Source organism: Rosa chinensis, chromosome 2 (genome assembly GCF_002994745.2).
Source record: "Rosa chinensis cultivar Old Blush chromosome 2, RchiOBHm-V2, whole genome shotgun sequence".
Classification (NCBI taxonomy): domain Eukaryota; kingdom Viridiplantae; phylum Streptophyta; class Magnoliopsida; order Rosales; family Rosaceae; genus Rosa; species Rosa chinensis.
Genome location: NC_037089.1, coordinates 32,593,521 through 32,655,942, shown reverse-complemented (window position 1 = coordinate 32,655,942; position 62,422 = coordinate 32,593,521). Strand labels below are relative to the sequence as shown.

Here is a 62,422-nt window from a genome sequence, read left to right as displayed (position 1 = left end):
AATTTATATCAGTGGCTTTATTTTTTGTTACAAGCAGGTAATGAACATGTAGAATTGGGGAAGGCAAAAAAAATGAACATGTAGAATTGAACATATAAATTGATCAATTGCGCCTGTAGTGTATTCATTTTGGTTTTGAGAGTTTATGCAATTCACTGGAGGGCAATAATATGATTATTAGGGGGCAATAATATGATTATTGGGGGGCAATAATATGACTCTTGGGTGGCAATAATATGACTATTAGGGGGAAATAATATGACTATTGAGAGGCAATAATATGACTATTAGGAGGCAATAATATGATTACAAGGTTTTATTAGAGGGCAATAAAATCAGACGCCGGAATCCGGGCACCAGTCCAGTAGCCGAATTCGGGATTCAGGTGACCGGGCGCTGGATTCCTGTCATCTGTCGCCGGAGTTTGTCACCGGAGTCAGCAGCCGGCCACTGGTCACGGGAGTCCAGCAAGGCCTTCGATAACTTCTCTCTCTAAGTGACAAAGAAGGAGAGAGCAAAATTGTCCCAAAAATAAATAAAAATGAATAAAAAAAAAACTTAATTGGGTATTAGGGAAATGATCTCTTAGAGTGTTTGGGTAAGTGGGCAATCACTTAGAATGTTTGGGTAAGTGTGGTTAATTAACCCCAAAATTGGGTAAATGATCATTTTCCCTTTGCTAATTGTAATATGGGGGCAAAATTGGGAGTTTATGACAAAAAAGTTATATGTAGGGTGTGGAAAGGAATTAACAGGGGGAAATAGCCTCACCCATTTAGATATTGTGTATAGATGTAATTGTTGATGATGTGCTAGAGAGGTTTCATTACATTTCCAGTTTCTCCCTTTAGAGAAATCTAAAGCATGTCATGATTTTAGATATACTCTTTGTACCAGTTCATATAGTTGTTCTAAGTAGTTATTATATAGGTAGTTGCCCGTAACAGAGGCACATTTGAGTTGGTTTGTGTACTGGAAAAAGGGAATGCATTAATATAACTGTTTTCTTTTCTCTCTCTCAATAATTCAGAGATCATTGTTTCTGGGGGTATGACAATGCCCCAAATCATTTCTCCTCACGAAAGGGTTACCCAACAGAGTGACAAAATTCCTTTGAACAGAATAAAGTGATGTCATCAAACAAGAGACGTTCCTGGTAAGATTATAATTCTTTCCTTGTCTGCCAAGATGTATCGAGCATCAAAGTCTTCCCAGTGCACAGGAACTATGAGATTAGGTTGTTCATAATAGTAGGCTTTATGATGAAATAGTATGCCTCTTTTGATTTTGTAGTGATGCTCACGTTTGGAAGTGCATTTGTATACCATTTAATTATGCATCTGCATTCATTTCTAGAACCAAATGATTCTTTAGTATATATAAATTTATTGAGCAGTTCAATTACTATGGGCACACTTCTACATCTTGTTCATGATGCGATAATTGTTAGCCATTGAAGTTTGTAATTATATTTTATGGTGCTTTTGGTTGCTGTTAGCGTTTGGCATAACATCCAACTGCTAAAGATCCTGCAATTAGCACCTCTAGAAAATCAACATGGATGTCAAGAAAACTGAGTAGATGTTCTTGCAAATGCTCAGATTCAGTTGGAAGCAACTCAAGATTTCAAGCCTCTTCCATTTTTCAGAGTTCCATTTTTCAGAGGAGAGCTGCGATTTTTTTTTTTAATTAATTTTTTTTCACTGTGCACCTAATATTGTTTCACCATAGTGCATTAGTGGAAATATGGTTGAACTTGATTGGGCTACATAAGTCTTGCTGGATAGATCATGGGTTGAAAATAAGCACCAAAAAAGAAAAAAGTACAAGTATTACTATGCTGAATTGAATCTGCCCTCCCACTTAGAAGGCAAGCTCTTCCTAGTGTTGCTCTACTGAGGTAGGTTTCATGGTGACAGTGGCAGATGGTGGGCACTGTTTTTCTTGTGGCCATTGATGATGGTAATTTAGTGCTCAGATATTTCGAAGTTTTCAAGGCAAACCCAACTCTTCACGAAGTTATGCAGCAACAACCTCTCCAGGGCCAGTTAGGGTTGTAAATCAGCTCGATACAGTTCGGGTGCGTATCAAGTTTGGTTAGATTTTAGCTTGTTCTAGGTGGGCTTGTAATATGACGGAAGCCAAGTTTGAGCTGTAGTATGTTCAGCTCGTGAACAACCTGTATTTAGTTACAAGATAACTTAAATTAAGCTTGAGCTTGACGATCAAATATTTTTCTAAATAGTGTTTGTTACACAAATAATAATAAAAGACGTTTATAAGGTAATCATTTCTATAGTAATAAAAAAATTAATACTAAACAATCATTTCTATAGTAATAAAAAATTAATACTAAACCTTTGCTTGACACACGAGCTAGGTTATAGAGGGAGCCTCGGTCTTTATCGAGCTTCAACTATAGTGCATGTTACATAATTTATGGAATTAGCATCTGCAGCACTGGTAATGGGGTCTCCACTGGCATAGTTACTTCTATCAAACAGAAATCTAGGTTTTCTTGGCACTATGCCAAAAAGGCCTTCAGACGACAGAACAGTTCTGTCGTCTGAACGAACAAAAATATGTCTTCTAGTACGGTGTCGTCTCTTGGGGGCATCAGACGACATAAAAAAATAAAAGTCTTGTGTTGTCTGATGAATTTTACATTTTGAGAACATTGTAATCTGTATCTTTAAAAGCATTCAAACAACATTTTTGTATTGTCTGATAAACAAAACAACCACAGTCTTTTTTAAACACTATTGTGTGAAGCATATTTGCAAGACTTATTTGTGTAGTCTGAATGCCCTTAAATAAGAAATATGAAGACTCGTATGTAGTGTCTTCTCTTATACAACAACAATTAAAGGTTGTGCTAATGTACTTTAAACGACAATTATATGTGGTCATAAAGAGCATCAGAGGACAACTAAGTGTCGTTCTAGGGTAGGTTTGTATGACATTTAAGTGTTGTGTGAAAGGTTATGAAATTATACGTATGTGATGTTGGGAAATGGTTTAGACAATAGATAGTATATTCTTTCTGTTATGTCAGTTTCATTAGGACGACAATTTACTGTCGTTTGAGATTATTAACACGACAAATATTTGTGGTCTGAATATAAAACGGATAACTAATAGTACATCTTTTATATTGTCTGTGATCAAGTCCAACCACACTTATTTGTTGTCGTTATACGATTTAGCCAATACTTTCATCTAACTTATGTTGTTGCTTTCCCTTTTTTAGACTACAATTTTTTGTTGTCCCAATGCCAAAAAGACAATAGAGTTCTAATTAATCTGTGTTGTTTTTATGCAGCTGCAAACACACGTTTTGGTGTGCATTTGTTGTAGCTTGCAGTTTGAGATGACACAGTTTAGTAGTCTCCTGTTACAATTGGTATGCATGCATTCTGGAAATTAAAATTGACTATTCTTGAAACCATAAAATCCACATCCAAAATCATTCATTGCAATTTCCATTAATCCACCATTGTCTCATGTACACAAACCTAATCATGATGAGCATTAGTTATAAAAGGCTCATATCTACTAATCTGAGCAGCCATCAAAATATATGCATGCAGCACTGCTTGCTAAATAATTCAGAAGCACTAGACAACATAGCAAAATAGCTAGCAGATATATATATATATATATATATATATCAACTATGCATGTCTAAATGTTGATGCTACATATCCCCAACTACTAATTAACCTACACACTAGTTATCTTTGAACTTAAGAACATACTTCGCCCACTCTGCCCAGACAACATCAGCATTCTCCACTGGGTAATAGTAATTTTCTTTTCTTTCTCACTGCAAGGACAGAAGCTTAGTTATAGATCACAATGGATAAATCTAATAAATCACTATTACAATATATTAGTTACTGATTGCCTTAGCACTCCACTCTTGGGTTTTGTCCTTAGCACTCCAATAATGGTGTTTCCCAGATCATTTATAGAAAGCAAATATGAAAAAAAAAAAAAAAAAAAAAAAGAAGAAGCTTGCTTTCTGTGCACTCTATCAGATCTGTTTATGTAATGTTTATGGTGTCATAGTATAGTATACTGACCTCTTATGCAAATATGAGCAAAACCACATTTATGTTTTCACTTGCACGCCATAAAGAGAGTGAAATCTGCACATCGAGCACCAAGGCTCAGAGATAACAATTTATAAATAATAGGAAGGGATCAGGGAAAACTGAACTAGAGATTAACAAGATATCCCATCGAGCATCAAGGCTCAGAGGTAAACAATTTAGTGCAGCAACTTCCCATAATCCTCCAGAACTCCTGTTAAGGAGAAATTTTACACCTGCACAGGAAGAAAGGAGTCTAAGAGCCATAGCGATTCACAACTAAATGTAATGAGCTTCAGAGAAAAGAAAAATAGAAAGAAAAAAAAAAGAACAGATTAACTACGACTCTGACCAGAAACCAAAACGAAAATAAAAACCTAGCCTAAACTACTCCGATTTCAATGAAATTTTATATACACTAGATAACTCACCCGCACGATGCTGCGGGGAAGGAGTTTTTTTCTACATTTTATATATAGTAAAGAGCAAGAACACCTTGCCAAAGATATTTTTATTCCAGGTCTATACTAAGGTCTAAGCATATATAACGATACAAATATGAATCTAAATCCAGAAAAGTCAGTTGATGAGTAAGTGTGGAGAAAATTTGCAATGTTGTCACATGACTCTCAAACTACTAACTTGAATCCTACCAAAAAGAATTTACATGAACTTCTCGAAACCTACTGACTTGAATCTTTCATTGTATAAAGGAGGAGATTTGTTGTTGCTGATAGGCTTTCCAATAACATCAAACAATTTTGTACCAGGTCTCATTTTGTTTCGTTTCCTAGTACAAACTTCGAATGTAGTGTTTTCAGCATTTTGCAAAGACATATCTCCTCTAATCCTCCTCTGTCGAGGCATCATAGCTGCAAACAAAAGCATAAACAGAAGTATTAAGTATCAAATTATTTAGAACTTACAATGCGATGGGCAGGAAAAGAGGCACATTTATTTTTATTTTTTTACAGACAATCCATTATTACTCTTAGCTGTTCACATAAATTACTGGACTGAGTGAAGAAAACGCAGCGATAAATGACAATGGTAACTTGTATGTAAAGATCAAAGTTTACATAATCATTCGCATAATACATTGTTTCCAATGAGGTCATCTAATGCTTCCAATCTAACATTCCCGTGAGCGAAAATAAACTTGAACACAGAAAAGAGCAATATAGACTCCCAAAGATGCCTGAGAAAGATTAGCACTACAGACATTCTCATGAACCATAAAAAAACAAAAAAAGAGAAGAATAGCCCATTCAAAGCACTAATGTGCTATAAAATTTTTAATAATCAAAACCAAATTAACAGTATTCAAAAAGCGGCCTCAATTCCAGGACCTTGGCTTTGACTCTTCATATTTTGGGCTATTTTCCCTTTCTTCATCAGGTTTTGGAAAAAAAAAATCCTATTTCTTAATCATTCTTTATTCTGTTGATTATGTTTGAAGTAATAACACATTTCTGAATTGGTCATCAAACATAGGAAGGAGTATTTCCAACGCCAATTCTGCCCATATCCCAGTTCTGGTCATAGAACATGCATGTCTGTAAAGATAAGGATGCTGAAAATTCCTGTGTTTGGTGCCTATATATCCCAGTAATATAATCATTGCAATGCTTATGTAACTACATGACAACGCGCACGCTAAAATGGAATGCATCCTTTACAAATCAGACCATTGGGAAACAGACATATCAAATCTATACCATTGGGCATAAGACATTAGTGATGAAAAAAAATAAGACATTAGTGATGAAAAAAAATTACCATCCAGGAATTAATCCGTACGCTCTTTATCAGACAATAATCCACTGGATCCAATCAAATGGTAGTCAACTGCAACAAAACCACACTTAACAGAAATTAGACAAATTGGAAGCCTTCAAAGAAGAAGACGACAAAAGAAAAACAGAACTTACCCCCAAAAACTCATCCTGCTCAACCTCTTCCTCTTTCCTAGTTAATACCACTATTACAAATGAGCAAAAAGGAATCTAGTAGTCTAAATAATGGTTTCCACTCACAACACATGCTTCTATATTTAAAACTGTAGTTATTTTGCAATGACGAATTTCTACATTTAGTTTTCTTTGCTGTCTCAATTTCCTTATAAGAACAATTCCATGTTAATGAATCACTACAAAAAATAATTCCCAAAGCATATGCACCCATCTTAACACTAACACCACTAATATTGGGGGATTTACTTGAGCTAAAACATAAAGTAGATGCATTCAGATATACATATGAAGGAGTAAAAAAACAAAAACAAAAAAATTAATAGCAACCAACATCATAAATTACATAAATATACACAAAAACAAAGCTCAGGACCATACAGTCAGGCTCAAAAAATAGAAATTTGGTTTCAATCAAGTGAAGTTTTTAGATGATAAAGGCGTCAGGATGAGGACAACGAAATTAGGGAAGGAAAAAAAGAAGCCTCGATCTGTATTCAGGTGTAGGGATACCAGAGCTGATTCAAAGTTAGAAATGCAAAATTATCCAAATAAAGAACCGAAAAACTATCTAAAATCTGAAAACCAATACCTCAGTCCTAAAACACCAAATGAAAATTGTAATTTGTCCGGAATAACTAAGATTGTTGAAAACTCGAAACAAAGCAATAGCAACACATGATCTCCAAGGTTACCGTAAAGACAGCTACAAAGAAATTCAACCACTTTCAATGAGTTTAAAATTTAATTGGAAACCACTCCACAATTGAATTTCAGACTCATTGTTAAGGTTATTGAATTTCCTTACCAGCTCTAAACCCTATATACATAATACAGAACAAAGATATTAAAAATAAATAAAAAACGCTACTAATTTCAAGTGCTAACCTAAATATTTCGAAATTACTACACAGAAGAAAACATAGAATGCATGCAGTCGTTCAATTTCCAATCACCAATCATCCTGTCAAATTTTTTTGATATGACTCAGTGGAAATGCAAAAGAAGCTTCAAACCCAAAAACAAAAAAAGGTAGCAACAGAGGAGAACCTAATTTGAGATTCCAGTAACTTTTGCCAAACTGAAACTCCTTTACCTGTATCGGAACAAAATATAGTATATATGAGGGATGTAAATGAAATCATTTGCAAGTGTTAGTTGCAAATTTGTTTCTTTGCACCATAAAATGAAGAAAGTCATTTGGCAAACCTTCAAATTAAGACTCATGCTCAACACTCTCACCTCTAGAGTACTTTGCCTATCAAAAACTGCCATGAGATTCTGAAAATCAAATGCGTTGTTAGTGCTAGGTTCACCTTCAATGCAGGCTCCAAGTGCGGTATATGAACTCGGGGTCGTCGTTTCGACCAATCATACATTACGTAAATATATTCCCAGACCAAACCAAGCCTTTAGGTTCACTAGCTTAAACAATGCCAAACCAAGCCTCTAATTGTAATCTAGTTTCTGCCAAGTACTCACTCACGTCTGCAACTTAACTCCTAGAAGAAGACAATTATACATATATGTATCCCTTATTCACTCCAGAATTACAAGAACAACAAAGCTAATTTACAATGGAATGACCCTACCTCCAGGCAACCTTTAATAAAGCTTATACCCATACTCCAACAAAGAGCATATAACACTCTAATTGTTAAATAACCAGCCAACTTGTCTCACTTTAATTATTAACAAACAATTGAACAATTGAGCTAATTTGTCTCATGAAGTCCAAACAGAACATCATCATCTCAACAAGAAATAAAGTCCCAGCAACATCTTCATACAAGCTTTCCAACGTAATCTACAATCACCACACAGCAATCTCATTCAAGTATCAAAACAATCCTAACTAAGTTAATTAAGCCTTCAGTAACAATTCTCCAATGTCCAACTTATTCCAACTCCAACTCTCAATCAACAAACCAACTATAATTAAATCAATTGAACTCAAAACATGATTATGAATTCAAACATTCCAGACAACTCTACCGCAACACCAATTCCCTTTAATAACTCCAATTGAATCCAAATAGGAATTGAATTCATAATAAGAAGGTAATTACCTGAATTTGATCAATACCCAGTCAAGGAGCCTTCACCCAAAATCTCTCTCCTTCACCTAACGTATTGCACAACTCCAACCTTTCACTTGCCAGAGTTTTTCGATCAAAATCCAGCTCCACTCCTCTATCTTTCCCTCAATTCCAGACCTTGATTCAAAAACATTTAGATCAATTCGAAAATACCAACTGCATAGCATAAGAGCTTACCGTAGCAGTGAACTGATCCCAATCTAGACTCCAAAGCCCAAAGCTTTGATTTTTGATATTAGAATGGAGATGAGAATATCAATGGCTTCTATCCCGTGGCCATGTCTGACTTCCCTGTTCTCAGCAAGGATGGGTGAGAAAATGATTGAGTTTTGGGTAGATGTAGGTGAGATGACGATGGGTGTAATCGGTAGTTTGATTCGACGATGGACTGAGGCAACATTTTCTAGTCAACTAAGGCTTGGCTATTTGAGAGGGAAAAATACTTAATCAACTTTTGGATATCCCTCCAAATTTGAGATAGGAAATCATCATCTTCTACAACGACAAAAATGTGTTGTCTGAATGCTCACCATTTTTCCAAATTAAACCAGTATGGTTTTAGTCTATATTCAGACAACAGAAAAAAAAAAAATTTATGTCGTCTGAAAAACTCAGACGACATAAAACAATACTTATGTCGTCTGAAGTGTGTCGTCTGAAGGCCTTTTTGGCATAGTGTGGTGAAGGAAGAGCTACATCGTTGACTAACACAGAGACAACTTTTGACATGGTTGGCTAGTCATTTGCGTACTCTTGCACGCACAGAAGCGCGATTTGAATGCACCGTAGAATTTCACTTATGGGGTAGGATTCACCCAAAGATGTATGGATGATTTCCAAAGCTCGGCCTTCTTTCCACAAGTCTCAAACCTGAAAACCATTTACAACAGAGGATCAAGTTAATTATCAAAAGTAATTATGTTCATAAAGTCATGATTGATGATTGTGAAAATAGCTAGACTAGCTTGTAAGCTTACATGTCCAACCAAATTTGAGTCGGGATTATCAGAGTAGTAACCGGTGTTCTTTCTGCAAGTAATGATTTCTAACAGCAAAACACCGAAACTTTATACATCAGACTTCACTGAAAATAGTCCTCTCATTGCATATTCCGCTGACATGTAACCACTATGTCAACATAAAGAAAACTAATTATTAAGCAAACTTCTTTCATTACATAGTTAACCAAATTTGTTGTCTTTGGAATGCGTACTTGGTGAGGTTGTGTTTTCAAATTGATTACATTCATTTAGTTTGTGGTCATAACATGGAGGAAATGAAATAACACATGACTAACTAGGATTGAAAATTAAGTATGATATGGATCAAATTGGAGGAAACTTACTATGTTCCAACCACATGATTTGTATTTCCTTCAATTTGGTTTGCTCCGAATATTCTAGCCATACCAAAATCTGCAATTTTGGGGTTCATATCATAGTCTAGTAGAACATTGCTGGCCTTTAGGTCTCTATGGATGATTCTTAATCTCGAATCTTGATGAAGATACAAGATCCCTCTAGCAATGCCAAGGATAATCTCCAAGCATCTTGTCCAATCCAGAGATGTCCTTTTCACTTCATCTGGAATATGTTTTTAGATTATATAACTTTCTTGCTTGCTTTATCTTAATTTATGGTACTATAGCAAAGGGAAGACAAACTGAAAATGAAAGAGTCCAGGCTTTTGTTAGGTAGGTATTGATATATTAGCATATTTTCTTCATTTTGAACGCAATAGCCTAAGAGTCTCACAAGGTTCCTGTGTTGGAGTAATGCAATCAACACAACTTCATTCTTGAACTCTTCATTTCCCTGGCTAGAATTTTTTCCAAGTCTTTTCACGGTGTAGATACCTCTACTAGCAAGGCTATTTTCTATGTCACCAAGCATAAGTAACACCCTCTTGGGAGGCCCACAAGCCATGGTGGGGCACAACTGAGACATGCATCCCGTAGCCTGATGTCCAAGCTATGCCACAGTAGCCGGAAGAGACCAATACCTCGCTAGGAAGCCACTTTCCCGGCCTTGCCAAGTTGCCTCCATAATAGGCCTTTCTACACTAGAATAGTGGTTTTAGCATCCCATATTGGAAAACATGTAAAGGAAGGGAGCCTTCCTCCCCTATAAAAGGAGTCTCCTTCCCACTTACTCAACATCCCATTACATATCATGTAATCCCCTTGGGCCGTAAGGCCTAACACACAGAGTTAAACATTCAAGTGGACGTAGTCTCCCGCTAAGGCAGAAGACGAACCACTATACTTCTTGTGTCTCATTCCTTCTCTCTCTCTCTTTCTAAAGCTAACTAGAGTCTTCGGTTCTAACATCAACATTGGCACCGTCTGTGGGAAGCCAACACAAAGGCTTTGTCACATACCATTGAGTTAAGTCATCTTAACAGAGCTCAAAATAATTTTTCTTTGAGTTATATAATTGATATTCTTAGCGGCAACTTGTGCCATCTACCAAGTCAACGCTTGGTCAACTCCTATCAAAGCTGACCAACACCTGGTTAACCTCGATCAAGGCTGGTCAACACCTGGTCAGCGCTGACAAGGCTGGTCAATGTCAACAAAATGCTAGGCAACTTGGGCGCTTAACCTTACATCATCATTGTCAACATCAAGCGGCACATTGGCCTCTTACGACAACATCAACCCAACGGTAAAACAAAACAAAAAAGTCTATCGCTAGCAAGGCTAACCTTCAGCAGCTCGTCACAGCATCTCTAGCGGCACCGCTAACCTGTGTCAGAAGGCAACCGCCAACTGCCATCCCCTTTGAGCCAGTCACAGCAATCATTGGCTTTCAGGAGCCCGCTAGTTGCCCAGCCGAAAATTTCAGCAGCCCAACGACAAATTTCAGCGGCAACCTTCAGCGGCAAACCCTCTAGTTGCCCAGCCGAAAATTTCAACGGCAATCCTTGGCTTTCAGCGGCCCGCTAGTAGCCCAGCGGCAAATTTCAGAGGCAAACCCGCTAGTTGCCCAGCCGAAAATTTCAGAGGCAATCCTTGGCTTTTAGCAGCCCGCTAATTGCCCGGCAAAAAATTTCAGCGGTAATCCTTGGCTTTCAGCGACAAACCTGCTAGTTGCCCAACGGAAAATTTCAGCGGCAATCCTTGGCTTTTAGCGGCCCCCAAATTTCAACGGCAACCTCCTTGGCCTTCAGCGGCAAACCCACTAGTTGCCCAGCCGAAAATTTCAATGGCAAATTTCAGCAGCAACCTTCAGTGGCAAACCCGCTAGTAGCCCAGCGGCATATCCCAGCAGACCTTCAATCCCAACAGACCTTCACTTCATTGCACATATTTAATCAATTTAATCATATGGACAAAAGTGCTAATCATTTACCTTATCTTATGTTGACGAGGCACGAGCACCGTTTCAATCAATGAGATCATTAGCTCTCTACTAAGGGACTTTGCCGGAGCAATGGAGCGTCATGCTTAGACAACTCCAACATGATTTGGGTACAAACATCAATTCCAACTCCAACTTGCTCCAAATCAGCATAAGATAAGTAACTATAGTTTCCTTTACACTCTTGCAATTAGAGCTATTGTCATGCATGCACATGCTTTTACTACTTTTAAGCATGCCTACAACATTTCCTACATTTGGCAACACTTTCTAGGCCTCACATGCTAGATATGCTATGCTTCACATATCGATCTCCATGATCCTTAAACATGTTTACAACAATACAAAATGCGAGTAGCAACTTCATTACAAGTACATGCTATACATACTCCATGCTTCTATTTAATTGCCACCCAATTAAATAAACATGTGCCAATCAAACAAACTATGCCATGCTTATTTGTTGTTCACACAATTAGCAAGATTTACATGTAAACTATATGTAAATATTTTGTCTAGCCTCTTGGCCACTATATTTTGTCAAACCCTCCCCACGGGAAAAAGACATAAACAGGCCTTGACCCCATGAATCTGTGGTCCACGACCAACCACCAAGCAGTAAGGCAACACCTCATAATGACAATGACCATTACGCGACATTGCAGTCAAGCTTTTCTCCTCCAGGAAAGAGTAAGGGGATTGGTTAACGTAGCTCACAGCAGCCATTGATCCGGCAGTTAACCCCCGACGCTTGGATATCAAAGATTAGGTTCGCTACCTAACACTCACTGCTTAAACACAACTCCCCTCATCAAACAATTTTCTGACCATACAGAGGTCTGTAGCCAGGAGTTGGGGACTCCTCGTAGGGCCTAGTAGGGGGCCCACCCTAAAGGGCATAAGCGTTCGCTCCGATAAAATTCTTGATGGGCGACGCACTTGCACTAATTATGCTCGTTATACGGCACAAAGCTACGCTTTGGTATCAACCCCGCAAGAAAACCCTCCTTCACTAGAGACTTCGGGGACTTGTACATACAGCCTAGAATAATTAGCAAATGGTTACTCTTATGCTTCATGGCATCACCTTTGAGTTACCCGCTCATGCCTCATGGCAACCACGAGCTTCACGCTTATGCCTTCACGGCATCCCCGAGCTTCCCGCTCATGAACTCTAATGCTCACGCCTCCACGGTACCCACGAGCTTCGCGCTCATGCCTTCCCGACACCCCCGAGCTTCCCACTCACGAGCTCTAACGCTCACACCTCCGCGGCACCCACGAGCTTCCCGCTCATGCCTTCACGGCATCCTCGAGCTTCCATTCATGAGCTCTAACACTCACACCTTCACAGCACCCACGAGCTTCGCGCTCATGCCTTCATGGCATCCCCGAGCTTCCCGCTCACGATCTCTAATGCTCAAGCCTCTGCGACACCCTCGAGCTTCGCGCTCATGCCTTCACGGCATCCTTGAGCTTTTCGCTCACGCCTTCCCGGCACCCCCGAGCTACCGGCTCACACCTCCGCGGCACCTACGAGCTTCGTGCTCATGCCTTCCCGGCACCCCCGACCTCTCCGCTCATGCCTACCCGGAAACCCCGAGCTTTCCGCTCACGCCTTCCAAGCACCCCCAAGCTTCCCGCTCACGAGCTATCCGCTCATGCCTACTCGGCAACCCCGAGCTTTCCCCTCATGCCTTCCCGGCAAACCTGAGCTTCCTGCTCACGAACTCTCCTCTCATGCCTACCCGACAACCCCGAGCTTTCTGCTCACGCCATCCCGGCACCCTCGAGCTTCCTACTCACGAGCTCTCTGCTCATGCCTACTCAGCAACCCCAAGCTTTCCGCTCATGCCTTCCAGGTAAACCTAAGCTTCCCGCTCACGAGCTCTCAGCAAATGCCTACCCTGAAACCCCGAGCTTTCCGCTTACGACTTCCTGGCACCCCCGAGTTTCCCCCTCACGAGCTCTCCGCTCATGCCTTCTCGGCACCCCCAAGCTTCCCTCTCACGAGCTCTCCACTCATGCCTTCCCGGAAACCCTGAGCTTTCACGCTCTTGCCTTCCGGAATTCTGAAGCTTTACAATCACATCGCCTCGACATAATATATGTTAATGGAACATTGAATTCTTCTGCCATTTTTCGCTTGCAACAAATCGAATTCTTTTCACGTTCCATTAATACGAGCGACAACCAAACAAACACAAGCGTTCGCGTATTCATCGTTCACGAATTACAAACGCTTGCCTTCATGGCACTCATGCAACTTAAACCGAGTGTAACCTCGTCAACTCGACCTCGTTCATTTTCTGGCGCGCATCACGCATTTATCATATGTAATTCGTATACACAACCACATGCATGCTCGAGTTTATATGTCATACTCGATCATACTCGGCACCATTCACATGTATACATTAATATGTATCATGCACCTCGTACATTCATATATGCCAATGCATATCAATGCAACTCACATACGTTGCTCAATACAACAAGCATTCTCCATATGCTTATTTTTTGTCTTTGTTGTGCAGGTTAAAGAGTCCCTTCTCGCTTACGGGGTTCGGGGACTTGTAGGGGCTCTGTGTCACCCGATTGCTTATGCTTGATGACTTTATGATTATAACACTCCCCAACCAAGAAGCTCCTCTTACTTGGGGACTTGTAGATACCTTTACTAGCAAGGCTATTTTCTATGTCACCAAGCATAAGTAACACCCTCTTGGGGGGTCCACTAGCCATGGTGGAGCCCAACCTAGACATGCATCCCTGCCTAATGTCCAAGCTATGTCACGGTAGCCGGAAGTGGCCAATAACTCGCCGGGAGGCCACCTTCCCGGCCTTGCCAAGTTGCCTCCATAATAGGTCTTTCTCCACTAGAATAGTGGTTTTAGCATCCCACATTGGAAAAAATGTAAAGGAAGGAGCCTCCCTCCCCTATAAAAGGAGACTCATTCCCATTTACTCAACATCACATTACATATCATGCGGAAGACGAACCAACACACATAGTTAAACATTCAAGTGGACGTAGTCTCCCGCTAAGGTAGAAGACGAACCACTTTACTTCTTGTGTCTTACTCCCTCTCTCTCTCTCTCTTTCTAAAGCTAACTAGAACCTTCGGTTCTAACGTTAACACACGGCTATTTCTGTTCCACTAGAAAGCACTCCTTGAAATGAAAATTCATCACCTTACTTATTGTACTAAAAACTACTAGTATGATGATTCATATTCAGCCCTTCAAATGCATTTACTACCTTATAAAAGGGGCCAAATCGCCCTTCTCCAAGCCTGTTCAAATCAGAGAAATTTTTTGTGGCTGCAGATATGGTGCTTAGATCAAAGAAAGGTAGATCCGTCTTTAATCTGCTATCATCAGGATCTGTTCTACTAGGAGAATCTTCCAAGTAGACTGAAGGTGTGGTCACACCAAATGAAAATATATTTTGTCTTTCCTTACCTATCAATAATAAAAGCAGAAAACAAGAATTTCAAGTTGACGTACTACGGTTTTTTCCTGAAATCAGCTTGAAATTCTTGCCTTCGTATAGTGTGCTATAAGGTACAAATTGAGCAAAACTGATTGTCAATAAAAACTGAAAATTCCATCTTGGTAAATCAAGTTGTTGACATAGTGACTTACCTTTTCTCTTCATCTTTACGGACCAATATGCGATAGAGATCACAAGAAAGAACACTAAAATAGATGTTATCATAATTACAAACATCCCCTTCTTGCTAAGAGAACTATTCGAGTTCTTTGCGTATTCAGCTACAGAGATAAATGGTGAAAACGTAACACAATGTACTTAAGAAACTAAGTAACAATAGATTAAAAATGTACCTTCTACTATGATATGTGAAACCATATTACATTTGAACAAAGGAGAAGGAAGAATTACCTAATTCAATTGAATCAACTCGAACATATAAATCTTGATTGAGATTCGTGTAACTCCTTGTATCCATGAAGTCCCCGTACAATGTGACGCATCCATTCCTTTCTTGCATATCACCTGCACTCGAGTAGGTCATGCAAGAACAATTCCTTAAGCATTCCTCTTCACATTTTTTCTGACCCAAGGTCAAGTCTACATGCGCAGTAGATGAGTCTGGTGCCTTTACAGGTGACACCTTCACGAACCCTTCTCCGTTTTTACACATGGATACTACTTTTTTCCTCACACACCCACTGGAGCCATCTCTCAAGTACCATGCATGGATCAACTTAGGTTCAAACCCAATTTACGGACCATCTCTCGAACTCACCAGCATGGTAAGGGTCACAGTTGCTATTTGGACCACACTTTCCACAGTTGTCACATAGCTCTACCGGGGTAGACCAGTCCTTGATCCATTGGTGTTCCTGATCTTGCCACATGGGTAGTCCAATGATTCCCGATTCATCAAGCACCAACCTTGAGAAGATTGAGTCGTCCTTAACGCCATACATGACGGATGGCTCATCTTGATTGTTCCCAAAACTATAGTTGAAGATGAAATTAGGAGTCATTACGGGGAGAGCACTCCATCTGTGCTCGATCCAAGATCCTGCCCGCCACCGGAGCTTGACCTTTGTACAAAAACAGCTGCGGAAACCCATCTGGATCAATCCTAAATGAGAAATTCCCGGTACCCGGGTCATCTTGGGACTTCCAAGAAGTTAGGAACCGGTTGAGCCTGGATCACCGGTTTAGCCCAATTTTCATTAAGGGAAGCATCGTATTTGAGGGATAATCAAACCCTTCCCACAGGCTTCGGCCATTCTCAAACAAAACGAAGTTACCTGTATCCAACAACTTGGCCACGGAGTTTTTTGGAGAAGAGAGAGTAACATTAGCTGACCAAAGAGGGAGTTTTCTGTCCTTTCCATATATGACAAGGCCTCCATCTGCATCGATCACTAGAAGTCCAAAGGAATCATTGACATGGTTGTCTCTATTTGCTACCCAAACACTGGTCCGCTCTGGAACTTTGTTATACCAAACTCCAACGTAACTTTTGCCAGAATTTCCAGGGCTGAAGAACCGTAGCACAAAGAGCTTCCTGCTCGAGACTAAAACGTCTCCGTCTTTGATAGTTTGGTTTGGAGTAATGGAATCAAGGAAATGTAAGGGGGGAGATAAAGAAGCAGAAAGATGAGCAATACAGTGATCATAGACCATTGAATAGAATTCATGGTTGGGTTTCTAGTTTTCTAACTCAGTGACACAGAGATCGATTGATTTGTGGGGAGTAGCTGAGATCTTAAATGCTATAAATATTGAGGAAAGACTCTGATCGAGGGATTTTCCTATTTTCTTCTATGAGTCAATTTCATTCCCAGGTGGATTGACTTCTGATATCAACTATTGGACTTTGTTTTATGTTTAGTTGAAGGAATCTTATTTTCCATTAACTTCTTCTCTTGTATTAACATCTTTCTTCCAAAAAGTCAAGATTAATCAAATTTTAATAACTTCTGTCTTGTTGGAGTGCAACATGCTTCTAGATACAGATAGAAAATTATACATGTAGACTTTTTTTTTCTCTCTATGACAATTATACTTGTAGACTTTCTAACAAAGGATTTGGATTGTATGAATTGGAGGGCTGTGATGACAAGACCGTTGTACATATTGCATTGAGGATTGTTCATGGCTCATAAGGCTAGAATCCACTAGAAAAATACGGGCATGGTCATAAGAGACAAAATAAGATATTCTTCTTTCATTTTTTATTTTTCTTATTGATGTCTTAGGTATTACAAAATTTGACACTTACTCCCCTTCTTCATTTTCTCTTTTTTAATAAAAAAATCTACTAAAAAAAATCTTTCTTTGATGTCAAATAGTTTTGTCATTATTAAGTCTGACCATGCTGAGGTTCATGTTCATTAAGAAATAGTGCCAAGCCAAACATGAGCACCTAATGCTCAAACACAACTAATTAAGAGATGACTAAAAACAAGCAATCGAAGCTCAAATACGGCTATTTAAGCTTTGATAGAAAACGAGCCAACCTAAGCACCTGATGCTCGATTTGGCTCGGTTTGTTTACAACCCCTAGGGTCAATTTGTTGTATGCAAAATGGGTCATCAGTTCCCTTGAGATATGATTCACTAATCTCAAACTCTGAATCTAGCTGCATATCTCACCCAAGTTTGCCTTGTCACTGTTGGGTGTGTGGATCCGATTCCTCATAGGATAAGGATTTGTTAATCCTTGATCAAAGAGGAGTTTTGATTGTTTCCTACCTGCTTACATAATCCTACTTGGTAATGGTTTGTATGTCTATTGGGAATAGGTTTCCAATGTCTTATAGGGTCTAGTTAGATATCTATAAATAGGGGCATAGACTGTAGTAGTAGATCAAGTCTTTAAAGCATTAAACAGAGAGAGCAAGTGAGGTCTTGAGAGTTGGTGAGAACTTCTTATGAGAGATTCTTGTATTCTTGTTCATATATTCTTCTTCTTCTATAGTGAAACCCAAGCAGCCCGGGGACGTAGGCAAAGTTCTTTGCTGAACCTCATTAACAAGTTCGTGTTTGTTTTCTCGATCGTTTATCTATATTGTTTTGCAGTTGTTTGCTTCCGCAAGAGGAATTTTTAGGTCAAATTCCTAACAAAGTGGTATCAGAGCTTAAGCTCTAGAGTGGAAACAATGAGCATAGAAGATGTTGAGAAGAGGGTCGATAAGTTCGACGGTAATGACTTTAGCCTATGGAGGTCACAAATTGAGGACTACTTGAATATGAAGAAGCTTGCTAAGACTTTAGAGGGCAAGCTCCCAAAAGATATGAAGGAGGAATAATTTGTCGAGATGGATAGGATGGCCCTTGGAGCCGTTCGACTATCGATTTCGAATGATGTACGGCGATTTGTTATCAAGGAGACTACGTTGAAGGGGATGATGGATAGTTTGTCCAACATGTATGAGAAGCCAAATGTCGTTCAATAGTTGTACTTGATGAGGCGGTTGTTCACTTTGAAGATGGGTAAGGGTATATCTATTCACCAGCAAGTTGGGATAGTTGGTGATATTATCGAGCAACTAGCATCGGTGGATGTTAAATCCGATGAACACATTAAAGCTTTGGTGTTGTTGACTTCCATGCCTCCGGATTGGGATATGACTGTGAACTCGATTTGTAGTGGAGCTGGGACTACGAAGAAGCTGAAGTTTAATGATGTACGTGACATTCTTCTGAATGAAGAGACGCGAAGACAAAATAACTTTGAAGATCCTTCAAGTTCTGCGCTCTCTATAGAAAATAGAGGTAGAACGTTCAACAAGAACTCAAACAAAAATCATGGAAGGTCCAAGTCTAGGGCACCTGGAAAAGGCTGAAGCGTGTCCAAGTTAGGAAAGTGGTCCGATGAGTGTTGGCATTGTGGGAAATCTGGACATGTCAAGAGAGACTATAACTAGTGGAAGGAGACAATGAAGATGGCAAACACAACTAAGTTTGATTCGGATGCACTTGTACTAAGCGTTACTGAAGCACCATTGGAGTCATGGATCATAGACTCTGGAGCGTCATTTCACTCAACTTCACAACAAGAGCTCATGGTGAATTACCAACGTGGTAATTTTGGCAAAGTGTTTCTTGCTAATGGTGGAGCCTTGGAGATTGTGGGAAGGGGTGATGTGAAGATTTCACTGACAAATGGTGGAACATGGACCTTGACCAATGTTAGACACATACCACGGTTAAAGAGGAATTTGATCTCTGTGGGTCAGTTGGATGATGAAGGATGTCGCACTACCTTTGAGAAAGGTACGTGGAAGGTGTGTAAAGGAGCTATGGTGTTAGCTCGTGGAATCAAGACAGGGACACTTTATATGACCTTGAATATTGTTGCTATTGTTGAGAACAATGAAGGCACTGCGATCGTTGAGAAAAACGAAGATGCATACTTATGGCATCGTAGACTTGGGCACATAAGTGAGAAAGGTATGGGTGTACTTCAGTCGAAGGGTAAACTACATGGTGTGGACTCAGTGAAGATTGGGCTTTGTGAAGACTGCATATTTGGGAAGCAAAAGGTTGTTAGTTTCTCAAAGGGTGGCAAGGCACCAAAAGATACAAAACTAGAGTTGGTTCATACTGACGTGTAGGGACCTGCACCGGAACTTTCGTTAGGTAGCTCAAAGTACTATGTGACTTATATTGATGACTCCATAAGGAAAGTATGGGTATATTTCTTGAAAAATAAATGGGAAGTATTTGATACTTTCAAGAAGTGGAAGGCGATTATAGAGAATGAGACTGGGTCGAAGATCAAATGTCTGAGGTCGGATAATGGAGGTGAATACTGTGGTAATGATTTCAAAGAGTATTGTGCAGAGAATGGGATTAGGATGGACAAGACAATTCCCGGAACTCCACAGCAGAATGGAGTGGCTGAACGCATGAATAGGACTCTGAATGAGCGCGCAAGGAGTATGAGGATACACGCAGGATTGCCAGATATGTTTTGGGCTGATGCGGTTAATACTGCTGCTTATTTAATTAATCGCGGACCATCAGTACCATTGAATCATCTCCTACCTAAGGAAAAATGGAGTGGAAAAGAGATAGGCCTATCGTATTTAAGAGTGTTTGGTTGCGTGGCATATGTTCACATTGAGTCCGGTGCGAGAAGAAAGTTGGATCCCAAGTCTCAAAAGTGCATATTCATAGGCTATGGCGATGACGAGCTTGGCTATAGGTTTTGGGATATGCAGAATAAGAAAGTTGTAAGGAGCAGGAATGTCATCTTTAATGATGAGGTGATGTACAAGAATAGGCAAGCAGCAGAGCCTAAAAGTCTTGTAAGAAAAGATCGACAGTTTGCAAGGTTGGAAGAATTGTTTAATGAAGATGTGTCTAAGGGAAATCATGGGGAGGAAAGACAACAACAAGAAGCTCCTAAGGTAGCACAATGTAAGGCCCCGTACCTTAATATTTTTATAAAGTACGTTTTATCGGGTTTGACCGAGGAGTTGACTTTTAATTTGTCTGTTATGTCGGAGTTTTTACGGGAAAGTGGTGATTCAAGTGTTACAGTACTATTCCTTATTAAAAATATTGGTTTTTATAAAAAAAAGGGGGGTTAAGTTTTTAAAGGAGAGAGAGAGAGAGAGTCGGACCGAGCCAACTCCCCTGCGCCCTCCCCCTTACGTTTTCTTCTTCTCCCCGAACCGGACTCGTCTTCCCGGCGTTTCACCTCAGCCGGACGTCGTTGGGCTCGCCTCCGGCCACCACAGCTTCCTCTCCTCATCCTCTGTCATCTCAGGTAAGTGATTTGAGTTGGGTAGCCTTGATTTGTTTGATTTTGGGGGATGATTGCCGTCGGGTTTGATAACTTTCGATTGGGTTTTCGATTTCCGGCGGTCTCCGGCCAGAAATCCTTGTGCTTTTGGGTCGCTGGGTAGGATTGAACACTTCTCCAACCTCCTTGTGGTTTATTTTGGCCGGAGGAGGTGTTAGGGATAATGAACAGTAGAGTGAACAGTGCTGCCGAGTTCTTGATATTTTTGGGTTTGAATTTCGGCTATTTCTGCTTGTTTTGGTGACTGTTGCAGGTATAGAGATGGTTGTGTGTGTTATGAAGTTGATTTTGGAATAGATAGGTTGAGTGGAATTGGATTTAATCTTTGAGTTTTGTGTTAAACTTGAGATTGTTGGATATTGAGTTTTCTTTGGATTTTGTTGTTGAGCATGGTTGTTTGAATTGTCATGTTTGTAGTGTTTGGGTGAAATCTCTTGGTAAAGGGCTATTGTTGAATTATTTGTTAGGAAGTAGAGAGAATTTGAGATTGTTGGAGTTGGAATTGTGAATTAGAAAAGGAGAAAAATTAAGAAAGAATGTGGAAATTTTGGAAAAGGATTTATATTATAAATTGGTGGTAAATTGTGATGAAGGAAGTGAAATTAAAATTGATTAAGTTATCGAACGGTCCTTGTGAAGGTTTAGATTAAGCGAGGTCATTGAATGGTTGAGGAATCGAATTAAAAATCGGTTGAGCTGTTATGAGTTGGAGGGCATTGAGATTGTAAGGAATTATAGAATTTAATCCCAAATTGAAGTGTGGGAGTTTTATAACAATTTATGAATAACGGATGCTTATTCCGAGGGGAATGAGTTGATTTTGAGAGTATTTCCTTATTATGGTTAATTATATCCTATTCAATTGTGACAGGACGTACTGAGCCCTCAAGCGAGGAGGACACAGGCAGGCAGCAGGATTAGCTGTGGGACTCACTTGTGAGTGGACTTTTATTTTATTTAAATAATGCATGCAGCATGGAAATAAGTTTTCAGTTGATTTATTATTTTGAGGAAATGTGATTTGTGGAAAGTAAAGGATTTAAAAAGAAAGCAGTTGACAAGGAGGCCAGTTTTGGCGCATGCGTATCTTACCTAGTTGGTAGTCCCTTCTAGGTAATAGTCTGGTTGGCAGTCCCTTCCAGACTACAGCTCGGTTGGCAGTCCCATCCGATAAGTCATCTGGTTGGCGGTCCCTTCCAGACGACTTGAGGTAGTTAGTCGGCAGTCCCGTCTACTACCTGTGGCTAGTTGGCAGTCCCAACTAACCATCGCCTCCTATTCCGGTTGGCAGTCCCTTCCGATGTGTCATCTGGTGGCAGTCCCTCCCAGATGACATGAGATGCCTAGGAAGCAGTCCTTCCTAGTCATCAAATAAGTTTACTTGGAAAAAGATTGAGTTGGAAATTTTTTATGGAGTCTCGCTGCATGTTTGTTTTGTTGAAAAGAGAAATGGGGAAGCATACCATAAACTGTTCTGATTCTCGTTTCGGTTTTGTCCACTCACTCTAATGGATTTTATATGTTTTCCCCTAGGCCCTTCATTTTCAAATGCCCAGATTTCAGATTAGCAGAGATCGCGTCCTGGCTCAAAGGACTTTGGAAATCAGCGCTTCCGTTTTTGTCCGTAGGTTATTACTTAACCTACCTTGTATGATATCGGCTTAGTTTTAGTGTTGCTCTGATAACCCTTTTCTTTTAAATTTGATGGATGTTGTTGTTCGGATTGTTGTTGCTTACGGAGATTATGTTGGGATTTGAAATTCCGAATGTAATATATGTGCTTGGATTGTAATTATGGAATTGTAGGTTGAGTAGAAGTTAAAGTTTTAATCATGTCCAGGTTTGAAAATTTTTGGGTAGCCCATATTTAGGGGAGGTTCTGCCGAATTTTTGGTAGGATTTCGCTTAACGTGGGCCCCGTAGGCTCATATCCAGGTAATTGGGGTGATTCCTGGGTCGGGTCCTGTCACACAACCTGAAGAACAAGTTCCTAGTGATGAGCCAGTGACACCTCCTTTTGTGTCAAGAGTATCGTCAAGAAGTACTAAAGGAATACCAGCTGATAAATACTCGCCTTGTGCTAACTATTTGTTGTTAACTGACTGTGGTGAACCCGTGAGTTATGATGAGGCAATGCAACATAAAGATTCTGCCAAGTGGAAGGGTGCCATGCAAGATGAGATGGACTCTCTCATGTCCAACAATATTTGGGAGTTAGCTAAGTTACCAATAGGCAAGAAAGCATTGCATAACAAATGGATTTACAAGATTAAGCAAGAAGTTGATGGGAGCAAACGTTACAAGGCAAGGTTGGTTGTGAAAGGTTTTCAGCAAAGGGAGGGAATTGATTTTAATGATATCTTTTCTCCAGTTGTGAAACATACCACAATCCGGGTGGTGCTTGGTTTAGTGGAAGCTGAAGGTCTATATTTGGAGCAACTAGACATCAAGACTACTTTTCTTCATGTTGATTTGAAGGAGGTCATATACATGAAGCAACCACAAGGTTTTATAGCACCTGGTAAGGAGGACTTGGTATGCAAACTGCAAAAGAGCCTTTATGGCTTGAAACAAGCCCCAAGACAGTGGTATAAGAAGTTTGATGCTTTCATGTGTGGTAGTGGCTACACAAGATGTCAATCTGATCACTATTGTTACTTCAAGAGGTTTGACAATCTTATATCATTCTTTTACTGTATGTGGATGATATGTTGATAGCTGGGGAAGACTTCAATGAGATTGAGAAGTTGAAGAGAGAGATGTTAAACCAATTCGTGATGAAGGATTTGGGTGAGGCGAAGAAAATCTTAGGTATAAAGATTATCCGTGATAAAGTGGCTGGTACTCTAAAGCTTTCACAAGCGCAGTATGTTAAGAAGGTGCTTAAGCGATTCAATATGGATTAATCGAAGGCTGTAGGAACACCGTTGGCGGCTCACTTTGATGAAATTAAAAGTCAATGGGCTTAATCGATATTTGGTCCATACCACAGGGTACTAAACAGTATTTAGCTCTAATACATTATACAACATAGTATATTTAACAAAATAGCACATTGAATAATGTGCACGTAATACATTGAACAATGTAGTACATTGAACAAAATACAACAATATTTAAGAAACTAAAGAATACTTTAACAAATTAATAAGTTATTCATTAATCGATAAATTAATAAATTATTAATTTACTAATTAAATATTCGCTTAATTAAATAGGATTTTCGTAGTTCAAAGCTATTAATTTATAGAGATTTTTTTGTTTCTTTTTTGCTTGAGTAAAAGCATCGAGGACTTTATTGATTAAACAAGATGGTTACAATTAAAAGCCAAAGCATCCAAAATATGAGCTGGAGCTTGATCTATCCATACCTGAGAGGTATTGAATTCGTAAGCCAAAGCAGCAAGCCTATGCACGACCATATTGGTCGTTCAAAGAGCAAAAGCAAAAGCCAGGTGCTTTACAATTTTCCTACTCTGATGTATATCTAGTAATAGATTGGCATGTTCATTGAGCTCAAAATCATCATCTCCAATCTGTTGTATAGCAATCTGGCAGTCACTTTCAAGACAAACTTCCTGCACACCAATTTGCCAAAGAAAATCAAGTCCTTGTCTGATGGCTAGCAGTGCTACATGTTTTGGAGAGGAAACATGTTGAACTAATTTGGAAAAAGCAGCTACGAAAGAGCCATCTCTTCTTCTAATCACTCCACTAATGGCTCCAATATCTTTGGAAGGCATAAAAGCTCCATCAATGTTGATTTTGAGCTGTTGTGTTAGTGTGTTACTGGTGAAGTCCAATATTTACCTGGCTTGGCTGCACTTCCTTATGATGTCGTTTGCTGTGCTTGCAAAATTTGTAGAAGCAACAATTTCATGTGCACTCTTATTCAAGTATTTCCATAGCTTATTGTTTATGTTCTTCCACAAGGCCCACATAATCATAGTAATCTCTCCCAATTTTCCTTATTGGGGTGAGGTCCCTGATGCGTTGACCAGTCTTTGAAGCTGCAAGGTAGGCACTCACTGATCAGAATGTTTGCAACTGCTAAGGCTTCTTGGGCAACATGGCAATGATGCAACACATGACTTGTTGTTTCCCAAGCATCATTACATAGTAGACAGTTTAAAGGACCTGAATAGCCTTTATGACCTAGGCTTTCTTGGGTAGGCAAAATATTGATGGCAACCCTCTAGAGACATATTTTGAATTTGCCAGGAACCTTTGTGTTCCAAATCTTTTTCCATAAACCTTGATAAGGGTCACAAGAGGATGTAGAAGCTAGGAGGTTGCCCATGACTTTCTCTCTTGCAATTCAGTGAGCCGACTTCACTGTGTACTTGTCATTTTTTTTTCAGGCATTCGTCGATATCGATCTTCTCCTGCAACTCTGCTTAAGGGAATGCCCAGAATTTTTGTAACAATTGGGGGTTGAAAGTTAATTTGCATTCAACACATCTTGCTTCCACGTTCGGTTAGTAGCATCAATCAAATCTGCAACCTTGTTGATAGTAGCAAGTAGCGGTTTGTGTACAAGGTATTTAGAAATGTAACACCCCGTAAATTCGTTATTAATTTTTTGAAATTTTCTGAAATTAATACAGTGTTCGTTAGTACGATTTCGTGGTTCGAAGGTAGAGCGGAAGTGTTTCGAACAAATAATTATTCGAAATGTTTTATTTTTGAGAGGTGAGGGAGTTGACTTTGTATTCGTTGAGTTTCTCCAAAAACTTCATTCACGAAAGTTGTAGAGCGTGTCAATACGAGTTCGTGGATATACGGAATACAAAATTCAGAGTTCGTATGAAGAAGTTATGACCAACGGAAAAAGTTTCCAAATCTAGTATAAATAGGAAAAATCATAAAATAATTTCAGTTTCCCATTTTGGAAACTTTCCAGATTTTTGCGGAAGTTTCATTCTCTCTCTCAAACCCCTGACCCAACTCGACTTTTCCAACGATGGGCCCAACACCAACCGGCTCAGAATCTTCTTATCTCTCTCCCCCTCCGCCACTGGTTTACTCCTGCACGCACCGTAGATTGAGATCAAAGGTGGCGGCAGCGGTGTTTATGGACCTAGTCAAAAATCTCTCCTCCAGCCACGGGCTGAGCATGAATCTGGTCATGTTGTGACCCTCTCCTCCTCTAGATCACAATTATGGCAACCTAGAAGCATGATTCGAAAGGTGGTGGCTGGAATCAGGACTTGAAGTTTAACAGTGTAGATTTCTCGAGCTTGTTCAAGCGTGATCTAGGACGAATTGTCTTCCACTGTGTAATGAGTGTGGTGAGTTTGTTTACTTATGGAGTTGTAGATTCAGTTTAATTTGTAAACTTAGTGTAATATAATATATAACTCTAAAGAATGAGTCTGTATTGACATTATGGGTTCAGAACATCTTTGTTTACTTGTTCTTTAATGAAAAATTTTCTAGTTATTTTGTTTTGATGTCTGAACCATTACCTTCGGAGTATTTATGTTTGATTATTCATTTATTAACTGTGCTTGAAAATCGGGGCATGACAGGCACGCAGGAATCCAACTGTCCTGCCATACATCAATATGTTCACCAGTTTTCCCACTCTCCATTGGATACCAACAACAAGAACAGGTCTGCTTGCCAATATACTTCTCCAAGAAAAGGACGGAGCATCTCCCAATTCTGCATCCCAAAGGAGTTATTGGGATAGTATTTGGCCTTGTACACCTTGGCTATTAATGAGTGGGGATTAGAAATAAGCCTCCATGCTTGTTTTGCTAGCATAGCTAGATTATAAGCGTACAAGTTCTTGAAACACAATCCTCCTCCTTGTTTTGTCATGTAGAGTTTACCCTAGCTTAGCTAGTGAATTTTTCTTTTTTGGTCAATGTCACCCCAAAAGAACTGAGCACATAGCTGGTGAATGTCATCACACAGAGATTTTGAAAGTAGATAACAGCTCATAACATAAGAAGGCATTGTTTGTGCAACCGCTTTAAGTAGAATTTCCTTACCCGCTGAGCTTAGGATTTTTTATTTCCACCCTGTAAGCTTTTTTGTCAATTTCTCTTTGATATATGCAAAGATTTCAGTCTTAGACTTTCCAACTCTCAATGGTAAGCCCATGTATTTGTCATGCTCTTCCACTTTTTGAACCTCTAGCATAGCAGCCAATTTATCCTTAACAGAGGGATGTACATTCCTATTGAAAACAACACTGCTCTTTTGGTAATTAACATTTTGTCCAGCAGCCAACTCATATGTATTTAGAATTTGTCTCAAAACTAGACATTCAGATTCAGTTGTAGCTCCTAAAATTAGACTATCATCTGCAAAAAAATAAGTGATGCAAAGTGGGAGCTCCCGGACACATAGTTGGACTTTTTAATTGAGATCTTTCCACTGCCTTGAAGATTAAAGCAGATAAGCCTTCTACACATAGGATAAATAAGTAAGGTGAGAGGGGATCACCTTGTCTAATGCCCCTGGTTGGGACAATGGCTTCAAAAGGTTGTCCATTGATCAGAAGAGAATAATGAACAGATGCAACACACTTGATGATGATATTAACCCACTGATCTTTAAATCCTAGCTCAATTAACATAGCTCTCAGGAAATCCCATTCCAGTTTGTCGTAAGCCTTGCTTATGTCTAACTTGAGTAATAAGAAACCTTCTTCTTGCGTACATAACTTGTGCATGAAGTGAGCAACTTTAGGTGCCACAAGTGTATTGTCTGAGATCAACCGGCCGGATACATATGTGCTTTGCAATGGAGAGATTATAGAAGGCATTATTTTTTTCAACCTATTTGCCATTACCTTGGAGCTGATTATGTATAGAACATTGCATAAGGCGATTGGTCGAAAATGATTAGCTTCTTATGCATCCGGGATTTTGGGAATGAGACATAAGTGAGTGAAGTTTGCAGAATACTCCAACTCACCCGACTCTAAAAACGTGTTCACTCCCAAACACACATCTGCAAAATGTATCATTTTACTTTTAGAAATGTTAATTTTAGACATAATTTATAGAGATTTAACTGTATCACTTTACTTTTAAAATATTACTTTTAAAGTTTAAAAATATAATTAATTTTACTTATTAAAAATGTCACTAAATCAATTGTCTAAGGATCAAGTTTTTCTTCGAACATTGACTAGCATATAAGTGTCCTTGGGTTATGTGCACAGTATCTTGTTTAAAATGATATTTTCATTAAAAAAAAAAAAGGACTAGATTGTGCTTAGTCTTTTATATTTTTGGAGTTTTATCAGTTCAGTCATTGTTTTTCTAATTTCATTAAAACGCTCACTGCACTCTCAATTCTCCCTCACTATGTATACTCTGTCAAGTCTTCATTCAATTTATTTTAGGGTTCTTGACCAAAAACACCAAAATCAGCTAAAATTGTTCCACTTATCCCAGCAACAAATTTTTATTCTTACTAACTCAATTTGAAGCAAAATGACAATTTTGTCCTTAATCAAATTAATATGACAATTTTGTCCTTAATCAAATTAATAAACCCGCGATATCTCTCCTTCACATCGCGCTCTCTCCCCTCTCTTATCCCTCTCCGATTTCAGATCCCTCTCTCTCTCTCCCCTAGGAATTCACTGTCGGAATTCTCTTTCAAATTTGCCTCCGGTCACACACGTAAGTCTCTCTCTCTCTCTCTCTCTCTCTCTCTCTCTCTCTCTCTCTCTCTCTCTCTCTCTCTCTCTCTCTCTCTCTCTCTCTCTCTCTCTCTCTCTCTCTCTCTCTCCCTTATTTTGGTTACGCCTCTGTTCAATTTGCTGGAAAAGCTCCGGTGACGGTTGCTTGCTCGGGTGCCATGGTACGACAACGAGTGGGATTAGAGCTCCTGTTTGATCAACTTGATTATGCACATCGCCAAAGGTCAGATATTAGTTGAATTATTTATTATTCAACTTGAATAATGCAATACCGTATATGTTGATGATCTTAATTAAAGGATGGGCAGTGAACTATTCTGATATGAAAGAAGATCAATGATTATTGGCTTGACCTCAATGCACGAATTTGAAATCATTTCGATCTATAAATAGTTGTTCCAATTAATATTCATTTTGATATATTAAGTAGAGACATGCTGCAGTATAAATGAGATTTCACGAGTTGGAAAGGTAATGGTGATTACTGAGGCCGGACTTCCATGTCCTTCCTCTTTCTTTTATTTATTTTTGGTAAAATGAGGGCAGCAGGAAAGAAAAAAGTGAAAAAAATATTTAGTGAATTTCTAGCTTTTTCCCCCCTTTTTTTGGTAAAATGGGGCAGAAGGGCCAGAATGGAAGAAAAAATGAAGGAAAAAAAACGGTTTTATTGGGCCAAAAGAAGTGTGTTAAGGGTCTATTGGGGGGCAATAGATGTCTATTATGGGGCAATAAACGTTTTGAATTGATGTAATATTCTTATTTTTTTTCTTTAATCAAAGTTTTATTTGTCTAAATCTAGGAAGATTAGTTCTTATTCCAGCGACTGAAAGTCCTATGGGGCAATAGACGTTTTGAGTTGATGTAATATTCTCATTTTTTTCTTTAATCAAAGTTTTATTTGTCTAAATCTAGGAAGATTAGTTCTTATTCTAGTGACTGAAAGTCCTATGGGGGGGCAATAGACGTCTATTGGGGGGCAATACATGGTTGATAGTCGTCTATTAGGGGCAATAGACAAAAAGTTCTATTGGGGGGCAATACATGGTTGTTAGACGTCCATTGAGGGGCAATAGACCTCTATTGCCCCTTTATTGGTGGGCAATAGATGTCTATTGGGGTAATAAACATTTCCGGTGAGGTTTTCTGAAAGGTCCGATGGGCGGCGGCCGGTGACCGGAATCAGGCGACCGGTGACCTGATTCCGGCAGCAGGTGACCGGATTCCAGCGGCCTGTGACGGACTCCGGCGAAGTCTTCTATGGTTTCTCTCTCTCTCTAAGTAACAAAGGGGTAAGGGGTAAAATGGTATTAAAAAAAAAACTTAATGAGGTATTAGGGAATACTCTCCTAGAGTGTATTGGGTAAGAGGGAATTAAAAAAACTTAATGGGGTAAGTGGGAAAAAAATCCCTAGAAATGGGGTAAATGGATAAAACCTTTATTTTATGTACGTGAGACAATCCTTTTATTTTAATTAATTTAATTATCATGCCAACAATTTAAATTAACGTGTCACTGTGTTGTAGGCCTCATCATGGGCCGGGCTAGGGCCAGCCCTACCCTAAATTTTAGGGCTTAGGGTAGAGTCGGGTCGGGCTTTGACCAAGTCAATAAAACTTAGGGCCGGGTTGAGGCTTCAATACGTAAGCCCTTACTCGCCCTTAAGGCCCATTTCGCAAGGGTCGAAAGGGTCAGGCCGGACTAGCCCTTTTTGAATAGGGCCGGGCCGGGCCTTTGTTTAACTCACATAAAACACATTTTTGCTAACTACACAAACTCAAATTGAAAAAAAAAAATATATATATATATATATATATATATATATATATATATATGAAAGTATGAAACTAAATACTTGAGATTTGAGAACCTGATTTAATTACAAATATCTACAAATCTCACATAAAACTAACTCACATTCATTTCCAGCTTGCTTAACAGTAATGAAGCCCAGCATGTTTAACATATGGACAGTGTCCCCCTTCCTAGAATCCAGTTTCTCAAATACTTGAGATTTGAGAACCTGATTTAATTACAAATATCTATAAATCTCACATAAACTAACTCACATTCATTTCCAGCTTGCTTAACAGTAATGAAGCCCAGCATGTTTAACATATGGACGGTGTCCCCCTTCCTAGAATCCAGTTTCTCTTCATCATCTAACAACATCCCCACCCCCACAATCTCTCTGTCTATCTATGATTCTATGTTTGACACACAAAACTTGATCATTCCAGATTAAAGCCAAATTAATCAACCCCGTCCATCATATATCGTTCTATTTATTGGTTAACAGATAGGGCCACATATTAAGATAACCAATCAATAACACATGCAGCAATTGCACATTCTTAAGCAAATTGATAGGACTGTTCCATTTACCCAACAAACCAGAAACAAAAGGCAGTCATGGTAAACATAACAATAACATAATGCTCTCAAATAGATCATCTAGGCAGCCAAATATATTTTCAATCTTCACTGCACCATGAAACAAGAACACTGAAGGCAGAGTCAAGCTAACTCTAATAGGTTTGAAATCTTAATCTGCATAGGACGACCCTATAACCTTATTACTCTGTACTAAGTAACAAAGATAACCTTTTCCCTCAGTTAAGAAACAATTCAACAGGAAATATAAATGGGATGATTTACCCATGTCAAGAACAACTTTTTTGTCCCAGGGTGAAATTAAACCAAGACAAACATATAAAGCATCCAAGGACCTCCACATTACAGGCAACAATAACCAATGGCAGCCAAGAAAGCACTAATCTTGGACACCCAATTCAGTAATTGAACAAAGAAACACAAACAAACTACTAAACTTGCTGATTATCAAATCAATCATATCCCCAGAACAACTATTCATTCTGGAACCACACAACCACCTGTCTTGGCTGTAGCCCAAGGTTCTTGGCCAGCTGGGTCTTCCGATCCAGCTTCAGTTTATTATCTGTCTCAAAGCTCTTCTCCAGCAGATGCACATAATACATGGCTGATATCAAAAATCAGAATCAATATTCCGATTCGATCTGACTGCGAGTCAAACACCAAAAGGAAGATAAATCGAACAAAGTTCGCTCTGAGCATCTTTGATCTAGAAGAAGTGTGAGATTTCGTAAGAGAGATGGAGAGAGATCCAAACCCAGAACAAACAAAAATCGGGAACGAAGTCCTCACCTTGGGCGTTAGAGATCCAGAAGGAGGAGCTGTAATAACCCGAAAATTAGTGTCAACTATAGAACACTATATTATTAACTATATTTGAAAAATCTTCGTTATTGAGCTCAAGACTCTCATCTATGTTATTTTTGTGATGCATGTCATTTTAGTACTAATTATTGTAATTAGTTTTTTTTTACTAAAGTTCTTTACTTATTAATTGGGTAAATGTGCATATGGATGTGTATGTGAACATACATATATATATATATATGCATATATATATATATATATATATATAGCAAGTGGATTTATGCTTTCTTTCTTTTTATTTTTTTTTAATTTTATCTTATCATTTTAATCATTTAACCTAAATAGTAATTAGTCACTCACCTTATAATAATTTGCCACTTACTTATTTTATGCTTAATCCTAGCCTATTTAAGCATATGATCTGATCATACTTCTTACAAGCTTGAAGATCAAATGCAAAATTGATCAAACACTCCCTTAGTTGTAGAGAAAACTCAAGATTCCCACACAAATCCTTCATCCTTTTTCTCTTTAGAAGCTCCCTTTGTTTTTCTTAAAGAAGTCCAAGCTTGAATTCAAGACCAAAATCTTCACCTCACCCCTGAGTTTCTTAAGTAAGTACATGAATACATTTTTATGTTCTTTTGTCTTTAAGATTTATCAAACTACATAATCAATGATAAGATGGAAAAGGATCTGCTTTACTGCAAACCAGTATTTTCGTATATAACAAAAATCTGTTTTGTCAAAACTAATTACAGTATTAAATTCCTCATCAAAAGTTCTTCAAGTTAGGCTTTTGAATCACTAAAAAAGGTTCAGAAATGAAGAAGTTATGGCTAATCAAAGTTTTCAACTTTTAAACTTGCTGGAAATCTCATACAGCCATCACAACTTCAAAAATTCATATCTCCCTCATTTCTTATCCATTTTCTACAAACTTTATATCAATTTGAATCTTAGGACCTCTACTTCTGATCTGGAAAGTTTGAGAAGTAATGGTAAAATACACAGTACGTAATTACTTAGACATCAAAGGACAGTATTAAAAATATCGGTTTCTGCACTGTTATGGTTCTTCACCATTTCTGGACTATATCACTCTGATTTGGACTACATGACTTATTCCATTGGATTCCTTGTGAAAAACCCTTTGAAACGGTGTACTCATTTGACTAATTCGGACTTGTGATGGACAACATAACATATTTTGAAGTTTGATGACTCTAATCGGAGAAACATGAACATGGTTGATGAACTTCAATGGATTTGGACATAAGGACTGAAATACTAACTATAATTTAATTTTGTTAAATTATTTATAGTTACTTATTTAATGCTTGTGCTTTATTATTACCTATTTTACTTGATTTCAATTATGTATAAGCTTCTTTTTAATGTTTATACTAACTATAATTTAATTTTGTTAAATTATTTATAGTTACTTATTTAATGCTTGTGCTTTATTATTACCTATTTTACTTGATTTCAATTATGTATAAGCTTCTTTTTAATGTTTATACTAACTATAATTTAATTTTGTTAAATTATTTATAGTTACTTATTTAATGCTTGTGCTTTATTATTACCTATTTTACTTGATTTCAATTATGTATAAACTTCTTTTTAATGTTTATACGAACTATAATTTAATTTTGTTAAATTGTTTATAGTTACTTATTTAATGTTTGTGCTTTATTATTACCTATTTTACTTGATTTCAATTATGTATAAGCTTCTTTTTAATTATGTTGTTTGCTAGTGAATTTACTTATTTGTGTTATACAATTATGTTACACATGTTTTCATATGAGATTATTCCTAAGTATATGTATCTATATGTGTGTGTACATATACATATATTACGATCTATAATTTATAAAGATTGTATGTTGTGAAATTGATTATGTCTGAAAAGTACAATTGTGAAGCCGGGTGATTACAACAACCCCGTGCTTAAGTGAATTACTGGTAAAACTGTTTTGGGTGTTATGATGACGTTAAGCTGTGGGCTCTAGTCCCTTCAGATAGTGCACTATTATACTCTTAGGAAGGGTGGTACTTTGAGTATACATACTTTGGAGAGTGGCCTTGGTATGCTGCGGCTTACCCGTGCTTTGGGATTATGGCCCTAGCACGTGGATTTATGATTTGATACCAGTCAACCTGGTTTTCCCGTGCTTTGGTATTATGGACCCTAGCACGTGGATTTATGATTTGATACCAGTCAACCTGGTTTTCCCGTGTTTTGGTATTATGGACCCTAACACGTGGATCTGTGATTTGTTACCAGTTAATCTGAAAATTCACTAAAAAGAGAATTGTACTTACGTTATTTTGATCAAATATCTATCCATGATATATTTTGAATATGTGAAGGTGTTATGTGAAATTGATCAAATATCTATCCATGATATATTTTGAATATGTGAAGGTTTGAATATGTGAAGGTGTTATGTGAAATTGATCAAATATCTATCCATGATATATTTTGAATATGTGAAGGTGTTGGTAAAAAGAAAATCAAGCATGTATTGCTTTAAGGTTATTTCACATATTAATACTACAATATTTGTTGGTTTGATAAGAAGATGTGACTTTGTGATTTATTACCAAACCATTCACATGAATGAATATATTTGTATATATGTGTGTGTGTATTGTGTGTATATATATACATATTTAAGAATTCGTATGAACATATAAATGGTTCTTGGTACATTTTACTTGGTTGTTTAGTTTTGATTTCTTATAAGACACATTAATATAAGAATGTAAGTTGTGTACTTACTGGGCTTGTGTTGCTCATGATGCTACACCTTCTTGTTTTCAGGTATTGAGTAGATGCTTGGGGAAACGGGATGAACCTACTAGATAAAATAATATTTTTCTACTACTATTTCTAGTAAATACCTGTACTGATTCGAATTTTGCTTAACTTTGGTTTTGTAAATATATTACCGATATTTGTTTTCTAAAAAAAAGTACTATTCAAAAAATGTATATAATTTCTTTTACTTCTTGTTGATTTATTCAAGAAGAAAATTGTATTGTTTTGACTCACGTCACAAATTCACGAGCCATATTTCAGTACAATATTGGCCTTGGATTTGGGGGCGTGACAGGAGCCGTCAACCAAGCATCGCAGATGGAGATGACGGAGCTCGAGGTCAAAAATAACCCTATCTTTCTCGCTCAACTTCTGCCTCAGCCTCCAGATTCGCCCTAGCCGCTATCGCCATCGACGTGATCTTCCTCGTCAGATCATTGGGAATCGGAGGTGGTGGTGGTGATTTTACGGGCGGCGGAGGACTGGAGGGGTATAGGTTTGCTTTCTGAAGGAAGAGAGGGTTTCGAGAGAGAGGCGGATGTGGTCTTCGTTTTAAAGTTTTTGTCTGAAGACCTCGATTACTCGGTAGCGCTAGGTTTTGCCATATTGGAGACTTGAGTTGGACTTGGATAGTTGGTTTTTTGGAGTTGGGCTTCATACCTTTGGGCCTCAAACTGACAGACTCAATTTAAAAGACTCATTTCCTAATATGACAGATTAAAACAATTCAATACAAGTTTAATAGTTTTACTTTTATACACATAACACATGTAATAGAAAACAACAAAAATAAAATATAAATTTTAGGGCCGGACCGGGCCTAGCCCTTACGGTTTCAATCAGGCCGGGCCGTAGGGTAGGGTCGGGCTTCATTTGTATGACCCATACCCTACCCCATTTGAGAAAGGGTTGGGCCGGCCGGGCTTTGGGCCCAAGGGCCATATGATGAGGCCTACTGTGTTGTGTCGCCGTATTCATATCGGAACCGCTGCTTCCTGTATTGACGTAAAATCGTAAATAATTGAATTTTACAATTTAGTCTAGTGTCATTGTTTAAAAGAGGCCCTCAAATACAAAGCAAATTACAACGGAGGCCCAGAGCCCAGATTATAGAGAAGCAGAGCACCCCATACCAAATCCTTTCCCGTTTACACAAACCCTTCAAAACCCTAGAAATACAAAAAATCCCAAAACTCAACCCTATTCGACCAAATCGCAGCGATGGACTTCGACGAGTACGATTACCTGGAGAAGACCGTGCAGGAGAACGACGACCGTGACTCGAAGAAGAAGGCGAAGAAGGAAGCCACCGAGAAGAGCTACAGGAAGAGAGAGGTAGACGACGACGTTTCGGCCGACGAGGACAGGAAGAGCAGCAAAAGGTCCAGAGGCGGCGAGCACGAGAATGGCCGCGATAAGGAAAAGGATAGGGATCGGCACCACCGGAGCAGCGGCGGTGGTAGAGAGAGGGACAGAGACGGCGAGAGGGACCGGGATCGTGATCGCGGCGGCGAGCGAGAGAGGGAGAGAGACAGGGAGAGGAGCAGTAGGGAGAAGGAGAAGGAGAGAGAGAGGAGGGATAGGGATAAGGAGAAGGAGAAGGAGAGAGAGAAGGAGAAGGAAAAGGAAAGAGAGAGGAGGGAGAGGAGAGAGAGGGATGATAGAGAGAGAAGAGAGAAGGATGAGAAGGAGAGGTCTCGGAGGAGTGTGAGTCGGTCGGATCGGGAAGAGAAGGAGAGGTCCCGGAGGAGTGTGAGCCGGTCTGATAGGGAAGAGAAGGAGAGGTCTCGGAGGAGTAGGAGCCACACTGATCGTGATAGGGAGAGGGAAGTTAGGGAAAAGGAACGAGAAATCGAGATGAATGAGAGCAGGTAATTGTGTTAGTATGCTTTCAGTGTGGTTTATATCTTTCAATGATAGTGGTTAATGTTTCTGATATTAACTCTTAAGATGGATTGTTTTGGCGGAACTGCATGCTTTATCCCTGTACTCACTGACTCCTCAAACTTGTTTAAGCTGATATTACATCTCAGTGTAGATAAACAGGAGTAGGTAGAAATGAGTTACTGTGCATACTTGAATTTTCTTCTTTACTATAAGAGAAGAATTGAGTTGAATCCTAGTCTCATGTCTGGAAACTGAGGATAAGATTTGTTGGATTGAAAAGGATGTGAATAGGAAAACTGGAAATGCATAAGTGTTTATGGAGACGAAGAAAACTAGTTTCTGAGTTGCCACTGCAGATCTCTTCAGTTTGTATTAATTGGATTGAGCAACCATACAACAGCAGAGTTATACTTATAGGCAGCTTAGGACTCTAGACATTTGTATCCTAGAGAACCAAAGAGACTCATTGGATATTAAACATTATCTTAGGTTGTTACAACAACCAACTACTTGATAAAATTGAAATCACGAGATAAACAGAAAACTATAGAGTTAAGTAGAAAGGACATTAATTCCAACAAGATTCAGGGGATATGACTCTTTTGGTCTTTGGCCGATTATCCTTGTTTTCCTAGAAATTTATTAGCAGATCGGTCACAAAATCCCGTCTTGGTGGGAATTACTTTAAGCTATGCTTTTGTGTGGAGAACAGTAATGAAGGGAAACATGATCGTGGTTTGTATAGGAACAAACTTAGGGATAGATTATAACATTTTGATCACTCCGAGGGGCTAAGATGTAATTTACTACTTTTTTTTTTGGTAGGTTTTGCATTTCTTAGACTAATATTTTGTCATCTTCTTCCTTCAGTCTGTATATTCTAGTTGCCGCCAGTATTGAGGTTTTTTGTAAAGTACTCTCTTGATGTGAGAATTATTATGGTTAATGTGCATCTCAATATTTCAACTGAACTGTCAGTTTGGTACTTGCTATTACTTAAAACTTAAGACGAGTTACAGTTAGGAGAATGCCTATGTATATCTGGAAACTGGTTTTTTGTTTCAACCAGACATAATAGATATTTTAGGGAAAGGCATGCATCCGAATGCTTACGCCTTCACAGTTGCATGGTAGTTAACAAGGTCGGTCAAACATGATATAATAACTTCCTGTTGTTTTCTTTTGGTGCAAATGTGTATGTGCATGCCTGGCTAATAATAAAAATTGTACTTTCAGCCATTTCAATTGAAATAGTTAATATTATAACAATTGAATTTTGTCAAATATCAATGACAGGAGGTTTAAAGACAAAAAAGAAATGGTGGAGCCTGAAGCTGATCCAGAAAGGGATCAGAGAACTGTTTTTGCTTACCAGGTAGATGAGTTGCTGTATCTTTTTCTTCTGGGATTTTTTTCCTGTTGTAATTTACAATCAATGCTTAGGTACAATTCTTTATGTTATGTTATTTAGGTTCTCAAAAAGTTATAATGATACTGAGATTTGAGATTTGGAATTTAACTCGTTAAATAGATAGTTTACATTTTCAGGAAACTATTATTACTGCCTGTTATCAAACTTATATGACAAAAAGTGTTCTTTCAAATTTATAAATTTTAAAGTTGGAAGTTTATTTTTGCAGGTTTGAAATTATAACTGAGATGTTGATAATTGGTTGTTAGTTCTTGATATGTACACTTAAATAACCTAAGCTAAATTATTCCCTTTCATGTTTTCCTAATTTTTCTTTTTGTTGTTAATCTGGTGCTGACAGATGCCACTGAAGGCGACCGAGCGAGATGTTTATGAATTCTTCTCAAAGGCGGGCAAGGTTGGCTGAAATTAATTCTTTCTTTTAGATTAGTAGATACTGTTGATTATTTTAATGTATGCAACGAATTTGGTACTTTTGTTTTCACATTTTGTGACATCTGCATGCACTATGGTTACAATTGTTTCTTCATACTTGTCTCAGAATATGCAATCTTGTTTCATGAGACACTCCTTCACACATTATGATTGCATGTTATTGAGATACATTTGCTTCCTGTTGCAGTACATGATCCTCTGCCTTCAGTTACGAGTAATATAATGAGTTGTATTGTCTCAACATTCTGTATATGTGGGGTGAGTGAAAATGTATAAATGAGTTATGTCGTCATCTTGTGAACACCCCAAGTCCCCAACTAGCTGTTTCATCATGTAGTGTAAATTAAAAACCTCTGTATAAGCTACTTCTGTTCAAGCACTTTAATTTATATTTGATCTTACAGATATTTTGCATTTTGTTTTTAACTTTCAGGTGAGGGATGTACGGCTGATCATGGACAGGAATTCTAGACGATCGAAAGGTGTTGGGTATGTGTACTGTACAAAGTTATATCATAGTCATGTGTGTGTTATAATAAGTTGTTAGCATATCATCTTTCTACAATCAAGTTTAACTGTATTCTTAAATGAACTAGCAATGCGATAATGATGAGGGATGGTGGGAATACCTTGCACTCATGTTTAATCAATTCATGCTGCGCACTCAAGGTAGATGACCAAAACCTATTTTTATCCTTTCCCGCTTTCTTCCTCTTCGTGTTTCGTGCAATAAGGGCTCCGTTCTGCATCCGAGCAGACCTTATCAAATTCTTCATTAACTGTCCTCGCATTCTGTAGTGGAAAAATTGACTTCATGGGGTTTGACATAATAGGGACTTTTCTTTGAAATCTTTTGGAGGGTGGGGTTGGTGTTGGCTTGATATCCTTTGATTTATAAGTTTCAAGTCTAGTTGAGTTCTTAGTGGTCTTTTCTAGTGCTGTTGAAGGTTTTAAGATGGCAGTTTGCTGTAAATTTGTTTTGTATTGGATTTTGTCATCAATACTCATAGGCTCATTTAAAGTAAGGATGAAGATGAGTGCTTGCTTTTCCTACCTGCCCTATTTCACTGTGTATATTTGTAATTTGCTAGAGATATTTCTTCTAGCTTCTTATTTTACTATTATGAGCTAACATTTTCTTTTATATGAGTCATCAGATTCATCAAAAGAAATTCAGATTGAGCTCTCTGCCCTTGAGTTTTTGTTTCCATACGTCTCTTTGATATATGCTTTGTAAGTTTTGATTGAAATACTTATAGTATCATATGGTCCATTAAACTCACTGTAAGAGCCTATCAATGCTTCAGGTATATTGAATTTTACGATGCAATGCATGTGCCGATGGCTATAGCTCTCTCTGGTCAGCTACTTCTTGGACAACCTGTAATGGTGAAACCTTCAGAGGCAGAAAAGAATCTTGTTCAATCTACTGCTACTGGTGGTACCACAGGCGTAGTAGGACCATATGGTGCAGTTGACAGGAAACTTTATGTAGGGAACTTGCATTTTAACATGACTGAGACTCATCTTAGAGAGGTATTGCAACTCCATCTTGGTAATTGCTGTATGTATACACATGATGTATGTATTTTCACTGAAAAGAATATGAGAAATAACGAGCGAAAGCAAGGGAAGAATAAATTATAACCTTCATTAGAGGAAGATTTATTGTGTACACCTTGATTAAGAATCCGGGAAGTACATAGTTTTTGAGGCACAGGAAATATATACAGTGAGTCCCCTTTTTGCAGTTATAATCCGACAAGAAAAGAATTACAATAAATTACTTTTGGGCCTCTTGCAATAGCGAAGTGGTATTCATTGGATTATTAAACAGTATTTAGTATAAAATTACAATAGTTTTCCATATAACATAATCCACATATATAAAATTAAAATAATTGGTTCTCTCGGGCCCCCTGCCAGGGCTGTATTTTGTTAAATGAGATAACTAAGGGTTTTGAAATTAACAAATGTTGCTGTATGTTATAATACAAATATAGAAGGAATGGATGACAGAAATATTTTTGTTGGTTTTCAATTCTATAAGATTGTAGTATCTTCTCATGACATCCATATTTACTATTTGTTCTCAGATTTTTGAACCATTTGGTCCAGTGGAGCTTGTGCAACTTCCCCTTGATATTGAGACATCACAGTGCAAGGGCTTTGGCTTTGTTCAAGTCAGTGATTACCTTTCATTGATTGTTTAGAAAACTTTATGTTGGCTGGAACTTATCTGTTTTTTATGTTTATAGTTTGCTCATCTGGAACATGCAAAGGCAGCTCAAAGTTTGAATGGGAAGTTGGACATTGCTGGTCGAACTATCAAGGTAGGCAGTTATTTCTTGTAATCAAATTTGGATACCAAGTGTTCTGAGATGCATGATTTTTAGATGGTTGATTGTTGTTAGTTATCTTTGGTAGTCCTTTAGGCTATTTGTCATTGAGCACATGCTAAAACTTATTTGACACACTGTGTAGGTTTCATCCGTTACAGATCATGTTGGCTCACAAGAGACTGGTGCAAAATCAGCAGATTTTGATGATGATGATGGGGGTGGTTTGGTGAGTCTGAATAGTTTAATTTTGTGCGTATGCAATTGGTACTTCTCATAAATCCAAAGTTCTTAGTATCAATGTTAACGGAATATCTGGGGTTTGAAAGTAAACATTGACTATATCAAGAGTTCTGTAAATAAAAAATTAGCAAAATTTTGATCAAATGTGCTGATTTAGAATTTTCAGGAAACTCTCTAATATTGATACTTACAAAAGGAAAATATTGCCAGTAGAATCTCTAGGATATTATTTGTTTACGGTGGACCCTTTGTAGCTGATTACTTGGTTTCATCATATTTTTGGATGCTCCCCCCATAAAGAGAGTGGAACTTATGACAACAAGGGGTGTATAAAAGGCCTTTGTCATTTCACTGGACAATTTATGTTCCATGCTTCTTCTCCTTTGCACATTTAATTAACTATTACTATAGATAGATGCAACTGTGGAAAGATAGAGTGCCTTGAATACTAAATTTCTACTGTGTGCTTGCATCTTCTTTATTTTAAACGTGTGTAGGATCTACTCCAGTTTCTGCAAAGTGTCTTCCTCTCATGTTTTTGACTTTTTTGTTTGCAGTCTTTAAATGCTCAATCTAGAGCATTGCTAATGCAAAAGCTGGACCGCACAGGAACTGCCACAAGGTTTGTATTCATATGTACTCACTATGTTCAGATAATAAAATATATAATATATATTACGCATTTCTTAACTTTTTTTTTTTTTGGGAGGCAGTATTGCAGGTTCTCTCGGAGTACCTGGGCTAAATGGGTCAGCACCTAATCAACGAGCTGTTAATTTGCCGATGAATGGTCAAGCCACCCTTTCTGCACCATTTCTTCCAGCAAAAGTGCCTGCAGTAGCAGAACCTATTGGAAACCCCAGTGAATGTCTATTATTGAAGGATATGTTTGATCCAGCCACGGAGGTTGGTGTTCCTAGAAGCTAATTGTTTCTTTCGCTTTTAAAAAGTTTGTAATCTGATGATGTAGAATAAATTGCAGACGGAGCCAGATTTTGATGTAGACATAAAAGACGACGTCGAAGATGAATGTTCAAAATATGGTCGCGTGAAGCACATTTATGTGGAGAAGTAAGTATATGGATAGACACGTTGAATATGCTGTTTCTGTTGGTATTGCTATTTATATAGAATGGTTATGAATATTTTTCAAATTTAGGGATGGGATGGGATTATTGTTTTGCTTCACATTCTCCTTTCTGAAGATCATGTGTACTACCTAAAAGTGTCGGCAATGGATGAAATGATAGAAGTTTCTAATGTCTCTTCTAGATGTTTCATTTGAGGTTCATGATCTTTGTATTCAGTCTTGTATTAGTTTTTATTAGGCATTCTCGGTTAGTCATTAATATAGACTTGGTAGGTCCCTAGAAATCATTAGGTGAGGGTCATTTAATGTTGGGTCTATATAAGACCCAATATATATTGATTGAAATTAGTGAATGAGATTGCGTATTGCAAACAGTTTATCTTGGGTGATTTCTGAGAATTATTGATGTGATTCCAGATTTCCCCCTATTCTCTTAAACACAACACCCCTCCACCCGACACATTACAAACCTAAGCTTCACCTCGTAAGACCTTAAACACAGTACCCCTTAGGTTTTTCTCCTCGTTCCTTATTATATTACGTAGGTGGAGTAGAATTGCCATTCTCTAATTTCCTATATGTTGAATCAGTACAATGCATCTAAAATAGTGAAGGAATAAAGGTCTTGCCCCATTGCTATGCATTTTCTAAGGTTTATGTTGTGGAAAACTGCCTGTGGTACATAAGCTGTTGTGTGCATGGATGCCATTTCCCTTTTTAATTGTGTTTTTTTAAAATAAAAAAAAATCTTGGATACAGAAACAGTGCTGGATTTGTGTATTTGCGGTTTGAAACTGTGGAAGCAGCAGCTGCAGCTCAACGTGCAATGCATCTGAGATGGTTTGCAGGCAGGCAGATTTCAGCCCTTTTCATGGTAATATTCTTATATTCCTTCTCTTTTTTCACTTAAAAGAGATTGTTCCATTTCTGATTTTAAATTTTGGTCTAAAAAGTAGATGTACCAAATCTTTATGATATATGACCTGGAGTGGTAGTATATCATAATCCAGAGAGGTTTAGGTTTGCCAAAGTTGCATTGACTAAAACATCCTCAAGTACATTACTGTAACAGTGTAAAACTGTTCTCAAGTACATTTGGTAATATATCATAATCTAGAGAGGAGGTTTGCCAAAATTGCATTGACTAAAACATCCTCAAGTACATTACTGTAACTGGTAAAACTGTTATTAATTTTTCTTTCTTGGTTTGAGAACATGTAACCAGCTCATGAGAGAAACTTCTAGTATCATAGTTTTTGTTTTTAGATGAGCGCTAGGTTCAAGATGACATGATAGGTTTTAAGCAGCTTGGCTTTATGCCCCAATGTTCAATGTTAAACTTAATTTTAAGGAAATATTTGCTGTTTGACTTGTAAGTAATTCATTCTGACGTTAAGTAAGGTGCATATGTGCAGTAGATGTTCGCATCATGGGAATGACGTATTTTTATAGATGTATCTCAGTTCTCAACTGATTCTTTTTGTTTGCAGCAACCTCAAGTTTACGAGGCCAAGTTTGGAGTGTGAGCCATGACTACACGCAGGAGGGGAAGTGTATTGGGTGTGTTTCCTTAGTTGAAGGGTAGCTAATCTAGCTATTTGTTTTTAGGTTATTTGATTCCTAGTTTGATTCATACATGTTGATTACATCAAATGGCATGGGACTCGGTAGGAAATGTGTACTTCTGTACTCCAACCTTTTGTTTTCTTTTAATGTCAAGAGTTCAATTTTCCCGGATATACCCGCATTTGCTTCATTATAATCTATAAACCTGCCAATGATATTTGTAAAACGTGTTAAATTAAATCGGCCAGTTACTACAATGGTTAGACGCATTGTTCTCATATTCTAAAATACAGAAGCTTGTGGTTGATAGTAGTCTTATTCTTATTCATCACGTATATTTTACTCATCTCACCTGAGAAATAGTACTTATTCCTTACCATTAGTGTTGGAAGTGTTTTTGGCATCTGGATCAAGTGGCAATGGAAGACGCAGAGGACAAGATTCACAGAGTTTCATTTCATACACTAGCATCAGGTGGACTGCAAGAGTCATTTTGCCTTGAGCGTCGCATCCGGTCTTCCACACGCGTTGTACTCCCAAATTTATCACATTTGGTTCATCCCCTCCAAATTAGTTTTAAGGAGTGCTCTAGATTTAACCATAATTTTGCAGTCACGCATGTAGTGATGGAGCGTTGGGTTTAAGGGTTGAATGCTCTCCAATATAACAAAAAAAGGAGTGAAAATGAAATTCATGTTCGTATACTAGTTAAATTCTTGGCAGTGCTAATTCCCTCAAGCTAAGCAAGTTGGCACGACCGACAAGATAAGGGACACGTTCCAAGAAAGACGTGGCATTACCCACAACCAACTTAGAGGGTGCCGATCATGATCCATCAATGAGCCATTGCGTAGGACCTACCTGAGTTCACCGAGTCCACTCCCTGAACTTGCTATCAATCACCTAACCAACTGCTCACACCGATCCTACCAGCGACAAGCTGTGAAGCATAAGATGTTAAAGAACACTGGACACATCCAAGTCACATCTGAGCCGTTGGAAGAAATATTTCCACACGCGCCGTCAAGTTAGAGAGGGTATACAGTGCACCGATGACGTGCCCTTGCATCCACAGTAATGGACGGCTAGATAACATCAAGTATATTTTTTATTATTAAAAAAAAATTGTCTATAAATATCAAATACTAAAATTTACTAGATCTGTTGGTTTACTTGTACTGTTAGAGTGTTGGTACATAAAAGAATTTTCCCTCAAGTTAAGCATGTATAAATATATGCCCCCTTTTATCAGCAGTTGGGTAACGTGGTCCGAATTGGTTGTGGGCTTGGATAATGTCTCGCCCAAACAGCCCAAAAGAGGCCCAATAGGGCAATGAAGCTAGGTTAGGAAAAGGTTTGACAAGTGTTGGGCTGGGACCCAAAGAATGCGAGCAAATAGGAGTGAGCGGTCTCGGCGGCTAGAAGAGCGCGACCACCAGAAAAGCCCTAATCGAAATAAAAAAGAAAAAATAAAAAAAAATTAATTTTATTTTGGCCAGCCATTTTCCTCGGCTCGTTTATCTTGCTTGGCCATTCATATAAAAACAGGTTCCAAAACCGCAAAAACACTTTAGGGCGTAATTTCAAATCTGAAGCAAAAGGCTTTTGAAGAAAAAGAAGAAGAAGAAGAAGACCACCGAGAGAGCCAAAACCACATATAGTCAGTCAGGCCACAGTTTCAGACTCTCTCTCTCTCTCTCTCTCCCAACTCAACGGTAACTCCTCCAAACCCTAATTTCGTTTCTGTTTGGTATGATTAGGGCTGTGACTACTGACTAGAGTTTTGGTTTGGTTGCAGAGATGGATAGGTACCAGAGGGTGGAGAAGCCCAAGGCAGAGGCCACGCCTATAAATGAGAATGAGATTCGCATCACCGCTCAAGGTAGAATGAGGAACTATATTACTTACGCCACCACTCTCCTTCAGGTCCCTCCCTCCCTCTTTTTTCATTTTTATTTTCTTTTCTTTTTCGCTTAAAAGGCGCTTTTCTTTGTTTGCTTAGTTACGTTGCACTTCCAGCCTTAGTTTTTGCTTTGTATATTCAACTTGTTTTTACATGTTTCGATTAGGTTATATGTTTTCGTGGTTTGGGGTTAGTGGAGAAGGAATGATTTGATATATGCAGAATGACATAGAATCTGTTAATATTTGGAGGTTCGAGTGTAATATAGTTGGATTTGTGATGCATTTGGTACAGAGCTTATAGGGTTTGTTTAACGCACAGAAGGAATTAATGGAAGTCAATTTTTCCCGGTTTGGCGAGTGTACTTATCAATTTTCAAATCTTGGATGGTATGGGAGAATACGGTAAATTGATCCTGTTATTAATCCAGCACATACCAAAATGGATTGTGTTTACTAAAAAGTCATAAACTGCAACTCTGTTTGCATATAAACTACTACTTATTTCAACTTGACGTTTTCAATTTCTGCATTGGGTTATGTTTGAGTTTTTATTTGATTGCAAACTCCCCAAGGTAACTCCATATTGATGACCTACTTTTTTAATTGTGACTTCAATTCACTGCCTTTTGTTTTCCATTGATCGTGAGTGCGCTTTGCTTATTGATTGTTACAAGTATATGTTACCTGGTCCCTCTTTTGCTCTATCTTACTAGCGCATGTATCTCTGCAGGACAAAGGGTCTAGTGAAATTGTCCTCAAGGCAATGGGCAGAGCTATCAATAAAACTGTGATGATTGCTGAACTGATCAAGGTGAGATAACTTCTTACCTTTATGTGTGAATTTATGTTCATGCACTTCAAGTGAGCATGAGCATTTCCATATATTTTTTTGTTGACCAAGGCTTTCTGCTTCCAGAGAAGGATTGTTGGCCTCCATCAGAATACTTCTATTGGATCAACTGATATAACTGACGTGTGGGAGCCCCTGGAAGAAGGCCTGCTTCCGTATGACACCGTATACTCTTCTATGATATTAAGTGTGTGCAGATGTGAAATTCTTTTCACTTGATGTTGGTATTGATGCTTGTATTTTCTGCTGCAGTCTAGAGACTACTCGGCATGTTTCAATGATCACGATTACTTTGTCAAAGACAGAGCTGAAGACAACCTCTACAGGGTAAGTCATTAGGAATGTGATGACTGTTTGGATTCTGTGTATTCGGATGTGTACATTTGTACTGTATCATGGAGGTTCAATTCAAATGAGCATTATGATGTTGATTCACTGTGTAACGTCACATGTTTGGCTGTGACCTTACCAGGTGAATCAACATTGGACTTTCCATTTAGTAATTATAAATCTGGCAATAATAAAGTAATATATCAGATTCTGATTATGTAATTTGATTCAAGACTCAGTTTTTTTATTTAAACTTACGATGAATATTTCAAGTCTTTTTTTAAGTTAATCAATGTTCATGTTCCATTGATAGAAAACATTTTTTGATACTTCTTAGTTACCTGTCCATAAGTGCATGATGTTTCATAAGCACATCCAGTGTTGTAATGAAATTTGGAAACATGATAGTATTTAATACTTAATGGACAGCATTAACAATTTGAGATGCAACTAATTTTGGTATAGATAAAAACTATTGCTTTCAACTTGTGATCAATTATTGCTGCGTGTTACGAACTTGATTGAATAGTTTTTTAAATTAGTAACATTTCTGGATGCACATCAAATAGTAGATGTAGGCTGCCCCTTCGTTTATACTTTTAACAGGTGCTACAAAAAGAAGTGTGGAGTTTTTAACTTTTTGTAATTGAATTATGCATGGGGTAGAATGATATCAGCGTTGGTGCCTAAAGGTGCATAAAAATATTATTTGCAGTATAGAATGAATGAAACCTAAAGGTCTTTTCTGTGTATATAAACTCATGGTGATCTGAATTGGTATCTGTGATGATATTTTGAAACTGTAATCTTATCTTTGATTTTGTCTGTATGGATATAGTGAAATCTGCATACAAAAGTAACCCATGTGTGATTAAGCTATATTCTTGAAACTTCATATGTGCTTAGAGCGTTTCTAATTTTCTTTATTTGCTTATCTACAGCTACCAACCCCCTATTCCGGCTGATCAAGTGAAACCATTGAATGATTTTGAGGATGATGGAGGTGATTTGATGATATTTTGGTTTATGTATACTTGTTTACACAGGCCTTGACTTTTATTATATAAACTCTTCAACTTATTTTCATTTACCTTTATGTGTAAATCAGAGGGTTCACCTAGATTCCGAGGCAGGGGACGTGGTGGCCGAGGAAGAAGCAGGGGTAGAGGTACTGCTCTAAAATGATTACTTAATGATTTTATTTTTTTCCATAGATTATTTGAGCTGTTCAAAAATTGGATGTACAGAACTTCAGATTTTGGACCTCATCAAATTTGATTTAAATTATGCATAGATTTTCATTCCTTGATCAAAGCAGCTGATATTTATTGGATTCTGTTCTTTTCAAGTTAATTTATTTAAAAGCATGGATTCGTATCTCATATGCTTTTGGAATGGAGACAAAAACTCCTTTTCAAATAATCACTTGCCACTTTTCAGGATCCGTCAACTTCTCTCTTAGAGTTGCAAAAGTTACCAACTCGGTTTTCCTCTGATTCATGTTATTGTATGCACAGGGAGCTACAATGGAGTTGTTGATTATAATGGAGATGGTTGGGATGGTGGGCGTGGCTATGGTGGCAGAGGTAGGGGCCGTGCGAGAGGTGGTTCTTTTAGGGGTCGAGGACGAGGTTATGGTCAGCAAGGTGGATACTATGATTATGCTGAAGGTGCACCTATCCAAGGTCGCGGTAAGCTCTTGGAGTAGTGATTTCTCTGCTTTATATGTTTGGTCAAGTTCATTACGATTCATGTTAACTTCAACTCTTAACGACTTCATTAGATTTCTGGCAAGCATCCAATTTATAAACAGTATTATTGCCTGATGTAACACTATGCATTTAGCTGTTGATGAGAAAGTCTTTATAGACGAAAGCCACAAAGGAATAGTTTAGAAGTCTCTTTTCCTTGTGCCGACATCGAGTCCCTGGGATACTTGCTAAGTAATTAGTTAAGCTGATGGTACTGTATTTTGTTTGAAGGGCTCACAGGGCGCGGCCGAGGAAGGGGAAGGGGCCGTGGGCGTGGTCGTAGTACTCGACTGGATGGCCAAGCACCAGCTGCTTGAGCAGATGGTTGCCCAAGTACAAGATATGTGTGGACTTGAAAAAAAATGCTATGTGGGATGCCTGCTCTGCTTATGTCTTCGTGAAGTTTGCTGATATCTATGGGCCCTGTCTTTCCTTTCAAGTTTTCTAAGTGTTGCAACCATGATGCTTGAAATTTTGTTTGTAGGTCATGAGGTTAGGAATACTTTTGTAGTTCTTGCTAATCGAGTTTTTTATACACCTTACAAAGGTTTGTAAAATGTTTCTCTTTTCTTTTTATAGAAATAATAGAGCAGTACATTCTTTTATTCGTAATGCAATATGCTAACTGTTAACATAGCACATGTTGAATTCTTGTGTTCTTCATGCTAATTCAAACAGAGCATCAGTTTAATGTTTGGTGAAAATATTGGGAGTATTTGATATTATTAGCAAATGTTAATTTTAGTTTTTATACAACAGTTACAGTCTTAAAGAACTCCAAGGTAAATTACATTTCAGAGAAAAAAGTAAGAAGAAAGCGCTGCTAGGGTTTCCTCCAAGTTAAATTACATCTTTCTCCTTCGCTGATAGATGGTCGAGAAGCGGAAATTGACGTTTGTTGGTGGTGGAGCAACATTCTTGCAAAATCACTCTGCCAAATGCGAGCTCGATGTTCGAGCTTTCATGGGCACCAGCTCCTTTGTCTGGAATGTGAAGAACAAATTATCGGTGCGTGAGCAGGGAGAGAGATTTGTGTTGAAGTTTATGGTGGAGAAGTAGCGCGATCAGATTGTGAATGGTGGCCCTTGGTTTTACGGTCGCTCTCTGCTTGTCCTAACCTCCTTCGATGGGCTGGAGGAGCCAGCAAGGATTCTGATCTCTCCCAGTTTGGGTTGAGGTTTGGGGCTTTTACCAAAATTGATGACGGAGGAGGCTGTGTATATTGTTGGCTAAATGGTGGGGGAGGTTCTATTTCTTGACAAGACCGAGATCTGAAGTTCTGGCTAGAGTTTGTATTCGGCATGACATTGATGCGCCGGTGAGATGGCCTTTCCCGGCAATGGAATTCGAGTTTGCTCCGGGGATCTCTGCTAACCTTCAGTTCAAGTATGAACGCTACGTGTGATTTGTTTAGCACTATGTTGGTGGCTGCGGAGGACCTCCAGAAGTGAGAGAGGCTGGAGCTGTGGCGGCACATTGCAAACCCTAACCCCAGATCTAGTGATCTACTAGGGTTTTGGGTAATATTGGGCCAATTGCTATTAGCGGGAGCGGTGGAACATTATTGTTGTCTGAAGGTGCAGGTGGTGGCTCTCCGGCGATGTCGGTGAGGTTGATCTTCCCATCCCCGAGGGTGAACCCATATAAAACGTCAGTGTTGTTCTTGGTGCTGGGCTCAACTGCCCAACTTTTGGCCCATCAAGCTGCAGCACAGTTTGGAGCAGCTAACCCTCTGATGCAAGCCGCCATGCTAAGGCGAATGAGAATGCTATGAACTGTTGACATGTTCAAAGCGGTCCAACCAAGTAGTGCCTTTTCAATATGTTTAGTTGGACTTTGAACCCTCTTTCGCTCTTGCTTCACAGGTTGGAGGCATTGCCTTTTCACCGGCTAAGAAGCGCCAGCTGGGGTAGCAAGAACAAGCCTGCAGTGGTGGGGGTAGTTGCTATGGTGAAAGATGGTAAGCTTCCTAAGAAGACTAGGAAGAGAAAGCTGAAGTTTCCGCCTTAGGCTTCAGGGCAGTTGGAAGTTGCTTCTAGGGAAGTCCCCTTTGAGTAGGGAGGTCCCAAAAGCGTTACGAATAAATTGGGTCAGGAACTTGACCTTGTATTGTTCTCTTCCAGATAGTGTTATGTGTTCTTGGTTACTTCATATTCAGTTGCTATCAAATGCATCTTTAAGTAGGGTTCTAGCTTCTAGGGCTCTTAGCAATAGCTCATTTCTGACCGGTCCTTCAAAGGGCGTAATGTTTGCCTCTCACTACTTTTAAAGGATTGGCACACAAATTTGATTTAAAAAAAAAAAAAAAAAATCTCTAAGTTGAAAGGAAAATGATTCATTATGCGTCTAAACCCTAAATCCTTCTATAATGTCATCAAAAAAAATAAAAAATCCTTCTATAATGCAGGTGTCTAGCTTCATTAGATTATACCGTTTAGTTTTGAACTACAAATTTTTTTTCTTTGGAATAAATTATCTAGATTTGTCATTTATTTCAAACCAAAATGGTTATTACATACCATTACGCTGTCATCTATGGATATACAAGAAGATGTGAAACACAGAAATAGGTCCACTAATTGAACATTCGACGCTTACTTATTTCAAGCAAGCCTATAAAACTATGAAATATAAACATAGTACATTGATTCACTACAAACATAAAGAACATAAGTGTGATTAATTGGGTCAAACCTCCTAGATCCCAAATATAAAAACTTGAGCCCATCAGTTTGGTCCACGAGCCTATGTCCAAAAGGCACTCCTATCTGTTTTGGACACCCTAAGCCCATTTGACTTCATCACCCAGACTAAATTGGGCCTCCAAAATGATCTGTTTTGGACACCCTAAGCCCATTTGACTTCATCACCCATACTTAATTGGGCCTCCAAAATGATCTGGGCACCCTACCAAAGTTGGGCACCCCCTCCTACACCACTGCACCTCGTTTTTGGACCTTCGGCATAAACATGGTGATCTCCAGCCAAGTTCAAAACTCACCAATCTATTTTACTGCCGCTCCACATCACCGCCTTCCTCCTTAGCCAAAATTGAGCGACAAACACTGCATGCTACCGCACCCGGCTTCCCTATGCTAACCTCTAAGGTCGAGCAGAATCAGAAATTATAGCCTCCACAACAGCCCTGACATCATCGTTGATCGCCGCCTTCATCCACCGCCTGAGCAGATCAACCTAACTGAATTCCAGAACCAATCACCTAATAACCCCTCTAGTCCACGTCGACCCAGATCCTAAAGATCCCGACGCACACCAGAAAGCATACAACGACCTTTGCGTAGTCGAACCCAATTTGAATCCTCTTCTAATAACCAGCTTAAGAGACCGACAACAAAAAAATTTCCCTATGCTTTGATATCATTTTGATGCTAGATGGTTGAGGGGAAACCTGAGTATATCTCCTTTGCGAGGGGGGTCTGGTTGAGAACTTGTAAAAAAAAAAAAAAAAATCAATTTTGGCTTGCTTTGTGAAGACAAGGAGAGACCGAGAGGGACGATCTGCTTAGCATTGGCGCTGCACGCCATTGATCTGCTCGGCCATGCCATTGATGGATTCCCAAGCCAAGGCGGCTAGGGTTTGCTAGGGGTCGTAGCCTTCATAGTGAGAGTAAGAGCATTTTGTTTTTAAATAATGGCATTTTGTACTACAAACTTATAATGAAATCATTAAAATTAGTTACTAGAAATTAGAAAAATATGTATATGTTCAAATAAATCCAGAATATGTGTCTGGCTCAAACTCTAGGTTACTTGCTCTAGTTGTAATAGGGTTTATGTTAGAGATATTCTCGAAGATATTCATAGATATCCAATAATTATACGATTACGTTTCCATGTACAACTCTGTCTCTATGCTTGTAATCCTCTACATAAAGAGACCCCTATTATCAATGAAAGCACAGCAAAATTCTCTCCCAAACATCGATTTCCTAAAACACGTTATCTGCACGAAGCCCTAACCCTTAAACCCTAATTTCGTAGCCTTCAAATCCCAGCAACCACCGCTGCACACCTTGAAGCCCCCAATCCCAGGAGCCCAGAATCGACGGCGGAGTCACCTGAAATGGCCGGAAAAGTACTGAACCGGTCCCCAGAAGAGAAAAATGATTCTTGCCTGGTTCACAACCTTCTTGACCCCTTCTACCGTCAAATTTGGTCAGCATCGATGAAGAAATATATAGTGCAATAGGGGAGGAAGTCGCAAAGCTACAAAGCATTAGGTTCATCCGCCAAGTCAATTATCCCTAATGGATTTCCAACTTGGTCATGGTAAAAAAACCCAGCGGAAAATGGCGAATGTGTGTAGACTTCAAAGGTCTTAACAAGGCATGCTCCAAAGATAGTTTCTCGCTACCACGCATTGACCAGCTGGTTGACGCAACAGTCGGACACGAGCTGCTCAGCATGATGGACGCATTCTCTGGATACAACCAAATCAAGATGAACCCCGGTGACCAAGAATGCACCACCTTCACAACCGACAAAGGCCTGTACTACTACAATGTCATGCCTTTCGGGTTGAAGAACGCCTCTTTAACTCCAGAATCTGAAAACCCAAAAAATAATTCCCAGAACCGACCATAAAGTTGCCTGACCGTCCTGCAGGAGCGCTGTACATCCTTGAACTGATCAGACTTCCAGAGCTGCACCTGTACCAGCCCTCAATTCCTGCAAGCCCAGCCCAGCCAAAAAAAAAAAAAAAAAAAGGTGAGCGGTCCAGAAAAAGAAAAGAAAGAGAAGAAAAAAGCGAGCGGCCCAGAAAAAGAAAAAAGAGGGAACATGCCTAGAAGAAGAAAAGAAAGAGAAAAAAAAAAGGAAAAAGGGGAGTGAGTCCAAAAGAAGAAAAGGAAGAGAAAAAAGGAGGTCCCAGCCCACGTGCCAACAGAAAAAGAAGAAAATAAAAAGAGGAGGCCCCGACCCAAGTGCCAGTAGAAGAGGAGAAGGAAAAAAAAAGTCAAAGAAAAAGTCAAAGTCAAAGAAAAAAAAGATAATTTTTGATTAAACGTTTCTGCTTTCTACACTTTCAAATTCTTTTCTTTTTCTCGGGGACTTGCAACCTCCATTCTTCTACCTCCATTTCTTCTTCATAGGAGAGACCAAAAGCTAAACTGTGGGGGTTCATGCTCTCTCCAAGCTTTGAGCTTGTAGAGTCCTCCAAACTTAGAGTTTGTTGAGAAGTTATGATCGACCACAAACACATTATTATTTCAATCTAATCCAATACCTCTTGGAATCAGATTTCTTGGAAGCGATTACGCTCAAAATTTTTATTGTTTTCGTGATAGCCTTTTCGCTCCGAAACTAACCATAATTTCTTGTTGTCTTTCAGGATGAGTAACCTGAACAAGTTGAACTTTGCTCCACTGGAGACAACAAACGTAGGATACCACAAATAGGTCCTTAATGTGCGTCAGCATCTTAAGGCTGAAGGGATCCTGAATAAGATCCAAGAGCCAAGTCAGAATGTGCTTACTCCTCAACAAGCTGCCACTTTGGAAGCGAATTGAGCTACTTTTGAGGCAAACCAAGCTAAATCCATCATTCTCAGGACAAGGCACATGAATGACGCGCTCCAAAATGAGTACCTCAATGAAGAGGACCCTAGAAAGCTATGGTAGAACTCGAGTAGCGATTTGGCAACGTTTGTGACTCCCTGCTTCCTGATTTAGAAGTAAGATGGCATAGCCTTCGCTTATGTGATTTCAAGTCTATATTTGACTACAATTCGGAAGCCCTTCTTATCAAGTCTTTGATGGAGTTCTGTGGTAAGAACATCACTGATACAATGTTGATCGAGAAGACTCTGTCTACCTTTCCCATCTCTGCACTGATGATTTCCAAGAATTATCGAATTTATGTAAATGCAGGACGCATCACAAGGTTTCATGAGCTTATTGGTGCCATGAACGTAGCTGAAAATCACGACAATATCCTTGTGAAGAACCGTAACTCTAGACCCGTGGAAACCAAGTCTATGCCGGAGTCTAACTATAGTCCCCCCCCCAAGGGAGGATGCAAGGACCAAAACCCTAAAGCTAGGGATGATTCTAGACATTCTGGTCTATATTCTCACCCCAAATAGGAAGGTAACCGCCAAGATTGACGTGCAAGGAACCGTGGAGGTCAACGTGTGAAGGGGGAGAGAGGCAGAGCCTCCAGCTATGGTGGTGGTGCATCCAAGGAGAATAGATGTCCCCAACGCGCCCTTAAAGCACCTCGATCAAGGGAGCCTAACCATAATGATGCTTGTCTTCAGTGTGGAGCGTCTGGACATTGGGTCAAAGCATGCAAAGCATCTCAGAATGTTGCAAACGTGTACAAGATGTATCGTGAAGCAAGGGAAGAAAATTACATAGAGCAAGAGGACGATCTCGCTCTAAGGGTGGAAGACTTCAAAGGCCAAGAAACTGGTGATTTTGATTAAGTCTTTTTATTTTCCAAGAGATATAGGCAATTGCCATATTATTTTTGTAGTAAATGCTAATGGTTTATTCTTTCTTCAAACTAGGCTCATCTAAAGTAAGTGTGATGTCTAGGAAGGTTTTGAGATTAGTGGTACTTAAGCGAGCCTTACTCCACTGACGTTTCTCTACTCACCTGGTCGCATTTGCTTTGGAGTTACCGAAAGAAGTTAGACGACTGCCATTATTTTGCATTAGCTAGTTCATTGGATTAGATTTTCTTTGGTTAAAGAAACAATGATGTAATTCCGTTTGGCTTATTTATAAAAGTTGAGTTTTTTTTCATTATGACTCCTTTTTTAATTACGAGCCTCTTCTTTTAGGAATGGATTCTGGAGAACTGCAATGTCTTGTGAATAGTGAGACTACGCACACCATTCTCTGCTATAGGCAATTATTCTTGGAGATGTTGCCTACAAATTCCTCTATGACTGCGATGGCTGGGCCATGGGGTTTAGTTCAAGGACATGGAATGACCCAATTCCTCTTGCCAAATGGCACCTTGATTAACGTTACAGAAGCTCTCTACGCTCCTAAGACAAATAGAACCTTATTGAACCTTAGAGATATCAGAGCCAACAGATTCCATGCGGAAATGCATACTGAGAACGGAAAAGAATTCCTTTGCATTACCTCTAATGATTGCGGATGAAAGTGCATCTTAGAGAAGCTTATGTGTTAATCTAGTGGACTTTATGTCACTACAATTCGACCTATTGAATCCAATAAGGTAATAAGAGAAGATATCTTGGATTCTGACACATATTGGCTTTGGCATGACCGATTAGGTCATCTTGGGCGTGATATGAAGATCCATATATTAAAGAATTCACACGAACATCTATTCTTTCGAGCAAAACGAAGCAAGAATCAAAGATTGATTCTCGTACTAAGTGTGACCGCCACTACAACAGCCTCTGGAGCCGCCACCGTCCACCGCCGCCACTATCCCCCTTGACAATGGCATATATGGCATCACACATGGCTATGACGCCATGGATGTCAATTCCCATGGCCATGGCACCATAGATGCCACTTCTTATGGTTCTAACACCATGATGGGTGATGTAGTCACCAATTTTGCTTCAAATAATGTCTCAGACACTCAGACCCAACCAAAATCCTCATTGGTTGCTTATAAGGCTCCTCGCTCATCTTTGCAAAGCCTGTTCCTTAGGAAAATTAGGACCTTGACCGTCCTACTCAAAGGATCCAAAAATACTCATTTCGTTCTTACAGAGAATCCAAAAGGATATCTGTGGACCAATTCAACCATCTTAAGGACCTTTTAAATACTTTATGGTATTGGTTGGTGCGTCGACACGCTGATCACATGTCGCGCTGTTGTCCACTCGAAATATTACTTATGTTAAACTCCTAGCCTAGATTCCGGCTACAGGCTCACTACCCGGACCATCCTATTAAGTTTATTCGACTTGATAATGCTGGGGAGTTTACATCAAAAACGTTCGATGACTATTGCATGTCACTGGGGATTGATGTAGAGCATCTAGTTCTCCATATTCATATCCAAAATGGTATCGCAGAAGCCGCTATTAAGCATCTACAATTGATAGCATGGACATTGGTTATGCACACCAATCTCCCTGTTTCCTCTTAGGGATATGTAATACTGCATGCAGCCATGCTAATTCGTCTACGAACCACTAACACCCAACCTTATTCTACATTACAGCTAGTGATTGGGTCCGATCCTGATATCTAGCACTTACGCATTTTTGGGTGTGCCATTTATGTGCCTATTACGCCGCCACAGTGAACTAAGATGGGTCCATGAAGACGAAAGAGCATATATGTTGGATATAAGGCTCCAACTATCGTCCACTACCTGGAACCCTTGACAGGCGATCTCTTTATCGCTAGATTTGTGGGTTATCACTTTGATGAGACAGTCTTCCCGTCGTTAGGGGGAGATAAGAACACAGATGTTCAACAAGAACGACAGGAATTGTCGTGGTCTGTGCCCTCTTTGTCTCATCTCAATCCTCGTACTGCCCAATCTGAACTTAAAGTACGACGAGTTAATGAGCTCCAGAACATAGCAAATACTCTGCATGATGCATTTTCTTATGTTGCCAAAGTGATGAGATCACATATATCTACTGTAAATGTGCCTGCAAAGATTAACGTCCCAAATACTGGACGTAACGCCACTTCTGAGGTACCAGGAGATGGCGCCACTGCCCATATTGGCAGTGATGTGGCTTCTATGGCCGCAGGTCCCGCAAGGAAGAGCGGTAGACTGATTGGTTCAAAGGATACTCACCTTAGAAAGCGAGCAAATAAGGCACAAACAAATTCTTTGATCATCGATACTCAAAATCTATCCCATGAGAATGTTTCAGATTATGGTTATGTCCAAGAGACATCTTTGGGGAACGCCTTAATGTCAGAACCTATCACTGAGAATGTAGAGATCTCTGTAAATTACACTAGTGTGCAAGGGACGTGGGAAAGAAACTACATCATCGTTGATGATGTATTCGTGTATTCTGTAGCGCGTGAGATTATTGAGAGCGATGACATCGAACCACGCTCTGTTGATGAATGCCAACGTGATTAGCCAAAATGGAAAGATGTGATCCAGTAAGAACTAGAGAATCTAGCAAAAAGAAAGGTATTCGGGCTAGTTGTGCCAATACCACCCAACACCAAACCGATTGGTCATAAATAGGTATTCGTTAGAAAGCGTAATGAGATAAATGACATTGTAAGATACAAAGCTCGCCTTTTGGTGTAAAGCTTCTCACAACGCCCTGGAATCGATTACAAGGAGACATATTCTCCCGTAATGGACGTACGTCATTACTTTCTGCTACCTTGTCAATTTGGTAGTTTCTGAAAAACTGAACATGTAGCTTATGGATATGGTTACTTCGTATCTATATGGGGATATCTGTATAGAGATTTTCATGAAGGTCCCAAATGGACTTCAGTTACCCAAGTCAAGTAGCTCTAAACCAAGGAGCGCATTTGCAATAAGGTTGAAATGCTCACCATATGGATTGAAACAATCCGGACGGATGTGGTATACCACGTAAGTGAATACTTAACTAGAAAGGGATATGTGAACAATGAACTATGCCCATGTGTTTTCATAAAGAAAACAAGTTCCGGATTTGCAATAGTAGCGGTTTATGTTGATGACATGAACATAATTGGCACCCTTAAAGAGTTAAGAGAAACTACTGAACACTTGAAATCTGAGTTTGAGATGAAGGACATTGGGAGAACACAGTTTTACCTCAGTTTGGAACTTGAGCACCGTGAAGATAGTATCCTGATTCATCAATTAGCTTTTACCCAAAAGATGCTCAAGTGTTTTAATACTGAAAAAGTTAAGCCTTCGAGCAATCTAATGGTCATTTGTAGTCTTGATCCAAAGAATGATCCATTCCGTCCAAAAGATAACGATGAAGATGTGCTACAAGTAGAAGTGCCCTACCTAAGTGTAATAGGCGTATTATTGTACTTAGCTCAATGCACAAGACCGGACATCTCATTCGCCGTGAACTTGTTGGCTAGATATACATCTGCGCCAACACGACGCTATTGGACTGGTGTTAAAGATATCTTTCGATACCTAAGTGGTACGATTGATATGGGCTTGTTCTATCCCTATAGAGAGACGATGGAATCAAACCCATCATATGTCAAGAACACCACCAATAGTAGTATGCGTTCCCTCTCCCCATCCCAACACGACATTAGTGTTTTGGAAGGTTTTGCTAATGTTGGGTACCTCTATGACCCACACAAAGGTTGTTCTCAAAATGGTTAGGTGTTCACCATGGGTAAGACCGTGATATCTTGGAGGTCTACAAAACAGACCCTTATCGCTACTTCTTCGAACCATGCAGAGATTATTGCTCTTCACGAAGTAGTTCGTGAATGTATATGGCTTAGATCCATAGTTGCGAATGTTCGAAGCAATTGTGGTTTGAAGTCTACCACAGATGAGCCTACCAGCATTTATGAGGATAATGTTGCATTGAACAAATGAAGCAAGGCTACATCAAATGCGACAATACCAAGCATATATCGCCCAAATTCTTCTACAATCAGCAATAACAGAAGCTCCTCAAGATCAGAGTGAACCAGGTTCGATCTGAGGAAAATATACCAGACTTGTTTACTAAGTCAATGCCCAAATCCACGTTTGAGAAACATGTTGCAAGATTGGCTTGTGGAAGTTATCTGAACTCCCATGATCGTAGTCATCAGGGGGAGACGCAGACATCAGGGGGGATATCTACATGTTGATCTTGAAACGTGAAGGGTGTGTTGTGCTCTTTTTCCCCTTCGACCGAGGTTATTTTTGTCCCACAGAGTTTTTGTTACTCGGCAAGTTTTTTTTAATGAGGCAACAAGAGGAGCACCACGTTTGGGCGACACAAGGGGGAGTGTTCAAGTAAATTCAAAATATGTGTTGGGCCCAAACTCTAGTTACTTGCTCTAGTTATAATAAGGTTTATGTTAGAGATATTCTCAAAGATATTCGTAGATATCCAATAATTGTACGATTATGTTGTGTCGCCCCGATTTTTAAACACACTTAAAAATCAATATATATAATTTCATAATTATATATGTGTGATGATTTAGCCATCAATACAAAATACCTGGAAAACTTTTTCCTTTTAAACCAAGTACATACTGATGCCCTGAACCCACTATGTTAATACAGACTCGCTCCGCAGAGTCAAATATTACACAAGTTATGAATTAAATTGCCACAATGCTCCTTAGAGCTTACTACAAGCGGAAGTCTTAATCAATGTAAAGTCACAAAATTGGCTTCCTACTGTAAAGTTGCTAGCACGCTACCTCAGTTTCAGCCACGATTACCCTGACCTACAGGATAAACCCCTACACCATGGAAGAATGCACCGGGTTGTCACACAACAAACCTGGTAAGCTTATCAAAGCTCGTATGAGTAACTCAAAACAACCTCTACACAACTCACACCAAAACGAGGAAAACCTTTCAACTCAAGAAAAAGGAACACATACCATGCTTCCCAACACAATATTCTTTTCCCAAAAGAAAACAACAAAAGTCACCCCGTGACAAAATCATAATAATTGAAACTATGATGATTAAATATGATACACAAGTCCACCCTAGACGTTTAAAAGAAAGAATCCCTGAAACTCCCTTTTAAAACATGTACTCATGAGCATCAAGTAGCTCCTCGCTACTCTCCATGATGTACAATGGCAACAGACTAGAGCTCTAACTGATGGTATCCACTCACCTGGCCAAAGGCGTGAAGTCTCGATATATATGCCTAAGGTCACTCTTAGCAACCCCGAATCCTCATACCTCATTGGTCGTTAGATCAAAACATTTAAAAGCAGTCACTCAGGACCAAATGTTACTCAACTCTCAAAAGGAGATGTCACCCCATGACCTCCGATCATCAGACCTCCCCGGTCGCCAGATCAAAACATTAAACAAGTCGATCTGGACTCAAAATGTTAAACTAAATAAAAAAGATATGTCACCCCGTGACCTCTAAATCTTCAGACCCCTGGTCATCAGATTCAAAACATTAAGCAAGTCACACTGGACCCAAAATGTTAAACCAAATCAAAAGGATATGTCACCCCGTGACCTCTGAATCTCCAGACTCTCGGTCATCATATTCAAAACATTAAGCAAGTCACACTGGACCCAAAATGTTAAATCAAATCAAAAAGAGAAATCACCACCTGTGACTCTCTGTTAAGGAAAAATATTGCACACATTGAGCGTAAATGTCACCCAACATAATTTCACTCTTATTCATTTAGTAAATAGAGTTTTAATTATTTCGGGTTCGACCCATTCAAGACAAAATGTGTCTCTTAATTATATTCCTTTGTTACAGGGAAACACCATTTGATTCCATTTATGAAGAAACCAATTGTGGATGTGTGTTTGTTTGTTTGTTTGTTTTTGCGGCTGCACTCGGATACTTGAATGGGTTGCCTACGTACCCTTAGAGAGGGATCAAGCTACTCGTAGTTCAAGAGTTTCAATGGGTGCATGACCCATTGGAGGGTATTGCTTTTTGGAATAGGAATAGTGTTTGGACGAATTTGGTGTGAATGAACTAGGGATTTGATTTACGTTGGATTTGTGTCTAAAGTCGTTTTGGGAATGATTTGACTTTTCTGGTGTTTGGATGAATTTGACTGGTGAGGTCAGGGATTCGGATTGGATGAACCAGGGAGTCAGGGACCCTGTTTGAACTTGTGGTTACATCTAGTGGGTTACTAGATTGCCTACATACCCTGTAAATAGATCAAACTATTGTAGTTCAGAGGAATTTGTATTTCTGGTGTTGGGAGAATTTGACTGGAGTCAGTGATTCAATTTAGGACTGGCTGAATTTAACTGGTAGAGTCAAGGATTCTGTTTGGATTTGTGGTTGCATCTAGTGGGTTGCTAGATTGCCTACATACTCTGTAAAGGGATCAAACCATTGTAGTTCAGCGGAATTGGTATTTCTCGGTTTTGTGCTAACTTTGTGTTCGATAGATGTATGTGTTTTTTGAATCCGTCGAATGTATTTCTTTTATAGACATCCAAGTCGTAGAGTGCCTGTTGATCTACTTTGGGCACCCAATGTGTCGAATCTCGTACTGCACCAAGTGAACGGGCTCTTGTGTTGTCTCTCTTACTTGTCGACAAACAGATTTGGCCAGACCCGAACTTCAAGATGAACGAGCTTAAAAGGTGGTCTGTATTTCTCTTGTGTTTCTAGACTTTTAGCCTCCTGCTGTGTCAGGCCCGAGTAGAATGATCTGGACACCCATATTTTCTTTCCATGCCTTTTAGCTTCATTTAGCATCGGGCGTAAATAAAATGATCTGGACACCCATCTTGGGCTTCAAATCAGCCCAACTAAATTTCCTCCGTATGCATTGATTCAGCCTTATCTGGTGAACGACATCTCCACTCTGTGCAGATGGGAGTGCATACTCCCTTGAGTCTTCACCTCTTGCATCTTGGGTAAAGACATTTGCTTCTGAGCATATTTGATTAAGAGATCGGTTTTCCTATCTTGCACGTATTTGACAATTGACCTTTGTTGTTTTCACTTGTCAGTGCTCTGTGTCGAAAACCACATACTCATTCACCTTTTGGCCAGTTCTTCGAGCATTCGGTGAAAACCTCCCTTCATTTTAGGGTTCTCTTCCACCAATTAAATCAGCCTCTATTTTGTCTTCTTCCATTATTAAGCCACCGCTTCCAGAAACAAAGAAAAAGCTTAATTATAAAGACTTGCAAGCATCTGGACATTATCTTCGCTAATTAACTTGTAGCCATACATTTTTTTAATTGCTTTGATATTGATTTCAAAGCATTTGTCTTTTGTATGCAAGCCTTGGTTACTTCTCCACCGTTTGACTTTTCAAGTTGGTGCCACATGCCAATAAGAATTAGAGAGATTGAATTTTTCCCCTGTAGGAGGTGTGATGGACCTGTTCAATACTTGTAGGAGAAATTTGAACCAATGTCAAGTACACAATTTCTTTTACTTTGAATAGAGAAAAGAGTGCTATAGCACTTCATTATTT

At 39.0% G+C, this 62,422-nt stretch overlaps 2 protein-coding genes and 1 long non-coding RNA gene across 15 annotated transcripts; 2 read left to right on the top strand and 1 right to left on the bottom strand.

Annotated features, from left to right (window-relative positions):
- Positions 1 to 3,453: 3,453 nt before the first annotated feature.
- LOC112185699 lies at positions 3,454 to 8,586 on the bottom strand. 9 transcript variants are annotated; one of them, XR_005807615.1, is made up of 5 exons: positions 7,115 to 8,586; positions 6,026 to 6,062; positions 5,874 to 5,942; positions 4,086 to 4,966; positions 3,454 to 3,826 (listed from the first exon to the last, which is right to left on the bottom strand). It is a non-coding gene; the product is annotated as an uncharacterized LOC112185699 (long non-coding RNA). The 9 variants fall into 9 exon arrangements; XR_005807613.1 differs by having other exon boundaries at positions 5,874 to 6,062; XR_005807612.1 differs by having other exon boundaries at positions 4,086 to 4,330; positions 4,782 to 4,966; positions 5,874 to 8,585.
- Positions 8,587 to 28,479: 19,893 nt separating this feature from the next.
- LOC112189294 (ribonuclease P protein subunit p25-like protein) lies at positions 28,480 to 48,967 on the top strand. 5 transcript variants are annotated; one of them, XM_040515636.1, is made up of 10 exons: positions 28,480 to 28,495; positions 45,198 to 45,229; positions 45,313 to 45,440; positions 46,150 to 46,230; positions 46,336 to 46,424; positions 46,522 to 46,596; positions 47,541 to 47,602; positions 47,708 to 47,767; positions 48,117 to 48,290; positions 48,582 to 48,967. In XM_040515636.1, the coding sequence occupies exons 3-10, from the start codon at positions 45,315 to 45,317 to the stop codon at positions 48,665 to 48,667; spliced, it is 753 nt and encodes a 250-aa protein (XP_040371570.1). In that variant the 5' UTR covers positions 28,480 to 28,495; positions 45,198 to 45,229; positions 45,313 to 45,314; the 3' UTR covers positions 48,668 to 48,967. The 5 variants fall into 5 exon arrangements, with proteins under 5 accessions (XP_040371570.1, XP_024184366.1, XP_024184364.1 ...); XM_024328598.2 differs by lacking the exon at positions 28,480 to 28,495 and having other exon boundaries at positions 45,057 to 45,229; positions 48,117 to 48,284; positions 48,591 to 48,967; XM_024328596.2 differs by lacking the exon at positions 28,480 to 28,495 and having other exon boundaries at positions 45,057 to 45,229; positions 48,117 to 48,284.
- Positions 35,614 to 43,687, top strand: LOC112186803 (RNA-binding protein 39). Its single transcript, XM_024325324.2, has 13 exons — positions 35,614 to 36,393; positions 37,706 to 37,784; positions 38,182 to 38,238; positions 38,710 to 38,765; positions 39,584 to 39,812; positions 40,373 to 40,459; positions 40,535 to 40,609; positions 40,761 to 40,844; positions 41,416 to 41,480; positions 41,572 to 41,764; positions 41,841 to 41,929; positions 42,708 to 42,822; positions 43,439 to 43,687. Exons 1-13 carry the CDS (start codon positions 35,744 to 35,746, stop codon positions 43,472 to 43,474), a joined length of 1,815 nt encoding a protein of 604 aa, XP_024181092.1. The 5' UTR covers positions 35,614 to 35,743; the 3' UTR covers positions 43,475 to 43,687.
- Positions 48,968 to 62,422: the final 13,455 nt, after the last annotated feature.

What these genes read in the sequence shown, in the direction of transcription:
- LOC112186803 (XM_024325324.2), top strand. Translation starts at nt 35,744, where the DNA reads ATGGACTTCGACGAGTACGATTACCTGGAGAAGACCGTGCAGGAGAAC. An exon ending in TCTTCTCAAAGGCGGGCAAG is followed by an intron (nt 38,239 to 38,709) that starts GTTGGCTGAAAT and finishes TTTAACTTTCAG; the next exon opens with GTGAGGGATGTACGGCTGAT. An exon ending in ATGATGATGGGGGTGGTTTG is followed by an intron (nt 40,845 to 41,415) that starts GTGAGTCTGAAT and finishes TTTTGTTTGCAG; the next exon opens with TCTTTAAATGCTCAATCTAG.
- LOC112189294 (XM_040515636.1), top strand. Translation starts at nt 45,315, where the DNA reads ATGGATAGGTACCAGAGGGTGGAGAAGCCCAAGGCAGAGGCCACGCCT. An exon ending in TGATTTTGAGGATGATGGAG is followed by an intron (nt 47,603 to 47,707) that starts GTGATTTGATGA and finishes TGTGTAAATCAG; the next exon opens with AGGGTTCACCTAGATTCCGA. An exon ending in TGCACCTATCCAAGGTCGCG is followed by an intron (nt 48,291 to 48,581) that starts GTAAGCTCTTGG and finishes TTTTGTTTGAAG; the next exon opens with GGCTCACAGGGCGCGGCCGA.